The sequence below is a fragment of the Papaver somniferum genome, chromosome 11 (assembly GCF_003573695.1).
Source record: "Papaver somniferum cultivar HN1 chromosome 11, ASM357369v1, whole genome shotgun sequence".
Lineage (NCBI taxonomy): Eukaryota > Viridiplantae > Streptophyta > Magnoliopsida > Ranunculales > Papaveraceae > Papaver > Papaver somniferum.
Window position 1 is genome coordinate 117559933 of NC_039368.1, and position 72089 is coordinate 117632021.

General features: G+C 37.3%; 1 protein-coding gene across 1 annotated transcript; it reads right to left on the reverse strand.

The window, feature by feature from the left end:
* Positions 1-26761: 26761 nt before the first annotated feature.
* Positions 26762-27950, reverse strand: LOC113320661 (protein DOG1-like 4). Its single transcript, XM_026568554.1, has one exon. The coding sequence runs from the start codon at positions 27836-27838 to the stop codon at positions 27083-27085; it is 756 nt and encodes a 251-aa protein (XP_026424339.1). The 5' UTR covers positions 27839-27950; the 3' UTR covers positions 26762-27082.
* Positions 27951-72089: the final 44139 nt, after the last annotated feature.

Below are 72089 nucleotides of genomic sequence, written 5' to 3' on the forward strand. Positions count from 1 at the left end.
CGAGTAATACTTGCACTCGGGAACAGTGAAGTCAGACTTACAAGAGACTCACAACCTATTGTCCGACAAATTGACGGAAGATATCAGGCTACTGACCCATGTTTGCAGTGATATCTCAAGATGGACAAATATTACACCGAACGAATACCAAATATTACATTTCGATATATGAACAAGAACAACAATAGGCAAGAAGACGCCTTAGCTTTCATAGCCTCAATGACAATAGATCCATAGGCTACAAACGTTTGAATTAAAAGGGTCACGCTCCCCGCCATTCCCCTAGAAGGAGACATGGAAATACTCGATACAGACTCGGCCAACCAAGGGGAGGCTCTGCCCGAGGATGATTGGAGAATACCAATCATCAAGTATCTAACCAACGACGATCTCCCAAATGACCAGAAATTCACACACAAAATAATATCATGATCTGGGAATTACTAGCTCAGGGATGGCGTAAACAGTCATACCTAGAACCCCTATTCAGGTGCCTTTTCTTTGCTGAAGGCCAAGAAATACTAAGATAGATACACTACAGTTATGCAGGTAACCATGGCGGGGGACGATCCCTAGCTCACAAAGAAAGACTGCAAGGATACTTTTGGCCTCGCATGAATGAGGACTCAAACCACATAGCAAAGTCTTGCATAGAATGCCAAAAATTTGATAAAGAAGACACGCACCATCAATGGACCTAAAATCTGTCCTAAGCCCTTGTCCATTCACCAAATGGGGGGTCGACATCGTTGGACCCCTACGAGCTGGAACTGGAAAACGAAAATACTTAATCGTTGCCACTGACTACTTTAAAAAATGGGTATATGCCTCATCCCTAAGGCATATCCGAGAACATGATGTCTTTAAATTCCTCTTCGAGCATATAATATGTCGTTTGGGTATCCTAACCACCATCGTATCTGATAATGGGGCCCAAATCCGAGGGAAAAACATTGATCTTCTATTCTACTGTTTCAAGATTAGAAAAAATAAGTCCACACCCATCTATCCCGAGAAAAATGGTAATGCATAAGCACTAATGAAACCATTGCCTACATGGTCAAGAAGAAGTTAGATGGATATGGCGCCAGTTGGTGTGAACATTTACACGACGTTCTTTGGGCCTACCGAACCACTCGGAGAGAAGCAATCGGGATGACTCCCTTTGCACTCACATATGGAACGGAACCGATCATTACCACCGAGGAAATGATCCCTACAACCAAGATAGAGGCATGGGAGAAAAACCTAACCTCGGATATGATAATTTCCAAGCTAGACGACTTAGAAGAAAACAGAGAGATAGCTCTCCAATGCATAGAAAATTATCATCGGAGATTAGCTCGTGACTATAACAAGGCGACAAAGTCTGGCGTGGAATCCTGCGATATCAGCTTGACTCGGGTAAATTTTCACCCACATGGCAAGTCCCGTTAACCGTCATTACCAAAGCAGGCGATGGAGCATGTTGGTTGCTCAAACCCAAGGACCTTCAAGAACAAGAGGGTACATCATCCAGTTCTCATCATCAAAGAGGCAAAGGCGACCATTCTTCGAATAACCATTGGGATTAACATCTAGAAGAAGAGGGTGAGCAATATTGTCAGTAACTCGCTCGAAGATGATAGCCCATCCTTAAAGACTTCTCTTCGAAGAAACTTGGGTATAGTAATTTTCAGAAAAGAACCAACAGTATATTTTGAAGTCTTGTACTCTTCAGCAAATTCCGGAACTTGCGAGAGACCAACCCCGGTGGAGCGAAGAACGAACTCATTCAGGATGCGAATGACATCACCATTCAATTGAAACACAGCTCGTTTGATTTCCAATCTTGCGAGTACATCATAGAAAAAAGGGTTGGAAGGATCATACATGGAATGGGTAAACCTTCTCTCAGTTGACCGAGCGTAACAATAATTCTAGAAGACGACCAAGACTCGGTATGGATCCATCCATGGTGTAACTCCATTTTCTTTTTAGAGCCTTTTAGCAGGAAAAAGAGGAAAATCCTTTAACTTCAACTCCTTCTAAAAATCTTCCAAACCCTTAGGCAGCGACGAAGACAGTTTTAGGAGCCATTATGATTCAGGATCGAGAATAAGGGAGGCGCAATAGCAAGATTCAGCTAAAAGAAGGATAAAGAAAATGGACTTAGAAAAGGAAGATGAACAGTAACATAGAAGATTGAAATACCAAGGATTAGAAAAAGAAGAAAAGACCTTCTCTCTCCAAACCTCATATATATATATATATATATATATATATATATATATATATGGGGAAGAAGAGTAACCTGTTAAAGCAAGTATCCAGTTACAAAGAGATATTCCAACCGCCACGTGTAAGTCATAAAGGAATATGAGCACTGGGGAGAAAATATAGCGAAAATTTCGGGGACGTGGCGGTTGCTTTAACTGCTGAGGAATTCTCTTTCCGCTCTTATTTCCTTAGAGCGAAAAGAGAAAAGGCAAAATATAGGTACAAAAAATATCTTCGCCACTTGTAAGTCTTCGATGAAAAGAAATTGGTGCTCAGATATTGTCAGAAGATATTATTACTAAATATCGAGATAAAACATTTATTAAGATTCCCGATAGGTCAAATCAACTGAAAAAATTATATAAAGGAACTTCAATGAAAATGAATGTTACGAAGTAGCGGTGGCGATGTAAGGATTAAACAAAGATGACTTGCGAATTAATAACGACGAAGTAAATAAAGGACCTAACGAAGAAAATTAGCGAAGCGAAGAAAGACGATTCTAACAAAAATAAATTGTTGATCAAGAAATAAAGACAGTTGCACAGACAAGAGGCCAGAGCTATCGCCGAAATAGTAGTAACATTTGTAATGAATATTGAAGTAGCGAAGTAAAAGGTGAAATCATGTGAATTGTGTTAATATTAACAAAGTAAATATGAGTTGTATTCCACTTCACTGGGAGAGTGGGGGTAATGTTGTATGGGGAGACCTATGCAGTGAGAATTATTCCTTAGGCCTTATACGTACGAAAGAGATAAAATAAGAAAAAAAAAGAACTTTTTATTGCCATAAAAGAGAAAAGGCAAATATTGGAGCAGCTTGAAGAATTTTTGATTGCTGAAGCTAAACGTGAAAAGTTTAAGATTGCTTTGGCTGAAGCTAAACGTGAATATCCCCTTACATTTGCCAAAATTTCCGCTGAATAAGTTCAAGCGAATTCATGTCTTCTGATTTTTCTGTAGCTGTTTCAGCTAACAAAAAAGAGATGGAAGTTGTTGTTCCAGTAGAAGAGATAAAAATTACTTCTCAATTGGTTGAGGAGAATGTTGTTTCTAAAGAAGAAGAAGAAGTAAAACAACGGGTCGATGAGGTTTTGTATGTTTTACAAGAGTTTACTATATTAGGTGATGAGAATATAAAAGCTACTTCTGAAGAGAAAGATGAAAATAAGGATAAACAAGTTTCTTCTTCAACTCAAGAGGTTTTATTTATCATCTTTGGGTGTTCACGATGTTTCGACTACATCTCTTCGTGCAGAAGAAGAAGAAAATCAGGTAGACAAAGCTTCTCTTGCTTGTCAATAGATTATGGATAAACCAACTACGAGGGAAGACCTTGATGATATATTCAAGAACGTTATGAAATCTTTGTTTCCTACTTATACTGTTCCATCTACATCTTGTAAGGAATAGATGAAGTTTATTTCTCAAGATAAAGAACAAAACCACTTTAATAAGGATTCGCATGATTTAGGGAGTTTATTGATTCATCGTCGACTAAAGAGGATTATTCTTCAACTGTAAACAATACTGATTTGATTCCCACGATATCAATTGGTAAAGAAGATATTCATACTTCTCAAACAGATAAAGTAAATCATATTCATAAATAAGGAACTCAGGTCTTGCATATCGCATGATTTTTCAGAGAATGGCAAGTCATCGAATCTTAGCATAATAACTTTTGTTGTTGAAATACCTGTTTTTCCTACGCTAGAAAATAATCAAGTTATTGCTCATGAGGAAACATGTGTCGACTCTCATAAATTCCGTAACAAGGAAGACATGGTTGAGTCTATATATGTGGATTTATCATATGAGAATTCTTTTGTGTCGCCTTATACTTCGGTAGATGTGAGTGTGGGTCGATCTCCAGATGATATATCTATAGAAAAATGAGAAATCAAGTTATGAATGCAACAGAAAAGTTGGGGGATCAATGCAGTCCTAATCTGCATCCCCAGAGCACTCATCTGGTTGTTCAGATATCCTTTTGCTGAATTTTTTGTACGTGCTTTCTAGATTACAAATTTATAATTGAAGTCGATGGTTCTGTTATTTAATCTTGGTTTAAGTATTCATCTCCTTTTTATCTACAACATAACAAAACATTTGTTGTTCCATGTTTTCCTTAATCCTTCTTACAGCTTTGGTGGATATTCATACAAATATGAGCATGCTATGAAGCTTGGATTGAGAAATGGCCTATTTCATTTGTTACACTGGGATGGTTTATAGACATTGTCAAAAGGAATGGTGGGTACAATTACTAATATCCACCTAATTTCATTTCACTTCAATTATTCCTGCCTAGCTTTGTGGAAAGGTATACATGCGATATTTTTGTCTGTTTAACAATAAAATAATGTATCTTTGCAGCTAGGTTGAGTGAATCACTTTACGCTGTTAAAAATGTGATGGAAAATGTTGCACAATTAGACTTGAATCTAGTAGTTTGATCCAATGGAAGTGAGAAATCCTGTCTCCGTGTTGGGGTGCATGAAAAAGTTACCAAACAATCCAGAATAAGCGAGCAACCCCAACTAGAAGCTATTAGGAGTAAAGAATCAGTATTTGCTGGACAGTTCATGTATCTTGATTCAGAACTTTCGGCTGAGATGAAATGTAAGGTAAAGTAATAGACCCCAATCACATTAAGGAACTTTCGGAGTTGAAATTTGAAGTTTTGTTCTCTCAGTATCGTATTTACTTTAATTTTAATTAATTGGGTACTTTTATGCATCAACTAGTGAAGGTGCTAAGTTTTTAGATCACTGGTTTGTTGGATGTGAAGTAGCACATATAGTTTGCGAAGGCCCTTCAGTCCAGAGGCCATACTAATAATTTAGTCACTGTAAGTTGTATCCTAGTCTAGTAGAAGTTACTCTAATTTTATTCGGCTGCGAACTGATCTCGAAATGTTTCAACTATTGTGGATCCTGAAAAAAGCCAGGAAAAATCATTGCAGAGACTCGTTCAGTTGTCCACTGACCTAGCAAGCAAGTGACAGTTGTTTGCTTATCAAATTTCCAATCTTGTTAAAATGTTTATGATCTACTTATTACTTATTAGAAATTGATGGATAGGTTGGTTTTATGAATAGTCCACTAACCTGATTCAATATTTTTTTCTCTGTTGTGCCCCACAGGTGGATATATGAATATGAAAGAAGATGTGGCATGTGATGAAGGTTCAGCTAAGTTGCAGGATCCAGGTTCTTTGAGGACAATGGAACCATTGGCAAAAGATGATGCACCTGATGGTATGTCTTAAAATACTGTTTTTTTGTTGTAACATTTTCATTGGGTTGTTTAAACTTGGTTTCACATTGTGGAAATTAATTCTGACGGTCAGGTAGTTAACTAATCCTCTACCATATGTTCTTTATCAACAACTAAGGTACATTATCGTTGGCTGCAGGCACAAAATAAACGAAGCAGACACTGGTAGAGCTCATACAGTGGTGATGACTAATGACGGAGCTTTGGCTGGAATAAGCATGGGCAATGTGGAACAGGTTCAGCAAGGACTGGTAAGTGCAAGTTTAAGTAGTGACTGAGTTTTACATTTAAAATGTTAACTTCATTGTAAGTATTACGAAAAAGGTTTACTTCACACACCAAAATTAAGGATGATTATTATATGGGGAGCACTCCTGGAATCGACCACATTGTAGGTATTTGTAGTTGTACTTTACATGATTCTCAGGCAGTCATAACTATCATTGAATACTTCTTTCAATCTTTTTGTTTAGATTGATTCCATGATTCTCAGGCAGTCACGTGTCTGTTATTTCTGTCAAGTTCTTATTTAATGCTAATTCTCTCTCCTGCAGGGACTGCTGAACCCAAGGCTAAAAGTCATGCACCAAAGAAGGCTGGTTCTAAAGCTTCATACATAAAAAAGAGGAAGTCTAAAGATTCTTCAGAGTCTGCTGAACCCAAGGCTAAAGGTCCTGCGCCAAAGGAAGATGGTGCTGAAGGGTGAGTTGGCTTAGTCTACCAGACGGACAACCAATCAGTGGTCGCCTAACTGTGAAAGGGCGGACTTGATAAGAGTGAAAAGGCTTGTGCATTCTCTACAGTGAATCAGGTTACTTGATCAGCACTCAGCTTTTTCTAATCATAACTTCTGATTTTTCTGATTTCTAGTCATCTATTGGTATTGTTATTGAACTTAAAGGACTTGTGTTGGTGTCAATTCAACATTCAAATATTTTTGTATCATTTTTGAACAAAATTTATGAATACAATGAATATTTAATGGAATACAGTAATCTCTGTAAATTGTAAATTTGAATATAATTCACAAAGAGTTGACCGGTTTTAACCAGGTCAAAACCACTTTTTTTTAATGTTGCGAAAAAATTCGTAATTGCAACAAACAGTTGCGACCATCTACTTTCGCAACTGTTTGAACAGTTGCGATATTTCGACGTTGCAACAGTTGGAAACTGTTGTGACCATCTACTTTCGCAACTGTTTGAACAGTTGCGATATTTCGACGTTGCAACAGCTAGAAACTGTTGCGACCAAAACTTTGCAACGGAAATATAGCAGTTGCGGAAAACTGCAACATCGACTTTCGTAACAAGGACATGCAACCCCATTTTGCAACTGGCAGTTTCCGTTGCTAATCACTAAATTTGGAGGAGAAATATCTAAAGATTATGGATTTGGATCCTGCTAATTTCAAACCTGAGAATTAAAGAATTTATACTACTTTTGTTTGGAGTATAAGTTTTGTGACGGACCGAAAAATTACGCCTAGCGCGCCTGGGCGTTCAGGCCATAACTTTCCCAATGCGCCATTGATGAAGCTACAGTCCGGGCCTTAAAGCTAGGAAAATGCACGCCCATTTTCCCTTGCAATCATGCTCGTGGAGCATCATACAACTAAATTAGATTCCACACCGTTCCAACTTACCCTTGTTCCGCGAAGGGTTTATTAAGAAAACAAAAAATTTCTTAAAACGGCCTTTTGAGACCCTAAACGATGGAATTTAGCTAAAATTACAAGCCGTGATACATAGATCACGTCTTGATCATTGATCTGTTTCCAATCAATTTAAACCCGTCTTGATCTAAATTACGGCACTCGGGTCTTTTTAGCCTCCATATAGGCAGTAGCTTGCTCATATGCATCAACTTGTCCTTCTTGTGCCAAAGGTGCAGCTATCAGGCTCATGTCGTTACTTTCCTTAGGCTTATGAAAACTCCGCTAACTTGCATATTGATGTATCTTACTATCGAGGCCATGCCCAATGCGCCATTCGTACATGCCTAAGTCGAACGCCTTGATAGGAAGTATGAGCATCTAAGGAATGGAATGCAAATTACCTCATCAAGTTTGTCCACAATCATCTCTCAATCAGATGATATGAATGACAAAGTGCTGGACCGGCAATGCTGCAACTCATTGCGGCTGCCTACGTACTCTTCCCGACTCTTAAGGGATCAAACACAGACCGTAGTTCATCCACGTAGGGACAAGCAACTTAATCCAACTCGTTTGCAAGGCCGTGGCCAAGCAATAATAGTAATGACCTAGTCCGTATAGGCCGTTACTTAAAAATGCATAAAGGATATGCATCATCGAGCCTGTGGCATGACATAGTAATGCCCATGCTTACCATGTTCCATTGCAAATTTACGCAACTATAAATGAGGCCTAAGAATCATTTATACTCTTCCGGCTAAGCTATGAAGATTACTTGGTGCATGGTCCGCATATGCATCAACCAAGTACCCCTCCCTATATATGTTAACTTGACATTTTTACATCTTAAATTAGGGGAGAAAAAATCATTCATCAAGTCCCAAGGTCAAGATGAACGCACATGACTCCCCTGGCCAAATGAAATGTACGGCCGTGATGGCTGTACATTCAGTTCTGGCTCATAGGCCAGTTCCAATGTCTGGCCATAATGGATGAACACTTCCTGAGCTAGGTCTCGTGAATGGTCGTGATGGCTATATTTCCGGCTTTGGACCGTACGACATTCCAATGTCCATTCGTGATGGCTGTACATTTCCAAGGCTATCTTACTTGGTGCATGGTCCGTATATGCACCTTCAACCAAGTACCCCACCATATATATGTTAACTTACCATTTCTACAACTTAGGAAATGGGAGCAAATAACATTCACCAAGTCACAAGGCCGAGATGGCCGTTAATTCCCAATGCCAACTCCAATGTCCATCCATGATGGTTGTGCACTGCCAATCCGATGTCCATCCGTGATGGATGTCCACTTCCAACCCGATGTCCAGCCGTGATGGATGCCTATTGCCAACGCATTAGCCAAGGGCTAATGTTCCTTTTCCTATGCAACAGAAGCTTTGGATGAAGCTTCATCTCGGGCCATGTAGCATCTTTTAGCATGCGCCATGCTAAAAACACGGGGTGTTACAATATTCACCCCTTTAAAGAATTTCGTCCCTGAAATTCAAAACAAAAGTATTGTGGACTAACTCTTCGGTTTGGATACCTGAAACAAAGTCTCATACCAGATGCTCAGAAATCACAGGTTTCTTAAGTTTGTCATGGAGCATCAATTAGGACCTTCTGAGCAAACGTCTCATACCACATACTCAGGAATCCAAAAAGATTCCACAACTTTATCAAGAATATAAATTGGCCAGTTGCCAAAATGATATCTCAACAAGGCATCCTAAATGTGCATCCCATACTACACACTCAGGGGTCCCTAAAGTTCACAAAGTTGGTGCCAACAATCTGTAGTACTGTGTGGAACAGGATCCAGTTGCTCACCGTCCCTGACGGTCATCCAGGTTGCCACTCGTAAGTGGGATGCTAGCCAGGCCTAGCAACGCACACCATTGTCCAGTTTCCAACGTGTGGGGATGATCAGTCCCATTATCTACCCACCGTCCCATACGGTCTTCCGGATATTCACTCGTAAGTGGGGTGCCACTTAGGCTAGGAAAACTCACAACACTCAAACAAGCTCAACTCGATTCGCATAGTATCTGGCATAGCAGTGTAGATGGTGGATTTTTGACAAAGGCTAAAATCGTAAAAACATAATCTTACATATTCCTGAACCGGCAACCAGATTACTATTGAGGCTCATGTCTCTTATCGAAGCATGAAAGCTCATGCCATAAGAGTCTCTGACTGAGTATACTTCTCTCAGAGCATACATGAATATGCAGTCTCTCAACTGAGGCAATGACATATTTCATTAATACTGAGCAATTTCAGTAATCATTTTTAAACAGAATCGAACGGTTGGACGGCTCCTAAACAGCTTGCCTGCTAGTATAGAGTGATAACGTCTTCAGGATGTAACAACGTTTTCCCTGACTATATAAAATACATGTGTACATAATCTTAATGATTGGACGACTCCTAGACATCTTTCCTGCTAGTATAGAGCGACAACATCTTCAGGATGCAACAATGTTTTCCCTGACTATACGTAATAAATATGACTCTTCAACAAGCTCATATCGGTCAACTCCCAGATAATTAATGCTCCTAGACAGCATGCCTGCTAGTATAGAGCCATCAATTAATTATCTATAATCCTTAAATTTATTAACTGAATATTTGGAAACATTCTATGTTTTTCATAATATTTCATTACTTCAATTCATGGTTTTCCCAGCATAATTTCATGGGTTAGTAATAAATATTCAACGAACGGGCATCTGAGAAGCTATTGAGTAATCCCTGACCAAAATGTTGCAAGTGTACTCAGCAATAATGCACTAACGAGCACCTGAATGCACAAACGAGCATTCCAAAATACGAAGGAACGATGAACCTATGCAAAATAGGAAGAAAATAATAAGTAATAAAATATTAATCAAGGCGCTAGGGGACTAGACCAACCGGCCTGCCGTGGCCAGTCCCACACCCAATTTTATATTTTTTCATATTTTATTATTTTCATTGATCTCATGAAAATCTCTTCATTTTTGCAAATATCTTTCGTTTCATGAAAAAACTCCTTGAATTCATGAAATTTCTCTCAAGTCATGAAAAATAATATAAAATTAGGGAAACTCCTGGGACCGGGCCCTAGCCGGCCGGTCATGCCTAGCCGGTCCCACAAGCTCCTTATTTTATTATTATTATTTTTTATGTTTCCCCATCTCATGGAAACTCCTTGATTTCAACAAACTCCTTGATTTTATGATATTTCCTAAAATCATGAAAAATATCATAAATTAGGAAAAGTGCCTTGGGACCGGGCTCTTTGGACGGCCGGTCATGCCTTGGCCATAGCCGGTCCCACACTTCATGATTTCTTCATTATTTTATTATTTATTCCTTCATCTCATGAAGTTTTCCCGATTTCAGCAAAAATCCCTGATTTCTTCATATTTTCTCAAAATGTTGCTCAAACACACCAGAAAATATTGAAACTCTCAAAACTGAGACACAAATATTATGGTGACGCGGGAATGTCTCCTTGATCGACCAAGGCAGGCCCTAGGGCTTGAAAATAGCCGGTCCCACATGTTTTAATAATTTTGACCTAATTTGCTCAATTGCTCATATTGGGTTCAAACTCTCTTCAAACAACTTGGAGTATGCTCAAACAACCATCAACTGGTCCCACGACCACCAAGGGTCGGTCTCATGCACTCTTGGTAGGTCCCTTATCTCTTCATAATTAGGTTTCATCACCTAAAGCTGAGACGAGTACTATTTTAATAAATGATTAAACCAGCATTTAATCATCCTTTCACCAACTGGTTTTCAAGAGACTTTGGTATTTTCGCTTACTCGGGCATCTGGGCGTTACATGATAGACTCATCATCCCATGTTTCCGGTCCCTCCATCACTCTGTGGTTGATTTTGAATAAATCATCAATTGCTCAAAAATTAGGGTTTCGAATCCAGAGCTCTGCAAAAACATAATTATGAGAAGATTCAAACATTAATAATTTTACATTGATCCCATGATAAACATTTTAATAATTATGCTCGGCTCAGATGTCAGCATCTTAAATTAACATTTTGCTCAGACGCGCAATATTTGCTCAGACTAAGGAATATTGGTTCAACTATCAATATTCAACGATTCAGAAACATTTGCTCATCTTAGGTTATCAACATTTATGCGATACTTTTGTCTCAACAAACATGTTCAATTCATGAGTCTCAGAACATTTGCAAATCAAGACTCAACAATACAAGGACTCATCGTCCCATGAAGTCAGCAACTGATTCCACAATCACGAAACATCACTCGTGTCACATGGGGGATATTAACTAGGGTTTTGGTCTGCGATCTACGACATGTGTGTTCATACACACGACGAGTATGTGACCAAGGCGTGCAATCAGTTGGAGGAGTTAGCAAAGTAGTGGGTGGAAAATTAACCAAGTCTCCGCACGATGAGAAACTGGTTTTGACACGATTTCCCACTTCCCCATTCTTTTACTCCAGCAACTGTAACACTTCATGGGATCAAGGTGTTTACAATTCTTGCAATATAAATAAGTCTCTGAATCATGATTGAAACAATGAGACAATCTCTGGTCAAGCAGGCAACACGAGATTAACAACTCAACGTCTGAACAATTACTCTCAACAGGGTAAAACTTAATCAATCAAAACTTATATTATTTCTTCACGCAGAATACACAACACACCTACAATCTTTGATCACCATTGATCTCACACTTTTTTTCAGCTTCCCTCCTACAGATCGACCCATCCTCTCTTGTGACCGAATTGACTCTGGAACGGCCATTGGCTTGGTTTAGGACGGAGTCCTACAGATTGATCTCTCGAATTTAAAGCACTCCCTTTGTTGCAGTGCTTCTGTGTGAGATTAAACATTTCGCTCGGTTCAAGGAGTCTCCTCCGCACAGCCGTCTCCTCAAATCGTTTCTCCCCGTCTATAGATTGGCGACCACAGTGGGAGATTAATCTCTCGGTTGAAATCTCACGTTTTCACAAGATGGATGATCTTAGGTCAGGTTCAGTTACTAAGCCTAACACAAACAATGCTAGCACTAATAACAATGGTGTTACTCCAGAAACCACTCCTGCTTCCAACATCGGTAGTGTCGATAACAATCCTCCTCAAACCAACGTCGGAAGTAATCCTCTATTTGGCAGGTCTCTTTAAGAAATCAGAGAAAATCCGCCTAATATAACTGATCTCATGAAGATTCAGGAAATTCTTGCCAAGAATCAGGTAGATATAGCAACAACACAGAAGGAAATAGGCGTTCATCTCAAGGACCTCACAGACAAGTTGTCATCTGCACAGACTTCATCCCAGCCTCATTCGGAGAAAGAGAAATCCAAAGAAACAGACCCCGAAGTCTCTCCACTTTATGTGGTGGATGATGAAGTCTGCAAAGCTGCAGAAAATCCACCAGAGAAGTCTGCAGGCTTCATCACCCCTGAAGACCTGGAATGCTTTATGGAAGATCGAGGAAAAGACAAAACACCATCTGTTCACCGTCATCAACCTCCATACCCTGCTGCTACGCAAAAGATTCCTCTCCCGAAGGGCTACACCTCTCCAACGTTCACATTGTACAACGGAATAGGGAACGCTCGAGAACATGTATCTCGATTCCTAGAAGCACTAGGCGAGCACGAACACAACCATATCGTCCGTCTGAAGGAATTTTCGAAATCCCTGACAGGCCGAGCATACACATGGTACAACAACATTGCACCTGCGAGCATCACTGGCTGGGGAGAGCTGATTAACGCGTTCTACCGGAAATACTTCTTCGTCTCAGAGCAGATTACTCTCTATGACTTAGGAAGAATGTCTCAGAAGAAAAATAAACATCCGAACGACTATGTGAAGAGGTTCAGAGTCCAAGTTTTGGATTGTCATGACCCGAATGTCACTGAACAACAACTGGTGGACTTGTGCATCAACGAAATGATCCCGGTCTACAGAGCCTTGATAGAAAATCTTCGGTTCCAGACTTTCTCAGTGCTTCATGAAGTATCCAGACGATCAGCGACTATTGTACATTCTTTACTGGAAAGAGAAAGACCTAGACTGGGAACCTCGTGATACTCAACGTCTCTTAAACATACAATACAACCTCTAACCTTCCATGAACGTTGTTGCTGAAGGAAGCAAAAGGAAAGTCGAAGCACCATAACATAAGCATACTTCTCTAATCTCTCAGGATCCTTCGGAAGTGCAAAGAAAGGATAACCAATCCTGAAATGCACAAACCTCAACCCGACGTCAACGAACGGGGAAATGATCAGACAAACTCAACTTCTCTCTTCTCATGAAGGAGTGATCGACTTACTAGAAGTCTGGGTTCAAGATGGTACAATCAAATTGTTGTTCATCAGGAGACAACCAACTGAAGAAGAAATGAATGATCCCAGATACCGCTGCCTTCATAAGTTCACCAATTATCCAACAAGTGAATGCAATATTTTCAAAGAGAAGGTTGATCCATAATAGCTTCAACTTGGGACTGAAGGAGTACACAAGAATCCTCTTCCAGTCAGAACCTTTACATTCTCTGAACAACCAGTCAAAGAAGCAGTTCAACCGTTGATCGAGCATATCTGTGAATTGCTCTATCTGTCTAAGGCATGGTGGAAAAACATTTTCACATCACCAAATTACATTGTGTCAGAAGTCTACTCATCCCGAAAATACTCCTTGGACCTTCATCCACAAGGAGATGCACGACTAGGGACTAGTTACCACAGTCCATCTCAGAGGAAAGGAATCCGAAAGAATGTTGATCGATGCTGACACCGCCATCAACATCATTCCACTGGAAACCCTTGGAGCCGCGGGTATCACTCGATAAGAAGCAGCCGTGATCCCATCTTAATCAAAGACCTTGAAGGATCGCTCGAAAATATTTATGGCTACATCACTCTCAAAGTGGACATAAGTTCAACCTGGACAGAAACCAAGTTTCACATAATCAGGATGATCCAGAATATGACATGTTCTTTAGACGAGCATGGATCCATGATAACAGAACGCATTTGGTTGCGCATCTCTACAATGAAGAAATTTCTGTCCATAAGATTTTACGGACATTCCATCATCAGAGCACTTGGAGGAATTTCGAACTTTGACGAGATTGAAGCAAGAACCTGCAAAAGATGCATAGACATTCATCAAGAGGTTCCGCACTCAGTCAAGTCTCATTCCTCCCATGTCTATGTAATTTATTTCCTCACATGCTATCCTGGAATGGGGACTCAATCCTGCTAGCAACTCTGCAAGACATTATGAATGGTAACTTCACCGCATTAGTATTTTAACAAGTGGTTGAATCTGACATTTCTCCGAATCGAGTACCGAGACATTCATTACTGAGATGATGTCCAAGCATGGAAAAGAATACTTTGGGTGTTCCTCCGTACCTTGCAGGAGTGTCCATGTGTACCAAAAAATTAGAAAACTCTGATGTCTGCACAAGTGTTGAATCCTACTACCGCAACGAAAAGAATCCTGAATCAACAGAAGATATTCAGGGCCGAGACGATCAAAGCTAAGATATTTGATGCTTAAGGGATATGACGCTTCAACGCTCAAGCCTCTAATAAGCCTTCAAATTATACTCCCAATCAAAGAGTACACCTTCTATAATGGCGCATCTAGCTTCAACATAAATATCTCAACGGTGACACACTGATTCAATACCGACACGATCAAAGTGTTAGAGTCGATAAGTCTTCACTATCCCATGATAATACTTCTGGAGCAGATGAAGCATCATTTATCGATGGCACAAACTCCTTCGACACGCTGTAGACTTGATCTTATTGAATGAAGTCCGTTTTTCTATCTGCCCCAACAACATCAATTCCCTGGCAAAGCCACTTCGCGGCTCACTGGATGGAGGAGCAACACTATGTCGATAATCATGATTCTAGCCTTCTCGGTATCTGGAGCAACTCTATCCATAGTATATGCATCAACAAGAATTTATGGAGAAAACTCCATCCATGGTCTCAGCATTAACAACGGTCTCAGGAGCACCATCCTCATGACAGGGCTTCATCAACTATCCGTTCTCTGAAGTGTTACTCGATGGATCGTACTTCTTCAAGCCTTAATAATTCATGTAAATATGTGTATACGCGAAAACATGTTAACATGAGCGTCTTCCAAACAACTTGCACCATGGACGGGGACAAGCCAAAGTCTTCTATAAGATGTTCTCATCACCTCTACAAATGAGATACAACACACTTTAGGCCATGGGTTTACAAAAACGTACCAATGGGTGGGTAATGGGACAATTCTTCCTCAACAAAAGATGTTCGCCTATGTCTCTGCTACAACATACCAAAAGGACGCATCAATCGGACATACGAGCTAAAAGATATGGCCTTTACCGTCAAGTCTATGAAATCTGAAAATTTGTACGGGATTACAAATTACAAATGTGCGCGATCCGTTTGCTGACCTCTACAACTCCAAATTGATTGATTCTTTTCTCATGTGATAACTCAGTCTCTTAGCTTCAAAATTTCGGGTCAAGCATCAAATTCCGACGTCGTATGAGGTTCCTACGGCTTCCAGAGCATACAACATGCAAGCAACAATTCTTGGACGTGATTCATAACTCCCACAATCGATTGGTGTCCATCAGGTCTTTCCACCAAGTCCTTCATCAAGTCCAAGAATCGTGGCGCCGGGATCTCTAGTCCTAATCATTCATCGTAAAAGGAATGTTTCCTCTGGGACATGAAACCGTGATCATTACATCACCCCCTCTTGAGAGCAACCTCAGTTATGGTCCCGTGACCAGGGTTCCAGAAGTGATGTTTCTACGACTGACAGAAACAAGATGGCACCAAGTCCTTCATCAAGTCCAAGACTCGTGGCGCAGGGCTCTCCAGTCCTAATCATTCATCGTTAAAGGAATGTTACCTCTGGGACATGAAACCGTGATCATTACATCACCCCCTCTTGAGAGCAACCTCAGTTATGGTCCCGTGACCAGGGTTCCAGAAGTGATGTTTATACGACTGACAGAAACAAGATGGCACTGCAAACACCATGCTCATATAACAATCATGGGGTCCTGATCTCAAATTAATCAATGACATTAAAATCCTTCACCAACTGTTCCAGACAAAAGCGAATGGTCTAAAGACACAACATGAGTGTTTTACAACAAGCTCGCCTGAGATGATTTTACACTGTCACGCACAAAGCAGATATCTAGGAGAAATCGGTGAAGAATCTAGGGATGGGTCATATACCATTCTCTTCGTCTGGATGTCCTCTGCAACATATCTAAAATTCATAGGAATTGGAGAAACGAGCAAAACGATGTGGCCAAAACATTGGACTACATACCAGCTGAAAAATTTCTGGAAGTCTCCTGGAAGTTTACTATTTCATCAATTTCGGCCCTTAAACGTGCTCAAAAGCCGAAAATCTTCTGTGTTAAAGCTTGGAAATTTTCTGAGGATGAAGAAACATGGGTAGATCACGAAAATCCGACACCGGACAAAGATTCTACAACATTTTCAATGAAGACCTGACTTCTGAATTTTCTAATGACGAATTATGACGAAATTCTTCATTCATCTATATATAAATCAGAAGCTACGCCTTCCGCGTGAGATCAGACTTCATCTTCAGCCGCTAATCTCATTTTCTGAAGCCGGCGGCATTTTGCTGATAAGATGCAAGCCTTTCATCTTCAGCTTTCCTTTTCAGTAATAACTCATCTCGTCCCTGCTTCTATTCTGCATCCGCTAAGGCTAAGAAAGCGTTGATTCCATCATGAACGACTCCCAGATGATCGAGAGACATACAATGCATCAGCTTTCCAGCGTCTCTGAAAGGTTGATTCACCTCGGCATGAACATCTGCAGAAGTCTTCATCTTTGACATGATATTTCTGGAGCGTTCCCTTGAAGGGCCAGAAGAGTGGTTGTAACCAGAAGTCACCACTATCTGAGGTGAAGGACATGGAGTCATGGATATACCAATAAAAACGCGTAAAAAATGGTAACAATCCAACTCTTACCTATTTACAATTTCACTAGCTGTAGTGATTATAACGTCAGAATTTCGAAAACTTGCTCGTTCCTTCAAACCTGCAAAGACGAGAAAAATTCATTATTCAAAATCATGACTTGATTTTCATAAAACCGTGAACAACCCACGTGAATTTTAACATCCACTGGTTTTTCAAAAACTAGACGGACGTCCATTCTATAATTGTGAAAACTCACATTATTCCACCATGTATAATGGTCTACTTTCAACAGTTGTTCAAAATCAAAACATGATTTTACAAAATATATAAATATTTAACATGAAACTCACGTAAATTTGAAAAAATATATCTATATATTTTTTCTCCCTCGCACTAGCATCTGTCTTTCAAGCGAGAGTATATTTTCAAAGATTTATGAAAGCTCGAAGATAAAAAAAAAATTCATGAAAGCTCATAAACAAAATTTTATTACTAACAGACGCACGTCTATAAAAAAAATATTCTCTCGTACGAGCATCCACCTTTGAAACGAGAGTTTATTCCACTTTGTGAAATCTCACATATTTAAAAAAAAAATGGTTTTCGTGAAAGCTCATAGACAAAATTTTATATCATCAGACTGAGGTCTATTTTGTTTATTCCTTAAACTAACATACGAACGAGCGTATGTTCCTAAAACAAGGATTTCTTTTCTTGGGCCCGGACCCATGAATCCTAAAGAAACCAAGGTTTGATCACCAAATCAGCTGTGCTACACCAATTTGCGTTCAATGCTCTATCATGCTACTGGGATCTTCGTTCAAGCCATGGTTCGTTCGTGCAATCCAAAATCCGGTTACATTATATCTCTACGACTAAGTTCAATTACTTATTTCATCCGTAACTAGAAAATCACCATCCAGTGCTGACTGAGGAACATGACTATCCGTCACTAAGCAGGGGACTTAATATAGATGGTGGATTTTCGATAAAGGCTAAAATCGTAAAACCATAATCTTACATATTCCTGATCCAGCAATCAGATGACTATTGAGGCTCATGTCTCTTATAGAAGCATGGAAGATCATGCCATAAGAGTCTCTCACTAAGTATACTTCTCTCAGAGCATACATGAATATGCAGTCTCTCAACTGAGGCAACGAAATATTTCATGAATACTGAGCAATTTCAGTAATCACTTTTATATAGAATCGAACGGTTGGACAGCTCCTAGACAGCTTTCCTGCTAGTATAGAGTGATAACGTCTTCAGGATGTAACAACGTTTTCCCTGACTATATAAAAGACATGTGTATATAATATTAATGGTTGGACGGCTCCTAGGCATCTTTCCTGCTAGTATAGAGCGACAACTTCTTCAGGATGCAACAACGTTTTCCCTGACTATACGTAATAAATATGACGCTTCAACAAGCTCATATCGCTCAACTCCCAGAATAATTAATGCTCCTAGACAGCATGCCTGCTAGTATAGAGCCATCAATTAATTATCTATAATCCTTAAATTCATTAACTGAATATTTGGAAACATTCTATGTTTTTCATAATATTTCATTACTTTAATTCATGGTTTTCCCAGCAGAATTCCATGGGTTATTAATAAATATTCAACGAACGGGCATCTAAAAGCTATCAAGTAAGCCCCGACCAAAATGGTGCAAGTGTACTCAGCAATAATGCACTAACGAGCATTCCAAAATACGAAGGAACGATGAACCTATGCAAAATAGGAAAAAAATAAAAAATATTAATCAAGGAGTGAGGGGACTGGGCCCACCGGCCGGCCGGTCGTGCCGTGGCCAGTCCCACACCCAATTTTATATTTTTATCATATTTTATTATTTTCCTTGATCTCATGAAAATCTCTTCATTTGAGCAAATATCCTCCGTTTCATGAAAAAACTCCTTGAATTCATGAAATTTCTCTCAAGTCATGAAAAATAATATAAAATTAGGAAAACTCGTGGGATCTGGCCCTAGCCGGCCAGTCATTTCCTAGCCGGTCCCACACGCCCCTTATATTATTATTATTATTTATTATGTTTCCCTCATCTCATGGAAACTCCTTGATTTCAACAAATTCCTTGGTTTCAACAAACTCCTTGATTTTATGATATTTCCCTAAAATCAGGAAAAATATCATAAATCAGGAAAAGTGCCTTGGGACCGGGCTTTTTGGCCGACCGACCATGCCTTGGCCATAGCCGGTCCCACACTTCATGATTTTTTCATTATTTTATTATTTATTCGTTCATCTAATGAAATTTTCCCGATTTCAGCAAAAATCCCTCATTTCTTTATATTTTCTCAAAATGTTGCTCAAACACACACCAGAAAAAATCGAAACTCTCAGGACTGAGACACGGACATTATGGTGACGCGGGCATGTCTCCTGACCGACCAAGGTCGGCCCTAGGGCTTGCAAATATCCGGTCCCACATGTTCTAATAATTTTGACCTAATTTGCTCAATTGCTCATATTGGGTCCAAACTCTCTTCAAACAACTTGGAGTTTTCTCAAACGACCATCATCTGGTCCCACGACCACCAAGGGTCGGTCTCATTCCCTCTTGGTCGCTCCCTCATCTCTTCATAATTAGGTTTCATCACCTAATGCTGAGACGAGCACTATTTTAATAAATGATTAAACTAGTATTTAATCATCCTTTCACCAACTGGTCTTCAAGAGACTTTGGTATTTTTGCTCACCCGGGCATCTGGGCATTACATGGTAGACTCATCATCCCATGTAGCCGGTCCCTCCATTACTCTGTGGTTGATTTTAAATAAATTATCAATTGCTCAAAAATTAGGGTTTCGAATCTAGAGCTCTGCAAAAACATAATTCTGAGCAGATTCAAACATTAATAATTTTACGTTGATCCCATGATCAAAACTTTAATAATTATGCTCGGCTCAGATGTCAGCATCTTAAATTAATATTTTTCTCAGACGAGCAATATTCTCAGACTAAGGAATATTGGTTCAACTATCAATATTCAACGATACCAACAATTCATCAAACGAGCAACATTTGCTCAGACGAGCAATATTTGCTCAAACTAAGGAATATTGGTTCAACTATCAATATTCAACGATTCAGAAACATTTGCTCATCTTAGGTTATCAACATTTATGTGATACCTTTGTCTCAACAGACATGTTCAATTCATGAGTCTCAGAACATTTGCAAATCAAGACTCAGCAATACAAGGACTCATCGTCCCATGAAGTCAGCAACTGACTCCACAATCACGAGACATCACTCGTGTCACATGGGGGATATTAACTAGGGTTTTGGTCTGGCGATATACGACACGTGTGTTCATACACACGACGAGTATGTGAGCAAGTCATGCAATCAGTTGGAAGAGTTAGAAAAGTAGTGGGTGGAAAATTAACCAAGTCTCTGCACGATGAGCAACTGCTTTTGACACGATTTCCCACTTTCCCATTCTTTGACTCCAGCAACTGTCACACTTCATGGGATCAATTACTTGGTGCATGGTCCGCATATGCACCTTCAACCAAGTACCCCTCCATATATATGTTAACTTGACATTTTTACAACTTAAACTAGGGGAGAAAAAATCATTCATCAAGTCCCAAGGCCATGATGGACGCACATGATTCCCCTTGGAAAATGCAATGTACGACCCTGATGGTTGTACATTCAGTTCTGGCTCATAAGACAGTTCCAATGTTCGTCCATAATGGTTGAGCACTTCATGAGCCAGGTCCCGTGAATGCCCATGATGGATGTATTTCCGTCTTTGGCCCGTAGGCCATTCCAATGTCCAGCCGTGATGGTTGTACATTTCCAAGGTTATTTTACTTGGTGCATGATACATATATGCACCTTTAACCAATACCCCTCCCTGTATATGTTAACTTACCATTTCTACAACTTAGGAAAGGGGAGCAAATAACATTCACCAAGTCACAAGGCCGTGATGGCCGTTCATTCCCAATACCAACTTCGATGTCCATCCATGATTGTTGTGTACTGCCAACCTGATGTCCAACCGTGATGGATGTCCACTGCCAAGCCGATGTCCAGTCGTGATGGTTGTCCACTGCCAACACATTGGCCAAGGGCCAATGTTCCTTTTCCTACGCGACAGAAGCTTTGGATAAAGCTTCATCTCGGGCCATGGCGCATCTTTTAGCATGCGCCATGCTAAAAACACGGGGTGTTACAGGTTTTCTGGTTTATTCTTGGAATTTTGGGATAAGAGGATAGTGACAGCTACTGAAAAAGGAGTTGGAAGGCCTGTGCAAGTGAATGATGCTACTTTGAAGAAGAAATTTGGTTTTTATGCAAGTGTGCTAGTGGAGGTGGACTTTGCAAAGCATATACCTAAAAATATTTGGATTGGATTAAAATTGAGAAGATCCTTTCAGAAAGTGGAGAATCCTAAATCTCCAAAGTTCTTTACTCATTGCAGAATCATTGAGCATTTAGTTACGAAGTGCAGAACAAGTAAGGAGGTGATTCAAGTTGAGCAACAAGAAAATAATCAGGGGACCAATGAAGATTTGCAGATTGGCAATGTTAAAAGAAGAAGAAGAAGGAGACATATCAAAGTAGATGTTGGAGAGAAAAACCTAGAAGAATGTTAAAGATGTCTCGGGAAATTATATGAAACATTGGAATGGGTCTGGTGTTTATTGTGGAAAGGGTGAGCACCTCTTCAGCTGATCCATTCGTTCCTCCTGGTTTTGAAAATCATAATAGATTTTAGGCTCTCGAAGAAGAAGAAGAGGAGGTTGTCACTTCTCTATTGATTTTTGAAGATTCAGAGACAAGCATCACAAAGCCGTCCTCGTCCGAGACAATTCTTGCATATAGTAAGAAACCGAGGCTAAAATCTAAACTAACAGGTATGTTTCCCAATGGTACTTTAAGCAAAAAAAAAAAAAAACTCCCAATATCTAGTGTTCTCTATAATGTTTCAGCAACTAAACTTATAGAAGTTGGTTCTTTATGGGGTCTAGACTTCCCCCTTTAAAGAAAGATCGCCAAGAACATGTTTAGCGATCTTGTGGAAAATCATGATTGTTCAACCACACGGGATGTTGAAGAATCTTCTACTTCATAGTAGGGAGTCCTCTTCATTCTAGTTTGCAAGTTGTTTCTTTCATAGGTTTGACAAGATGTATTTTTTTATTTTGATCTTCTTTGTGCCATGTGAAATTGTTATTTCTTTAGTTCAAACTTTGCTCTATTTACTTTTAAGAAAGAATGTATCGAAGGAGAAAAAACGTACATAGGTATTTACAAGATGGTCAAGAAAATTTTGCTCTATTACTTTTTTTTTTGGCTCCTTGCACATCGTTAGTTGTAAACAACTACACATAGCTTTACTCACTGCACAAGACTTTGCTCATCTTTAGTTGTAAATGACTGCACACGGCCTGTGTGCCTTTTATTCTATTCTCTTCGATGGATCAAAAAGAAAGGTTATAGGGCTATAATGAGTCTCCTTCCCATCGAAGAAAAACAAAGAAGTATATCTCCTCAAGCCTAAGACCCACCGGTTACCATAGCGTCTTTGTGAAAAATCTTATTTTGAATTTCATAACAGGACAATTCTGTTATGCAGTCACCAACGTCGGGCATACGTGAGCAAAGCAGAGTTGGCATACTGCGTGTGAGTTTTTCTTCGGACAACAACAATTAAATAAAGCTATCCCAAATTTTTATGTGGCTGAGAATCAAGTACGATGATGCAGCTGCTTCTGGTAACTAGGAAAGTACAATGTATGAGAGTCACGAGCACGCACTATGCCGCATCCAATGCTGGTATATGTCTTTAGTTTGTTACCGCCTTTTAAGGGATTTTGGGCAGGCTAAACTACCGAAAACACCAATGGCCTGGCATGTTCTGGTGCGTCTTATTTGATAAGTCTTGACTACTAAACCTGCTGCTGTCTCTCTGCATATTTTCTTTCCCTATTTGCTATCTCTCTTTCTTTAGCTCTGTATTTCGGCCAAAATCTGACAGATTTTAGTTGGATCAAAATACAAACCAGGCAATTTTCTTCTGAAAACCAAACAAATCACACACATATATATATAGCTCTTTCTTTCGATAAGTATTGAAGAACCAATGCGAGAATTTCATAAATGTCCGGAGAAAGAGAAGGGACCGGGAATTGAAACGGAAAATATAAAGCGGTAGGAGAACGGAAAAAGTTGTAGCATGTTTGATTAGCGCAAATGAGAAATGATAGTCCAATAACAAGGTAATTCCGTAAACCATTTCGCCAACATCAATTTCGTAACCAAATTAACATAACATAGGTACTTGTGACATGCCCAGATCAAGAAAAAAAATAAAGACTGGTGCAATAAGAAATATCATTTTTTTTTTTGTTTTTGAAAGAGCCAAGAAGAAAATAAAGTAATAAGTGCGCCAAGATTGCACCCATGAAAACTACAAGAACCGAATAAAGAGTTTGTTGGAATCTTACAACAATGAACAGCACGTTAGATGTATCAAATAATATGTAAAGAACTAATCCGAAACAATTCTACCGAAATAACTTGACGAGGGCAGAATCACAGGTTCAACAAGTTGTCCTTAACACATTAGTTCACGGGTATACTCGAGTTGAGTAATGCTAAACCCCTCACAACGAAGATGTGTCCAGGATAAGACTGCCCGATATAACTTGAGTTAGAACAATGCAAGTTACCCTCTCTTCGAACTCAGCAACGGGGATGGAAAGTAAAAATACCGTAAACTCACAAAAAACAAGAAGATGAAGAAAAGAAGACGGAAAGATGGTCGCTTGTTATGTGTTATTAAAACATAAATCTGTGTAAAAAAAGAACTTGGTGCATGGTATACACGCATATGCATTAGTCGAAACATTTATTTTTCACCCCGCTTGCTCCACCCACATTGTTTTACAACATAACCATAAGAATATGGTTATATAGTGAAACTCCTTCTCTATTGTACCCAATGTGGGACTAAAGAGAGCTCATTCACTCATAAAATGAGCAAGTATCCTTGGACCCATAGGTCACTAGATCAAACCACACCAAGGCCAAATATTTTTGTTATTAAAAGCTCATTTTGCTCCAACAGAGTTTACAACCGACTACTCTTTAAACAAAATCGTCCAATCAAAAACAAATTCATCAAATTTAATGTTTTTAAACGAATCAACATTTATAGACCAACTGATTAACAACACCTTAATAAGAAATATGTTTGTCCAACAAAAACCGATCGATCATCATTAGAAATACAGATTATGCTAAAAGAAGAAAAAAGAAAGATTATTGACGATAGCCCGACGATAGCCCGACATTGTAAAGGCTTAAATTGTAGTATGTTTGTAAGCCGGTCTTCAAGATTAGTCAAGGCTATTAGAACTTGGATACGTTATCAAAGCACTTCAACCATAGTTAAAGTCGTGTTTTCGGCTCCCTTTAGACTTTGGGATTCCATATTATGACCTGCGTAGGAAATGCCCATTTCATCAAAGCTCGGCGGCCCTTAATTACCTTCAAGAGCCTCGTGTAAAGTAAACACAACGCAATGTTCAAATTTCCTTTAGGATCCCATTGTTATTAACATGGGTTAGTTAATTGAGATTTGTGGGATATTGAAAGAATTTTAAAGACTTTTAAACAGTATATTGTTAGTCAATAGAGAATTCTTCAAAATCTCAAATAATTTTTGTTAATGGATCGTGATTTTCTAAAAGTCTTCAGAATTCTCTGTTATTGGATTTGGAATCTGAAATCAATGACTTATGGTTTTGAGAGACTTGTAGAGACTTTTATTACAAAGCATACCACAAATGCTAAAAAGAAGTCTCTCCAAAGTAGGTGAGATTTTAAGAAATTTTGTTCTTTCTTTTTCTTTAAGGATTAAATGTCAAGATATTAAAAACAATAACAAAATAAACTACAATTAAATTCGTAAAAAATGAAAAAATAAATTGTTATCTTCCAAAACTCAATAAGTTACTAGAGATTCAAATCCCTTTCGTTCGTCTCGTTTTGATTTTATTGGCAAAATGGTTACAGTTTCTATTAGCCATGGATGGACTAATACATTTTCATTGAAATATTCATATATTCATTTTGTAAAATAAATAAATATATTATTTGTCTCATGTATGTAAACTGAAATTCATGTATATAAGCTGAAATTGATATATGTTTTATTGTCTCAATGAATCACCATAATTCGTTGAATATCATTTAGCGAGTCTCTCAAAATCTCTAAACTCACCGAAAGTCACCCAAAATCTCTTGCATAAAAAGTCTCTCGATATCTCTACTGATCCTCATTAACTAACTCCCTGTAAGTTAACCTATACCTCTAGCTTTACCGTGAGTCACCTGAAAAAAATCCTGAAAACACAGCCTCATGAGACCCCTGCGAGGCTCCATGGTTGGGCCTGTAGGGCCCGACACAGCCTCAGTAGGCCTTGCTAGTCTTCGTGATGGGCCCACAAGAGACTTGTAAAAAAAAAAAGAAAAAAAATCTTGGGCGTCGAGCGGATAATGAGAAGCCGCTCTTCCCGGTATGTAATCAGGGGTGAAAGCACCAATATTTCACCTCCTAAAATACTAATAATTCTTCTGGGAAGCCATTCCCACAGCTCGCTTTCTCCCAAAGTACCCTAGCCAGTTGGAAGAAAAATGAAGAAGTTAACAACACTAGAACCATCCATCTTTAAGGACCAACTGAACATATTTTGGTGAATGCCTAAAAACTGCACACTGAAATCAGCAGGTAAAATCAATTTTGAGCTTGCACTCCATGTATAGTCACCATTGTAAGTCCTCCGGATATCAAACAAATAAACATGGTTAACAAACTTTAAGGACTCCCATTAGAATGCTTCATTCGCTATTGGATGACCAGATTCCCATCTAACCAAATGAGCGAACCACTTGGGTTAGGGCATTTCTTGACTTATGGACATCCATATACCTAGAATCTCAATCACCATTTATGCTTGTTACACCTACCAGTGGCCCGAAAAAGAACCCAAATAGCAGGACAAAGAGCATGGTAAATTGTCTTTCGTTCAATCGAGTTGGAAGGGAAATTGATTGGCCATGAACAATTGGAAAACATACTAATGCAATATCAGTATATATAACCTCTCTTCGTGTATAGAGTAAAGATTACACCTCAATGATCCCACGAAAACTTAGTCGAGGGCTCGCCCAACATCACCACAACATCCTATCACCACCCTGCATAAGAGTGGTGATGAGCCCCATTCCGTACTACCTTACATATCCATGTGAACCGACGGTTTTAAGTATGTAGGTAACCAAAAACAAATAAAGCATGCAGAAAAGAGTGACAGAAAAAAGACCTTATTAATCACCTCATCATCCATAATTACGTCGCAATCTAGAACTGCGCTTAGTGCTTTGCCGACCTCCAGTACTGCCAGCACTACCAGCTGAAACAGGAGAGAGATCAAATTCTATGTGGCAACTTAATTGGTGTAATATCATAACCATCAAAACATAACATCAAGCATGAATTAACTGGTACAAGTTAATAATCTTTTTCTTATTCCTGTGTAGCAATATCAATATATCACAATTTTCAGATTTCCACAAGTAGGAGTGCCATATAAGATATATCTTGACCATTGATGTCGAAAGAAAAAGCTCACCAAAAAAGAAAAGAAGAGAAAACCAAGCAGAGAAGCTTATATATAAAATCTCAGCCTCACCGTCACTGACCGACTAATCCTAATTAAGCTCAGGACCCTGAACCCTTAGAAAATCTAAAACCACTTCGGCGACAGCTATATATTCCTTTCCTTCAGCAGAAAGTGTCAAAAACTCAATCAGCAAAATCAGTTTGTTCTCCGCCGTTCCATTTGCGAACCCCAAACACGAATCCTTACCTGAAGCTGAGTTGCTGCAGTTAAGAAACTTATTGCTTGAGCAGGATTCAATACCTCGACGAGTTTTCTAGTTACCGTAACTCTCAGATAATCAGCAGCAACAACTACAGCTTCCATCGCTTCTTTCAAGCTTTGAAATTCTGAATCCCTATCTAATGTTTCTCCATCAATTAATCTCCCTCCTCGTCTTGCTAAATCAACTAGTCCCGGCGATACTACTCGTTCTTGAATCGCTGCCATTTCTTGATTTAATTCTCTTTCGGCCACTTTAGTTTCCGTATCTATTCTTCTTACTCTAATCGACTGATCTTCAGTCAAATCTTTAACCGCCTTATTCAAGATTCGTAGAAGTAGCCCCGGTTTGAATCCTGCGATCCATAAAAACGTACGCTCGTATGTACTAAACCATGGCGGTGAGAATAACACGAATACATCTCTGCGCGATGCGGTAGATTTCGCTTCGTAGTATTGTTGATAGTGACCAAGAACTCTTGAGATTAAAGATTTTAATTCTTCTTCTGGAATTTCTTTAGCGTTAGCGTTGGTGTGTATTAGTTCAGCCAAGTACCTCTGTTGTCTTGCCAACCATCCATCAAGAAACTGTTCAAACGAAATCTCGTCAGTATTTCCTTCTCTTCTTCTATTGTTATCCTCGTCTGATGAATTTTGCCGCTCCTGCTGTCTTTGTTGTTGATTATGAGACATTTTTCAGTAATATTTTTCTTCAGATCTGATGATTTTTACTTGTTTTTGAAATTCTGAAATCGTAAACCCTAAACCCTGAATAAGTTTCAGTGATTCATCAGATACGTTCAAAAAGTTCAGGTTTTTTTTGCTGCAATATAAGAAGAGGGGGGTTGAAGTAAGCAACAAAACGAGATATAGATGCTGTATTTTCTAGTTCCTTCTAGGGTTTTCCAGCTGGGATGTCCTTTTTTTTTTTTTTTTTTTTTTTTTTTGCGAAATTTTAAAATTTTGATCTTAATTTCAGCAATTTTTTTGTTTGGATTTTGTTTTTTTTAAGGATATTAAGGTATTTTAGATGGTAATGTGTCGTGTCAATGAGAGACAAAGACAAAGAACCCTAGGGATTTCTTTGCTTAATTAGGAAACTGTGCGGTGGTTAGTGCTCAGTTTAGTAGTAAAACAGACGAAGTAACTGCACCTGTGTCAAGTACTGAAGACCGTTTGAAATCTACGTGTTGACAGCTTGATTAATAACTTAGCGGCAAGGGAAATAGTACGTGTCCGTAGAATCCTTTTTCATTTCATTTGTGGTTCTTTGAATCTATGACCAAGTCTTACAGTGCCTTTACACGGCATCTTGACAGCCTATAGCCACGCCAGGTGGTGTTGGCTCTTCTAGCTGTGAATCTGTTGGAAATTAAGTGCGGTCAATCTTTATGGCATTGTATTTGGGTTGGCTATAGCCGCATTACAGGGAAAGGAAACTATTATGGGCTTCGTTTAGTTAACGGAGCTATTTTCTCCACCATTGGATCCTAGCATATAAGTATTTACGAATAGAAACTAGTATTTTTCTCAAATCATTCTAAATCATCTTCTACAACTTGGTTTTTCACTCAAATTTCCTTTAATTATTTTCATTTTTCTTCTCCAATTCTAACTTTTTGGAACACGAAGATGTAGCAAACTAAATCGAGAAAGAAATACTCTATTGTAGAAGATTTTTTCTTTTTTTGAAAGAAAACCAACTGAAATTTCATTGAAACTCGAAGCAAATGAAGTTAAGCATTACATAAATCTTTTTCAAACTCTAGCCTAGCCATGACAGACACAGGGAGAACTGAACTCCATTTCCTAGTACAATTATTGACTTTGCTAAGTATGCTACTTGGTTACATTTCCTACTTTGAAAGCAAACTTGAATATTCCCTAGACATTTAACTAAATGCTGACACTCTCTGATGATGTTACTGTCTTCCCATCTGGTGGTGATACTATTTCCATTTATGCTTTCCACGACTTCTTTGTTGTCTCCCTCCACAATGACATTTTGAAGCTGCAACTGGAGAGCTTTTAACACTGCCATTGCTTCATCTTGAGCAACATCTCTAGTTCTTTCTACCAGCGTCCAGGGCTCCACCAACTTCCCTGAAAAATCTCTAATTATTAGGCAATGGCAGTATGAAAAGTATTTGGTAAAACAGAAGCATCAATATCGATTTTAATTTTTCCTCTGGGGGGAGGAGTCCAGAGTCTATTGCTGCTAGTATTAGTTTCATTTCTCCTTGTAATGATGTTAGGAATCTGAGCCTGGTTATCCCTGAAACCTGATTGAATATTGTTATCAGAGCAGAAGGTTATTATTCTGTGTTTCAGACTTGAAACATTGCATCTGATGTTTTCAAAGACTAATTCACATCTTGACTTCCAAATGAACCACATTGTAATAACAATCATGTTAATGATGGAAGTCTTGTTGAAGGAGATGTTGTTATCTGGATTGCACCAGCTTGTAATCCACTGCCTGACATCTGAAATATTTCTTGTTTCTTGGTAAACCTCGGGAGAGATAACACTCCACACACTTCTAGCATAATTACAATGAATCAGAAGGTGTGTACTGTTTTCATCTTCAGTGTTGCATCTTTGACATTGAACATCAATATGTTGATTCTTCCTTGCACATCTTTCATTGACTGGGAGGATATCATGCATAACCTTCCACAAGAACAGCTGACATTTATGAGGGATTTGAAGGTGCCATAAGCTAAGCCAGAGTTTAGCTCTTCTTCTTTCCTAGCTAAGTTGGGATTTTTCTGGCAGAGGATAGCCTTGTAAGTGGAATTTACTGTAAAGTGACCACTTCTTCTTAAATACCATTGAATTTTGTCTTCATGCTGCCCGGAAGGCCTAATATTGAGGATTTTCTCTATCTAGTTTTGAGTGAAGTATTTTTGAATCTTGTTGACATCCCAGCTGTGAGTGTGATCATCCAACAGCTCATCCACCTTCATAAAGTAAGGATACTCTTCATAAGTTGAGAAATTTTGTTGAATTTGAAGAGAAGTATATCCCTCAATCCAATTATCCCTGAAAGCATACACAGTCTTCCCATTACCAATTTGCCATATATGAATTTTTTAACCCAACTGATTCATGTGCATAAACTTCTCCATAGTGCACTGCCTTTATTTGAAATTTCATCTTGCAGAATATTCTCCTTTGGAAAGTGTTTAGCCTCCAAAATTTCTGCCCATTTGCTATTTTTGTCTTGAATTAATCTCCAGGCTAACTTGGTAATCATAGCTTCATTGAAAACCTTTAAGTTTTTGAACCCAGTTCTCCCCATCTCTTTGGAATGCTGACACTCCCATGATTTGAAGTAGCCTTTGCTGCCTTGTTTTTTATTCCACCAGTTTCTTCTATGTATAGTTTCAAAATTTTTATATTATGTTGAGGAAGCAAAAGACAACTTATCTGAAATTGTGTCATATAATTTGTAATTGACTGTATTTGAGTGCTCCTTCCAGCTTGATTTGTCATCCCAGCTTGCCAGCAGATCATCCTTTGTTGCATCTTGTCTTGGATATGGCTGAAACATTTTGTTCTTTGTCTTCCTATGAAAAGGTTGATTCCCAGATATTTCTCCTCCAAAGGCATTACTCTCATATTTAAAATTTCACAGATTTGACTTCTTCTTTCTTCACTCAATCTCTTGTTGAAGTGTAAGCTGGACTTGTTCAGGTTCACCATCTGACCTGAGATATTGCAGAATTTGTTGATTGTATGTTGTATATTCTTGATGGAATTGATATTGGCTATGGAGAATAGAATTAGAGCTGTCAATTTATAACCCGGCCCGCGGGTTGACCCTAACCCGGCTTGTTTCAACCCGGTTCGGCTTGGCTTGTTGTCTAAACGGGCCGGGTTAGGGTTGCCATATATAGCCCTACTAGAAAACAAGCCGGGATAGGATCAACCCGCGGGTTACCCGCCAACCCGTTAAATTATGTTACTTTGACGAAATATAGAAAACCTGGCCTTGATATTTCTTACAATCAGTTCATTTCTTACTTTCAAGATGTTAAATCATATATATCTAAATCTTTATTAACTTTTAAGTATACACAAACAAGATGGTAACAAACATAGATCTATCGAATAAGATGCACAATAGAACAAGTTTAAAATTTGAAGATCCAGTGAATATCCATTCTTTTAATCCATTCAAATCAGGCAACCATTATATTAAATCCAAAGAAAGAGAGAAACAGACATATAAGGAGAGGATAATTATCTTTGTTTGTATACGATTTTTCCCATACAAATATTAATCAACTGATTGAATAAATAAAAAAATGATAATCAACTGATTATCAAATTTCTAGAAAAATCTAGGTCTAAGCAAAGTGAAAGGCGGAGAATCTTGATCTAAAAAGGTAGAGAAGCAAAGTAAGAAAAAATGAAAAAGAGAGGAAGGACTAAGGAGGGAGGTGGAGGAGCCGAGGAAGGAAGGAGACAGTGATGCGGCAGAAGAAATGAGAAAGGTTTGCTGTAGGGTTTTTAACTCTTTATTTTTGGTGAAAAAAAATACCGTGTAAATAGATCATATATGTAATTGACGGAAAAAAGGGCAAAGCCGCTTTCATAGTCCAGTGGTCTGTATGCTATGTGACCACCTAATTTACCTGGGTTCGAATCTCCACATTCACAACTCATTTTTTTTAAAAATTCGAATCTTCTCATTCACAGATAGTTTTCTTTTAAAAAAAAATTGATAACAGTGACCAGCCGACCCGTCGACCCGTCAGGACTGACCCGCCTAGGGTTAGGGTTGGGGTTTTTGGCTTGTCCATGAATAGTACTAGGGCTAGGGCTGACCCTAACCCTACTACAGGTTGGAAATCTAGGGTCGGGTTGGCCCTAGCTTGCCCCGTTTGACAGCTCTAAATAGAATGCAGTCATCTGCAAAGAATAAATGAGAGATCGGGGGGCTCTTTATAGCAGGAAAAACTGGTATTGGTTTTTGTTGTTCACTTCAGAATTTATCATTCTACTGAAACCTTCCATGCAGATGATGAATAAATATGGAGACATACTATCTCCTTGTCTTAGTCCTCTTGTCGGGTGTATACTTTCTATTGGATAACCATTTAACATAATAGAGATAGTAGTTGTAGAAATGCACTGATTTACCAAGTTACACCATTGTTCTGAGAATCCCAGCCTCTGCATAATTTTGATGATGAAAGTCCACTCCATTATGTCAAAAGCCTTTGACATGTCCAATTTTGTTGCCACTGCTCCTTTATTGGATTTTGTTGTCTTCATGTATTGAATAAATTCATGAGCAATAACAATATTGTCTATAATGTTTCTTCCAGGGACATAAGCAGCTTTCCAAGGAGATATTATTTTTTGTAAGAGTGGTTTTAACCTATTTGTCAATATTTTAGAGATGATTTTATATGAAATGTTGCACAGACTTATAGGTCTAAAATCTGCAGGGCTTTGAATGCACTGTTTTTGGGGATTAGGGTTTGAAAAGTATGGTTAAGTTCTCTGAGGATTTTTCCCTTCTTGGAGAATTCTTGAACCATGTAGACAACATCCATCTTCACAGTTTCCCAATTTTGTTGATAGAAGCAAGCCTGGAATCCATCTGGACCTGGAGATGCCCAAGAATTTATTTGTTGCACATTTTTCTTTATTTCCTGCTCAGTTGGGATAGCTATTAAATCCATATTTTCAGCCTCAGTGATGCAAGGAGTGATAAGATTCATGATTTCATCATCTTCACCTGGGTTTCTGGTTGTAGCAATTTCCTGGAAATGATCTTTTAGGATTTATGCTATGTCTTCTCTCGAGTCTTTCCAGTCTCCATCCTTGTTTTTCAGAGAGTGAATTTGATTGCATCTTCTTCTGTAGTTGGCCTGAGTATGAAAAATCTTGGAGTTTCTATCTTGGTATTTGATTGCTTTCTCTCTAGATTGTTGATAAGCAATTCTATTCTTGGTATCATACATGTTTCTTAGCTGGTTTTGAAGTTTTTGGTGCTCTTGAATGTCTATCTGTTGACTGTTAATACACTGCTGAATAAAATTCTGTGTTTCTTTGATTCTTTCATCTGTGTGGCCATACTCCTTGATTCTCCATTCTTTTAGACCCTTTTTTGTAGCTCTGAGTTTGTTTGTGGATTTAAAAGCATCTGATCCTTGAGTGTTGCATCTCCAGAGTTTTTTAATTTCTTCTTTGCAAGATGGTTTCAGAAGCCAATGTTCATAAAATCTATAAGGTTTTGACAGGTTTTCAATTTGTGGGTCTGTAGTGAGAAGGATTGGAGCATGATCTGATCCAGCAGGTATGAGGTTTTTGAGAATGGCATTGGGAAATAAGGTCATCCAAGAGGAAAGGCATAAAGCTCTATCTAACCTTGTTCTGACTTAGTTAAGATGGGTTCTGTGATTGGACCATGTGAATGGGAAGCCTGTGTAAGGGATGTCAATGAGACCTAATGAAGTGACAGTATTAACAATTGTTGGGTTTGATTGGGTGGGGTTGATGGAATAACTCTTTCTTTCATAGTTGTATAGAGTAGAGTTGAAATCTCCCATCATAACCCATGGCATGCTCATGTTTCTTCCCATTTCATGGATGAAATTCCACTGCACCTGTCTATCATGATCATAAGAGGAACTATACAAGCAGGTGAAGAACCATTCTTTGTTAGTACCTTCATTTTTTATTATTACATTTATCATGTATTTGGAAGAATGAACGAACTCCAGTTCAACACCATCTTTCCATAAAAGAGCTAAGCCTCCTACTCTTACTTTATCCTCATTGCACTAAATATTGGGATAATGCATTTGTTTCAGGAGATATTGAGCTTTTGACACACTATATTTTGTTTCAGATAAGAAAATGACATCAGGGTTGAAATTGAAAATGCAATTTTTCAGGTGATCCCTAGTTAATTTGTTTGCACATTTCAAACTAGGACTTTGATGTTGTAAATGCACTTAGTTAACCAAACTTTGTACTCAATGCAGATAAAGATTAGAAATTTAAAATGAGGGGAAGGAGAGATTACCGTAGGATTTCCTTGTCCTGCATCCGAGCCTTGATTGTTGATAATGTATTTGTCCCAGTTTCCAAAAACTTGATCTTCCATTTGCTAATTGTTCTCCCACTGAGGTTGACTAGATTCTGCTTCTTCAGCTACTTCCTACATTTGGTTAGAGCTGACTCTAGAACTTTCCCTCTCTCTTGTTCTCATGAATCTCCTGATATTTCCACTCCTGCTGCTTTGACCTCTTTCATAGTTGGTATTGCCACTGGTATCTTCCTCCTCTTGAAAATACTCAGTGTAGACAGAATTGCAGTACTGTCCATCTTCAGGTCTGACAAAGAGCACCATATTGGATTTTCTGTTCTTGCTGTTATTCTTTGGAGAAATCCTGGTAGGAGCATCATCAATGTTCCAGTAAGCATTGCTTGTCATATTATATGGAATCTTGTCAAGAAACCTGCATAGCATCTGAGACAAGTCTCTCACTTCTTTAGCTTTGTTTTTGCATTCATCAGCATCATGATTAATGATAAAGCAGGTTGGGCATAGTTGATGAGGTTTCTTCTGATAATAAAAAGGAATCCACTAAGTGCAATTGGCTGCATTTTGCTCAAGAACTCCTCTTATGAGAGATTTTGAGATATTTATCTCAATGAGAGCACCAACATCATTTGAGTCAACCGGTTTTGCAAAGAAGATATAAGCATCTTGTTGGTGCGTTTTGTTTTCTAGAGAAAAAAAAGACGTATTATGTGGATATGCATATGCATTGGGAAGAAGTTACAAAAATATATACACAAGATTGTGGTAGAAATCCTTGGAATCAATCTATAAATGGAATTGGAAGTTGATTTAGAATATATCAAGCAAGAAGTGAATAAATTTTCTAGATGTTTTCTAATTGTTAACACAAATAATCCTAACTTGGAGGTGAAATAGATTTAGGAAAACGAGATAAACTTTCTAAATGTCTTCCAAAAGGTTATTTAGAAAAACCACAAATTATAAGGGGATAAATATAAATCTAGGTGATTCTTTGGGATAACTACAAATGATAGCAATTTGATGCAGGGCGGAAGCGCTGAATAGAATAAATATAAAACTCATGTTTCCGAGATACCACTCTCAAGGAAAAATACTACTTTTCATTAATCAAAATCTTCTCCTCTAATACAAATACATGGAGCTCTTTATATAGATAACTCTCTTCCAAGTAATCAAATATTTCATAAATAAATTATCAAAATACTTATTACCTAATATAATAGATATTTTCTAAACTAATAAAATACTAAAATGAATGTTATTAGATACTTCTAAAAATTACCTAAATAATAAAAACGAAAATATCCTAATTAATTAAAATATTATTTTCTAAATAATAATAATAAATCAAAGAACGGGCCTCTAGCTCAGCTGGTCATCAAAAGAACCCAAATAGCAGGACAAAGAGCATGGTAAATTGTCTTTCGTTCAATCGAGTTGGAAGGGAAATTGATTGGCCATGAACATTGGAAAACATACTAATGCAATATCAGTATATATAACCTCTCTTCGTGTATAGAGTAAAGATTACACCTCAATGATCCCACGAAAACTTAGTCGAGGGCTCGCCCAACATCACCACAACATCCTATCACCACCCTGCATAAGAGTGGTGATGAGCCCCATTCCGTACTACCTTACATATCCATGTGAACCGACGGTTTTAAGTATGTAGGTAACCAAAAACAAATAAAGCATGCAGAAAAGAGTGACAGAAAAAAGACCTTATTAATCCCTCATCATCCATAATTACGTCGCAATCTAGAACTGCGCTTAGTGCTTTGCCGACCTCCAGTACTGCCAGCACTACCAGCTGAAACAGGAGAGAGATCAAATTCTATGTGGCAACTTAATTGGTGTAATATCATAACCATCAAAACATAACATCAAGCATGAATTAACTGGTACAAGTTAATAATCTTTTTCTTATTCCTGTGTAGCAATATCAATATATCACAATTTTCAGATTTCCACAAGTAGGAGTGCCATATAAGATACTTGACCATTGATGTCGAAAGAAAAAGCTCACCAAAAAAGAAAAGAAGAGAAAACCAAGCAGAGAAGCTTATATATAAAATCTCAGCCTCACCGTCACTGACCGACTAATCCTAATTAAGCTCAGGACCCTGAACCCTTAGAAAATCTAAAACCACTTCGGCGACAGCTATATATTCCTTTCCTTCAGCAGAAAGTGTCAAAAACTCAATCAGCAAAATCAGTTTGTTCTCCGCCGTTCCATTTGCGAACCCCAAACACGAATCCTTACCTGAAGCTGAGTTGCTGCAGTTAAGAAACTTATTGCTTGAGCAGGATTCAATACCTCGACGAGTTTTCTAGTTACCGTAACTCTCAGATAATCAGCAGCAACAACTACAGCTTCCATCGCTTCTTTCAAGCTTTGAAATTCTGAATCCCTATCTAATGTTTTCTCCATCAATTAATCTCCCTCCTCGTCTTGCTAAATCAACTAGTCCCGGCGATACTACTCGTTCTTGAATCGCTGCCATTTCTTGATTTAATTCTCTTTCGGCCACTTTAGTTTCCGTATCTATTCTTCTTACTCTAATCGACTGATCTTCAGTCAAATCTTTAACCGCCTTATTCAAGATTCGTAGAAGTAGCCCCGGTTTGAATCCTGCGATCCATAAAAACGTACGCTCGTATGTACTAAACCATGGCGGTGAGAATAACACGAATACATCTCTGCGCGATGCGGTAGATTTCGCTTCGTAGTATTGTTGATAGTGACCAAGAACTCTTGAGATTAAAGATTTTAATTCTTCTTCTGGAATTTCTTTAGCGTTAGCGTTGGTGTGTATTAGTTCAGCCAAGTACCTCTGTTGTCTTGCCAACCATCCATCAAGAAACTGTTCAAACGAAATCTCGTCAGTATTTCTTCTCTTCTTCTATTGTTATCCTCGTCTGATGAATTTTGCCGCTCCTGCTGTCTTTGTTGTTGATTATGAGACATTTTTCAGTAATATTTTTCTTCAGATCTGATGATTTTTACTTGTTTTTGAATTCTGAAATCGTAAACCCTAAACCCTGAATAAGTTTCAGTGATTCATCAGATACGTTCAAAAAGTTCAGGTTTTTTTTTGCTGCAATATAAGAAGAGGGGGGTTGAAGTAAGCAACAAAACGAGATATAGATGCTGTATTTTCTAGTTCCTTCTAGGGTTTTCCAGCTGGGATGTCCTTTTTTTTTTTTTTTTTTTTTTTTTGCGAAATTTTAAAATTTTGATCTTAATTTCAGCAATTTTTTTGTTTGGATTTTGTTTTTTTTTAAGGATATTAAGGTATTTTAGATGGTAATGTGTCGTGTCAATGAGAGACAAAGACAAAGAACCCTAGGGATTTCTTTGCTTAATTAGGAAACTGTGCGGTGGTTAGTGCTCAGTTTAGTAGTAAAACAGACGAAGTAACTGCACCTGTGTCAAGTACTGAAGACCGTTTGAAATCTACGTGTTGACAGCTTGATTAATAACTTAGCGGCAAGGGAAATAGTACGTGTCCGTAGAATCCTTTTTCATTTCATTTGTGGTTCTTTGAATCTATGACCAAGTCTTACAGTGCCTTTACACGGCATCTTGACAGCCTATAGCCACGCCAGGTGGTGTTGGCTCTTCTAGCTGTGAATCTGTTGGAAATTAAGTGCGGTCAATCTTTATGGCATTGTATTTGGGTTGGCTATAGCCGCATTACAGGGAAAGGAAACTATTATGGGCTTCGTTTAGTTAACGGAGCTATTTTCTCCACCATTGGATCCTAGCATATAAGTATTTACGAATAGAAACTAGTATTTTTCTCAAATCATTCTAAATCATCTTCTACAACTTGGTTTTTCACTCAAATTTCCTTTAATTATTTTCATTTTTCTTCTCCAATTCTAACTTTTTGGAACACGAAGATGTAGCAAACTAAATCGAGAAAGAAATACTCTATTGTAGAAGATTTTTTCTTTTTTTGAAAGAAAACCAACTGAAATTTCATTGAAACTCGAAGCAAATGAAGTTAAGCATTACATAAATCTTTTTCAAACTCTAGCCTAGCCATGACAGACACAGGGAGAACTGAACTCCATTTCCTAGTACAATTATTGACTTTGCTAAGTATGCTACTTGGTTACATTTCCTACTTTGAAAGCAAACTTGAATATTCCCTAGACATTTAACTAAATGCTGACACTCTCTGATGATGTTACTGTCTTCCCATCTGGTGGGATACTATTTCCATTTATGCTTTCCACGACTTCTTTGTTGTCTCCCTCCACAATGACATTTTGAAGCTGCAACTGGAGAGCTTTTAACACTGCCATTGCTTCATCTTGAGCAACATCTCTAGTTCTCTACCAGCGTCCAGGGCTCCACAACTTCCCTGAAAAATCTCTAATTATTAGGCAATGGCAGTATGAAAAGTATTTGGTAAAACAGAAGCATCAATATCGATTTTAATTTTTCCTCTGGGGGGAGGAGTCCAGAGTCTATTGCTGCTAGTATTAGTTTCATTTCTCCTTGTAATGATGTTAGGAATCTGAGCCTGGTTATCCCTGAAACCTGATTGAATATTGTTATCAGAGCAGAAGGTTATTATTCTGTGTTTCAGACTTGAAACATTGCATCTGATGTTTTCAAAGACTAATTCACATCTTGACTTCCAAATGAACCACATTGTAATAACAATCATGTTAATGATGGAAGTCTTGTTGAAGGAGATGTTGTTATCTGGATTGCACCAGCTTGTAATCCACTGCCTGACATCTGAAATATTTCTTGTTTCTTGGTAAACCTCGGGAGAGATAACACTCCACACACTTCTAGCATAATTACAATGAATCAGAAGGTGTGTACTGTTTTCATCTTCAGTGTTGCATCTTTGACATTGAACATCAATATGTTGATTCTTCCTTGCACATCTTTCATTGACTGGGAGGATATCATGCATAACCTTCCACAAGAACAGCTGACATTTATGAGGGATTTGAAGGTGCCATAAGCTAAGCCAGAGTTTAGCTTCTTCTTCTTTCCTAGCTAAGTTGGGATTTTTCTGGCAGAGGATAGCCTTGTAAGTGGAATTTACTGTAAAGTGACCACTTCTTCTTAAATACCATTGAATTTTGTCTTCATGCTGCCCGGAAGGCCTAATATTGAGGATTTTCTCTATCTAGTTTTGAGTGAAGTATTTTTGAATCTTGTTGACATCCCAGCTGTGAGTGTGATCATCCAACAGCTCATCCACCTTCATAAAGTAAGGATACTCTTCATAAGTTGAGAAATTTTGTTGAATTTGAAGAGAAGTATATCCCTCAATCCAATTATCCCTGAAAGCATACACAGTCTTCCCATTACCAATTTGCCATATATGAATTTTTTTAACCCAACTGATTCATGTGCATAAACTTCTCCATAGTGCACTGCCTTTATTTGAAATTTCATCTTGCAGAATATTCTCCTTTGGAAAGTGTTTAGCCTCCAAAATTTCTGCCCATTTGCTATTTTTGTCTTGAATTAATCTCCAGGCTAACTTGGTAATCATAGCTTCATTGAAAACCTTTAAGTTTTTGAACCCCAGTTCTCCCCATCTCTTTGGAATGCTGACACTCTCCCATGATTTGAAGTAGCCTTTGCTGCCTTGTTTTTTTCCACCAGTTTCTTCTATGTATAGTTTCAAAATTATTTATATTATGTTGAGGAAGCAAAAGACAACTTATCTGAAATTGTGTCATATAATTTGTAATTGACTGTATTTGAGTGCTCCTTCCAGCTTGATTTGTCATCCCAGCTTGCCAGCAGATCATCCTTTGTTGCATCTTGTCTTGGATATGGCTGAAACATTTTGTTCTTTGTCTTCCTATGAAAAGGTTGATTCCCAGATATTTCTCCTCCAAAGGCATTACTCTCATATTTAAAATTTCACAGATTTGACTTCTTCTTTCTTCACTCAATCTCTTGTTGAAGTGTAAGCTGGACTTGTTCAGGTTCACCATCTGACCTGAGATATTGCAGAATTTGTTGATTGTATGTTGTATATTCTTGATGGAATTGATATTGGCTATGGAGAATAGAATTAGAGCTGTCAATTTATAACCCGGCCCGCGGGTTGACCCTAACCCGGCTTGTTTCAACCCGGTTCGGCTTGGCTTGTTGTCTAAACGGGCCGGGTTAGGGTTGCCATATATAGCCCTACTAGAAAACAAGCCGGGATAGGATCAACCCGCGGGTTACCCGCCAACCCGTTAAATTATGTTACTTTGACGAAATATAAAAACCTGGCCTTGATATTTCTTACAATCAGTTCATTTCTTACTTTCAAGATGTTAAATCATATATATCTAAATCTTTATTAACTTTTAAGTATACACAAACAAGATGGTAACAAACATAGATCTATCGAATAAGATGCACAATAGAACAAGTTTAAAATTTGAAGATCCAGTGAATATCCATTCTTTTAATCCATTCAAATCAGCAACCATTATATTAAATCCAAAGAGAGAGAACAGACTATAAGGAGAGGATAATTATCTTTGTTTGTATACGATTTTTCCCATACAATATTAATCAACTTTGAATAAATAAAAAAATGATAATCAACTGATTATCAAATTCTAGAAAAATCTAGGTCTAAGCAAAGTGAAAGGCGGAGAATCTGATCTAAAAAGGTAGAGAAGCAAAGTAAGAAAAAATGAAAAAGAGAGGAAGGACTAAGGAGGGAGGTGGAGGAGCCGAGGAAGGAAGACAGTGATGCGGCAGAAGAAATGAGAAAGGTTTGCTGTAGGGTTTTTAACTCTTTATTTTTGGTGAAAAAAATACCGTGTAAATAGATCATATATGTAATTGACGGAAAAAAGGGCAAAGCCGCTTTCATAGTCCAGTGGTCTGTATGCTATGTGACCACCTAATTTACCTGGGTTCGAATCTCCACATTCACAACTCATTTTTTTTAAAAATTCGAATCTTCTCATTCACAGATAGTTTTCTTTTAAAAAAAAATTGATAACAGTGACCAGCCGACCCGTCGACCCGTCAGGACTGACCCGCCTAGGGTTAGGGTTGGGGTTTTTGGCTTGTCCATGAATAGTACTAGGGCTAGGGCTGACCCTAACCCTACACAGGTTGGAAATCTAGGGTCGGGTTGGCCCTAGCTTGCCCCGTTTGACAGCTCTAAATAGAATGCAGTCATCTGCAAAGAATAAATGAAGATCGGGGGGCTCTTTATAGCAGGAAAACTGGTATTGGTTTTTGTTGTTCACTTCAGAATTTATCATTCTACTGAAACCTTCCATGCAGATGATGAATAAATATGGAGACATACTATCTCCTTGTCTTAGTCCTCTTGTCGGGTGTATACTTTCTATTGGATAACCATTTAACATAATAGAGATAGTAGTTGTAGAAATGCACTGATTTACCAAGTTACACCATTGTTCTGAGAATCCCAGCCTCTGCATAATTTTGATGATGAAAGTCCACTCCATTATGTCAAAAGCCTTTGACATGTCCAATTTTGTTGCCACTGCTCCTTTATTGGATTTTGTTGTCTTCATGTATTGAATAAATTCATGAGCAATAACAATATTGTCTATAATGTTTCTTCCAGGGACATAAGCAGCTTTCCAAGGAGATATTATTTTTTGTAAGAGTGGTTTTAACCTATTTGTCAATATTTTAGAGATGATTTTATATGAAATGTTGCACAGACTTATAGGTCTAAAATCTGCAGGGCTTTGAATGCACTTGTTTTTGGGGATTAGGGTTTGAAAAGTATGGTTAAGTTCTCTGAGGATTTTTCCCTTCTTGGAGAATTCTTGAACCATGTAGACAACATCCATCTTCACAGTTTCCCAATTTTGTTGATAGAAGCAAGCCTGGAATCCATCTGGACCTGGAGATGCCCAAGAATTTATTTGTTGCACATTTTTCTTTATTTCCTGCTCAGTTGGGATAGCTATTAAATCCATATTTTCAGCCTCAGTGATGCAAGGAGTGATAAGATTCATGATTTCATCATCTTCACCTGGGTTTCTGGTTGTAGCAATTTCCTGGAAATGATCTTTTAGGATTTATGCTATGTCTTCTCTCGAGTCTTTCCAGTCTCCATCCTTGTTTTTCAGAGAGTGAATTTGATTGCATCTTCTTCTGTAGTTGGCCTGAGTATGAAAAATCTTGGAGTTTCTATCTTGGTATTTGATTGCTTTCTCTCTAGATTGTTGATAAGCAATTCTATTCTTGGTATCATACATGTTTCAGCTGGTTTTACTGTTTTGAAGTTTTGGTGCTCTTGAATGTCTATCTGTTGACTGTTAATACACTGCTGAATAAAATTCTGTGTTTCTTTGATTCTTTCATCTGTGTGGCCATACTCCTTGATTCTCCATTCTTTTAGACCCTTTTTGTAGCTCTGAGTTTGTTTGTGGATTTAAAAGCATCTGATCCTTGAGTGTTGCATCTCCAGAGTTTTTTAATTTCTTCTTTGCAAGATGGTTTCAGAAGCCAATGTTCATAAAATCTATAAGGTTTTGACAGGTTTTCAATTTGTGGGTCTGTAGTGAGAAGGATTGGAGCATGATCTGATCCAGCAGGTATGAGGTTTTTGAGAATGGCATTGGGAAATAAGGTCATCCAAGAGGAAAGGCATAAAGCTCTATCTAACCTTGTTCTGACTTAGTTAAGATGGGTTCTGTGATTGGACCATGTGAATGGGAAGCCTGTGTAAGGGATGTCAATGAGACCTAATGAAGTGACAGTATTAACAATTGTTGGGTTTGATTGGGTGGGGTTGATGGAATAACTCTTTCTTTCATAGTTGTATAGAGTAGAGTTGAAATCTCCCATCATAACCCATGGCATGCTCATGTTTCTTCCCATTTCATGGATGAAATTCCACTGCACCTGTCTATCATGATCATAAGAGGAACTATACAAGCAGGTGAAGAACCATTCTTTGTTAGTACCTTCATTTTTTATTATTACATTTATCATGTATTTGGAAGAATGAACGAACTCCAGTTCAACACCATCTTTCCATAAAAGAGCTAAGCCTCCTACTCTTACTTTATCCTCATTGCACTAAATATTGGGATAATGCATTTGTTTCAGGAGATATTGAGCTTTTGACACACTATATTTTGTTTCAGATAAGAAAATGACATCAGGGTTGAAATTGAAAATGCAATTTTTCAGGTGATCCCTAGTTAATTTGTTTGCACATTTCAAACTAGGACTTTGATGTTGTAAATGCACTTAGTTAACCAAACTTTGTACTCAATGCAGAAAGATTAGAAATTTAAAATGAGGGGAAGGAGAGATTACCGTAGGATTTCCTTGTCCTGCATCCGAGCCTTGATTGTTGATAATGTATTTGTCCCAGTTTCCAAAAACTTGATCTTCCATTTGCTAATTGTTCTCCCACTGAGGTTGACTAGATTCTGCTTCTTCAGCTACTTCCTACATTTGGTTAGAGCTGACTCTAGAACTTTCCCTCTCTCTTGTTCTCATGAATCTCCTGATATTTCCACTCCTGCTTTGACCTCTTTCATAGTTGGTATTGCCACTGGTATCTTCCTCCTCTTGAAAATACTCAGTGTAGACAGAATTGCAGTACTGTCCATCTTCAGGTCTGACAAAGAGCACCATATTGGATTTTCTGTTCTTGCTGTTATTCTTTGGAGAAATCCTGGTAGGAGCATCATCAATGTTCCAGTAAGCATTGCTTGTCATATTATATGGAATCTTGTCAAGAAACCTGCATAGCATCTGAGACAAGTCTCTCACTTCTTTAGCTTTGTTTTTGCATTCATCAGCATCATGATTAATGAAAGCAGGTTGGGCATAGTTGATGAGGTTTCTTCTGATAATAAAAGGAATCCACTAAGTGCAATTGGCTGCATTTTGCTCAAGAACTCCTCTTATGAGAGATTTTGAGATTTATCTCAATGAGAGCACCAACATCATTTGAGTCAACCGGTTTTGCAAAGAAGATATAAGCATCTTGTTGTGGTGTGCGTTTTGTTTTCTAGAGAAAAAAAAGACGTATTATGTGGATATGCATATGCATTGGGAAGAAGTTACAAAAATATACACAAGATTGTGGTAGAAATCCTTGGAATCAATCTATAAATGGAATTGGAAGTTGATTTAGATATATCAAGCAAGAAGTGAATAAATTTTCTAGATGTTTTCTAATTGTTAACACAAATAATCCTAACTTGGAGGTGAAATAGATTTAGGAAAACGAGATAAACTTTCTAAATGTCTTCCAAAAGGTATTTAGAAAAACCACAAATTATAAGGGGATAAATATAAATCTAGGTGATTCTTTGGGATAACTACAAATGATAGCAATTTGATGCAGGGCGGAAGCGCTGAATAGAATTAAAATATAAAACTCATGTTTCCGAGATACCACTCTCAAGGAAAAATACTACTTTTCATTAATCAAAATCTTCTCCTCTAATACAAATACATGGAGCTCTTTATATAGATAACTCTCTTCCAAGTAATCAAATATTTCATAAATAAATTATCAAAATACTTATTACCTAATATAATAGATATTTTCTAAACTAATAAAATACTAAAATGAATGTTATTAGATACTTCTAAAAATTACCTAAATAATAAAAACGAAAATATCCTAATTAATTAAAATATTATTTTCTAAATAATAATAATAAATCAAAGAACGGGCCTCTAGCTCAGCTGGTCATCCCCATTCCCCAAATAGCAGGACAAAGAGCATGGTAAATTGTCTTTCGTTCAATCGAGTTGGAAGGGAAATTGATTGGCCATGAACAATTGGAAAACATACTAATGCAATATCAGTATATATAACCTCTCTTCGTGTATAGAGTAAAGATTACACCTCAATGATCCCACGAAAACTTAGTCGAGGGCTCGCCCAACATCACCACAACATCCTATCACCACCCTGCATAAGAGTGGTGATGAGCCCCATTCCGTACTACCTTACATATCCATGTGAACCGACGGTTTTAAGTATGTAGGTAACCAAAAACAAATAAAGCATGCAGAAAAGAGTGACAGAAAAAAGACCTTATTAATCACCTCATCATCCATAATTACGTCGCAATCTAGAACTGCGCTTAGTGCTTTGCCGACCTCCAGTACTGCCAGCACTACCAGCTGAAACAGGAGAGAGATCAAATTCTATGTGGCAACTTAATTGGTGTAATATCATAACCATCAAAACATAACATCAAGCATGAATTAACTGGTACAAGTTAATAATCTTTTTCTTATTCCTGTGTAGCAATATCAATATATCACAATTTTCAGATTTCCACAAGTAGGAGTGCCATATAAGATATATCTTGACCATTGATGTCGAAAGAAAAAGCTCACCAAAAAGAAAAGAAGAGAAAACCAAGCAGAGAAGCTTATATAAAATCTCAGCCTCACCGTCACTGACCGACTAATCCTAATTAAGCTCAGGACCCTGAACCCTTAGAAAATCTAAAACCACTTCGGCGACAGCTATATATTCCTTTCCTTCAGCAGAAAGTGTCAAAAACTCAATCAGCAAAATCAGTTTGTTCTCCGCCGTTCCATTTGCGAACCCCAAACACGAATCCTTACCTGAAGCTGAGTTGCTGCAGTTAAGAAACTTATTGCTTGAGCAGGATTCAATACCTCGACGAGTTTTCTAGTTACCGTAACTCTCAGATAATCAGCAGCAACAACTACAGCTTCCATCGCTTCTTTCAAGCTTTGAAATTCTGAATCCCTATCTAATGTTTCTCCATCAATTAATCTCCCTCCTCGTCTTGCTAAATCAACTAGTCCCGGCGATACTACTCGTTCTTGAATCGCTGCCATTTCTTGATTTAATTCTCTTTCGGCCACTTTAGTTTCCGTATCTATTCTTCTTACTCTAATCGACTGATCTTCAGTCAAATCTTTAACCGCCTTATTCAAGATTCGTAGAAGTAGCCCCGGTTTGAATCCTGCGATCCATAAAAACGTACGCTCGTATGTACTAAACCATGGCGGTGAGAATAACACGAATACATCTCTGCGCGATGCGGTAGATTTCGCTTCGTAGTATTGTTGATAGTGACCAAGAACTCTTGAGATTAAAGATTTTAATTCTTCTTCTGGAATTTCTTTAGCGTTAGCGTTGGTGTGTATTAGTTCAGCCAAGTACCTCTGTTGTCTTGCCAACCATCCATCAAGAAACTGTTCAAACGAAATCTCGTCAGTATTTCCTTCTCTTCTTCTATTGTTATCCTCGTCTGATGAATTTTGCCGCTCCTGCTGTCTTTGTTGTTGATTATGAGACATTTTTCAGTAATATTTTTCTTCAGATCTGATGATTTTTACTTGTTTTTGAAATTCTGAAATCGTAAACCCTAAACCCTGAATAAGTTTCAGTGATTCATCAGATACGTTCAAAAAGTTCAGGTTTTTTTTGCTGCAATATAAGAAGAGGGGGGTTGAAGTAAGCAACAAAACGAGATATAGATGCTGTATTTTCTAGTTCCTTCTAGGGTTTTCCAGCTGGGATGTCCTTTTTTTTTTTTTTTTTTTTTTGCGAAATTTTAAAATTTTGATCTTAATTTCAGCAATTTTTTTGTTTGGATTTTGTTTTTTTTAAGGATATTAAGGTATTTTAGATGGTAATGTGTCGTGTCAATGAGAGACAAAGACAAAGAACCCTAGGGATTTCTTTGCTTAATTAGGAAACTGTGCGGTGGTTAGTGCTCAGTTTAGTAGTAAAACAGACGAAGTAACTGCACCTGTGTCAAGTACTGAAGACCGTTTGAAATCTACGTGTTGACAGCTTGATTAATAACTTAGCGGCAAGGGAAATAGTACGTGTCCGTAGAATCCTTTTTCATTTCATTTGTGGTTCTTTGAATCTATGACCAAGTCTTACAGTGCCTTTACACGGCATCTTGACAGCCTATAGCCACGCCAGGTGGTGTTGGCTCTTCTAGCTGTGAATCTGTTGGAAATTAAGTGCGGTCAATCTTTATGGCATTGTATTTGGGTTGGCTATAGCCGCATTACAGGGAAAGGAAACTATTATGGGCTTCGTTTAGTTAACGGAGCTATTTTCTCCACCATTGGATCCTAGCATATAAGTATTTACGAATAGAAACTAGTTTTTCTCAGATCATTCTAAATCATCTTCTACAACTTGGTTTTTCACTCAAATTTCCTTTAATTATTTTCATTTTTCTTCTCCAATTCTAACTTTTTGGAACACGAAGATGTAGCAAACTAAATCGAGAAAGAAATACTCTATTGTAGAAGATTTTTTCTTTTTTTGAAAGAAAACCAACTGAAATTTCATTGAAACTCGAAGCAAATGAAGTTAAGCATTACATAAATCTTTTTCAAACTCTAGCCTAGCCATGACAGACACAGGGAGAACTGAACTCCATTTCCTAGTACAATTATTGACTTTGCTAAGTATGCTACTTGGTTACATTTCCTACTTTGAAAGCAAACTTGAATATTCCCTAGACATTTAACTAAATGCTGACACTCTCTGATGATGTTACTGTCTTCCCATCTGGTGGTGATACTATTTCCATTTATGCTTTCCACGACTTCTTTGTTGTCTCCCTCCACAATGACATTTTGAAGCTGCAACTGGAGAGCTTTTAACACTGCCATTGCTTCATCTTGAGCAACATCTCTAGTTCTTTCTACCAGCGTCCAGGGCTCCACCAACTTCCCTGAAAAATCTCTAATTATTAGGCAATGGCAGTATGAAAAGTATTTTAAAACAGAAGCATCAATATCGATTTTAATTTTTCCTCTGGGGGGAGGAGTCCAGAGTCTATTGCTGCTAGTATTAGTTTCATTTCTCCTTGTAATGATGTTAGGAATCTGAGCCTGGTTATCCCTGAAACCTGATTGAATATTGTTATCAGAGCAGAAGGTTATTATTCTGTGTTTCAGACTTGAAACATTGCATCTGATGTTTTCAAAGACTAATTCACATCTTGACTTCCAAATGAACCACATTGTAATAACAATCATGTTAATGATGGAAGTCTTGTTGAAGGAGATGTTGTTATCTGGATTGCACCAGCTTGTAATCCACTGCCTGACATCTGAAATATTTCTTGTTTCTTGGTAAACCTCGGGAGAGATAACACTCCACACACTTCTAGCATAATTACAATGAATCAGAAGGTGTGTACTGTTTTCATCTTCAGTGTTGCATCTTTGACATTGAACATCAATATGTTGATTCTTCCTTGCACATCTTTCATTGACTGGGAGGATATCATGCATAACCTTCCACAAGAACAGCTGACATTTATGAGGGATTTGAAGGTGCCATAAGCTAAGCCAGAGTTTAGCTTCTTCTTCTTTCCTAGCTAAGTTGGGATTTTTCTGGCAGAGGATAGCCTTGTAAGTGGAATTTACTGTAAAGTGACCACTTCTTCTTAAATACCATTGAATTTTGTCTTCATGCTGCCCGGAAGGCCTAATATTGAGGATTTTCTCTATCTAGTTTTGAGTGAAGTATTTTTGAATCTTGTTGACATCCCAGCTGTGAGTGTGATCATCCAACAGCTCATCCACCTTCATAAAGTAAGGATACTCTTCATAAGTTGAGAAATTTTGTTGAATTTGAAGAGAAGTTAATCCCTCAATCCAATTATCCCTGAAAGCATACACAGTCTTCCCATTACCAATTTGCCATATATGAATTTTTTTAACCCAACTGATTCATGTGCATAAACTTCTCCATAGTGCACTGCCTTTATTTGAAATTTCATCTTGCAGAATATTCTCCTTTGGAAAGTGTTTAGCCTCCAAAATTTCTGCCCATTTGCTATTTTTGTCTTGAATTAATCTCCAGGCTAACTTGGTAATCATAGCTTCATTGAAAACCTTTAAGTTTTTGAACCCCAGTTCTCCCCATCTCTTTGGAATGCTGACACTCTCCCATGATTTGAAGTAGCCTTTGCTGCCTTGTTTTTTATTCCACCAGTTTCTTCTATGTATAGTTTCAAAATTATTTATATTATGTTGAGGAAGCAAAAGACAACTTATCTGAAATTGTGTCATATAATTTGTAATTGACTGTATTTGAGTGCTCCTTCCAGCTTGATTTGTCATCCCAGCTTGCCAGCAGATCATCCTTTGTTGCATCTTGTCTTGGATATGGCTGAAACATTTTGTTCTTTGTCTTCCTATGAAAAGGTTGATTCCCAGATATTTCTCCTCCAAAGGCATTACTCTCATATTTAAAATTTCACAGATTTGACTTCTTCTTTCTTCACTCAATCTCTTGTTGAAGTGTAAGCTGGACTTGTTCAGGTTCACCATCTGACCTGAGATATTGCAGAATTTGTTGATTGTATGTTGTATATTCTTGATGGAATTGATATTGGCTATGGAGAATAGAATTAGAGCTGTCAATTTATAACCCGGCCCGCGGGTTGACCCTAACCCGGCTTGTTTCAACCCGGTTCGGCTTGGCTTGTTGTCTAAACGGGCCGGGTTAGGGTTGCCATATATAGCCCTACTAGAAAACAAGCCGGGATAGGATCAACCCGCGGGTTACCCGCCAACCCGTTAAATTATGTTACTTTGACGAAATATAGAAAACCTGGCCTTGATATTTCTTACAATCAGTTCATTTCTTACTTTCAAGATGTTAAATCATATATATCTAAATCTTTATTAACTTTTAAGTATACACAAACAAGATGGTAACAAACATAGATCTATCGAATAAGATGCACAATAGAACAAGTTTAAAATTTGAAGATCCAGTGAATATCCATTCTTTTAATCCATTCAAATCAGGCAACCATTATATTAAATCCAAAGAAAGAGAGAAACAGACATATAAGGAGAGGATAATTATCTTTGTTTGTATACGATTTTTCCCATACAAATATTAATCAACTGATTGAATAAATAAAAAAATGATAATCAACTGATTATCAAATTTCTAGAAAAATCTAGGTCTAAGCAAAGTGAAAGGCGGAGAATCTTGATCTAAAAAGGTAGAGAAGCAAAGTAAGAAAAAATGAAAAAGAGAGGAAGGACTAAGGAGGGAGGTGGAGGAGCCGAGGAAGGAAGGAGACAGTGATGCGGCAGAAGAAATGAGAAAGGTTTGCTGTAGGGTTTTTAACTCTTTATTTTTGGTGAAAAAAAATACCGTGTAAATAGATCATATATGTAATTGACGGAAAAAAGGGCAAAGCCGCTTTCATAGTCCAGTGGTCTGTATGCTATGTGACCACCTAATTTACCTGGGTTCGAATCTCCACATTCACAACTCATTTTTTTTAAAAATTCGAATCTTCTCATTCACAGATAGTTTTCTTTTAAAAAAAAATTGATAACAGTGACCAGCCGACCCGTCGACCCGTCAGGACTGACCCGCCTAGGGTTAGGGTTGGGGTTTTTGGCTTGTCCATGAATAGTACTAGGGCTAGGGCTGACCCTAACCCTACTACAGGTTGGAAATCTAGGGTCGGGTTGGCCCTAGCTTGCCCCGTTTGACAGCTCTAAATAGAATGCAGTCATCTGCAAAGAATAAATGAGAGATCGGGGGGCTCTTTATAGCAGGAAAAACTGGTATTGGTTTTTGTTGTTCACTTCAGAATTTATCATTCTACTGAAACCTTCCATGCAGATGATGAATAAATATGGAGACATACTATCTCCTTGTCTTAGTCCTCTTGTCGGGTGTATACTTTCTATTGGATAACCATTTAACATAATAGAGATAGTAGTTGTAGAAATGCACTGATTTACCAAGTTACACCATTGTTCTGAGAATCCCAGCCTCTGCATAATTTTGATGATGAAAGTCCACTCCATTATGTCAAAAGCCTTTGACATGTCCAATTTTGTTGCCACTGCTCCTTTATTGGATTTTGTTGTCTTCATGTATTGAATAAATTCATGAGCAATAACAATATTGTCTATAATGTTTCTTCCAGGGACATAAGCAGCTTTCCAAGGAGATATTATTTTTTGTAAGAGTGGTTTTAACCTATTTGTCAATATTTTAGAGATGATTTTATATGAAATGTTGCACAGACTTATAGGTCTAAAATCTGCAGGGCTTTGAATGCACTTGTTTTTGGGGATTAGGGTTTGAAAAGTATGGTTAAGTTCTCTGAGGATTTTTCCCTTCTTGGAGAATTCTTGAACCATGTAGACAACATCCATCTTCACAGTTTCCCAATTTTGTTGATAGAAGCAAGCCTGGAATCCATCTGGACCTGGAGATGCCCAAGAATTTATTTGTTGCACATTTTTCTTTATTTCCTGCTCAGTTGGGATAGCTATTAAATCCATATTTTCAGCCTCAGTGATGCAAGGAGTGATAAGATTCATGATTTCATCATCTTCACCTGGGTTTCTGGTTGTAGCAATTTCCTGGAAATGATCTTTTAGGATTTATGCTATGTCTTCTCTCGAGTCTTTCCAGTCTCCATCCTTGTTTTTCAGAGAGTGAATTTGATTGCATCTTCTTCTGTAGTTGGCCTGAGTATGAAAAATCTTGGAGTTTCTATCTTGGTATTTGATTGCTTTCTCTCTAGATTGTTGATAAGCAATTCTATTCTTGGTATCATACATGTTTCTTAGCTGGTTTTGAAGTTTTTGGTGCTCTTGAATGTCTATCTGTTGACTGTTAATACACTGCTGAATAAAATTCTGTGTTTCTTTGATTCTTTCATCTGTGTGGCCATACTCCTTGATTCTCCATTCTTTTAGACCCTTTTTTGTAGCTCTGAGTTTGTTTGTGGATTTAAAAGCATCTGATCCTTGAGTGTTGCATCTCCAGAGTTTTTTAATTTCTTCTTTGCAAGATGGTTTCAGAAGCCAATGTTCATAAAATCTATAAGGTTTTGACAGGTTTTCAATTTGTGGGTCTGTAGTGAGAAGGATTGGAGCATGATCTGATCCAGCAGGTATGAGGTTTTTGAGAATGGCATTGGGAAATAAGGTCATCCAAGAGGAAAGGCATAAAGCTCTATCTAACCTTGTTCTGACTTAGTTAAGATGGGTTCTGTGATTGGACCATGTGAATGGGAAGCCTGTGTAAGGGATGTCAATGAGACCTAATGAAGTGACAGTATTAACAATTGTTGGGTTTGATTGGGTGGGGTTGATGGAATAACTCTTTCTTTCATAGTTGTATAGAGTAGAGTTGAAATCTCCCATCATAACCCATGGCATGCTCATGTTTCTTCCCCATTTCATGGATGAAATTCCACTGCACCTGTCTATCATGATCATAAGAGGAACTATACAAGCAGGTGAAGAACCATTCTTTGTTAGTACCTTCATTTTTTTATTACATTTATCATGTATTTGGAAGAATGAACGAACTCCAGTTCAACACCATCTTTCCATAAAAGAGCTAAGCCTCCTACTCTTACTTTATCCTCATTGCACTAAATATTGGGATAATGCATTTGTTTCAGGAGATATTGAGCTTTTGACACACTATATTTTGTTTCAGATAAGAAAATGACATCAGGGTTGAAATTGAAAATGCAATTTTTCAGGTGATCCCTAGTTAATTTGTTTGCACATTTCAAACTAGGACTTTGATGTTGTAAATGCACTTAGTTAACCAAACTTTGTACTCAATGCAGATAAAGATTAGAAATTTAAAATGAGGGGAAGGAGAGATTACCGTAGGATTTCCTTGTCCTGCATCCGAGCCTTGATTGTTGATAATGTATTTGTCCCAGTTTCCAAAAACTTGATCTTCCATTTGCTAATTGTTCTCCCACTGAGGTTGACTAGATTCTGCTTCTTCAGCTACTTCCTACATTTGGTTAGAGCTGACTCTAGAACTTTCCCTCTCTCTTGTTCTCATGAATCTCCTGATATTTCCACTCCTGCTGCTTTGACCTCTTTCATAGTTGGTATTGCCACTGGTATCTTCCTCCTCTTGAAAATACTCAGTGTAGACAGAATTGCAGTACTGTCCATCTTCAGGTCTGACAAAGAGCACCATATTGGATTTTCTGTTCTTGCTGCTGTTATTCTTTGGAGAAATCCTGGTAGGAGCATCATCAATGTTCCAGTAAGCATTGCTTGTCATATTATATGGAATCTTGTCAAGAAACCTGCATAGCATCTGAGACAAGTCTCTCACTTCTTTAGCTTTGTTTTTGCATTCATCAGCATCATGATTAATGATAAAGCAGGTTGGGCATAGTTGATGAGGTTTCTTCTGATAATAAAAAGGAATCCACTAAGTGCAATTGGCTGCATTTTGCGCAAGAACTCCTCTTATGAGAGATTTTGAGATATTTATCTCAATGAGAGCACCAACATCATTTGAGTCAACCGGTTTTGCAAAGAAGATATAAGCATCTTGTTGGTGCGTTTTGTTTTCTAGAGAAAAAAAAGACGTATTATGTGGATATGCATATGCATTGGGAAGAAGTTACAAAAATATATACACAAGATTGTGGTAGAAATCCTTGGAATCAATCTATAAATGGAATTGGAAGTTGATTTAGAATATATCAAGCAAGAAGTGAATAAATTTTCTAGATGTTTTCTAATTGTTAACACAAATAATCCTAACTTGGAGGTGAAATAGATTTAGGAAAACGAGATAAACTTTCTAAATGTCTTCCAAAAGGTTATTTAGAAAAACCACAAATTATAAGGGGATAAATATAAATCTAGGTGATTCTTTGGGATAACTACAAATGATAGCAATTTGATGCAGGGCGGAAGCGCTGAATAGAATTAAAATATAAAACTCATGTTTCCGAGATACCACTCTCAAGGAAAAATACTACTTTTCATTAATCAAAATCTTCTCCTCTAATACAAATACATGGAGCTCTTTATATAGATAACTCTCTTCCAAGTAATCAAATATTTCATAAATAAATTATCAAAATACTTATTACCTAATATAATAGATATTTTCTAAACTAATAAAATACTAAAATGAATGTTATTAGATACTTCTAAAAATTACCTAAATAATAAAAACGAAAATATCCTAATTAATTAAAATATTATTTTCTAAATAATAATAATAAATCAAAGAACGGGCCTCTAGCTCAGCTGGTCATCCCCATTCCCCAAAGTTTCATGCGCTCCAGGAGGTCCCAGGTTCGAGCCCCAATGACGTAATATTGCAGGAATTAACATGGAAGGTAGGGTTAGCTTGCCCCCCTTGTGACACAATCCCAGACTCCCCGCTTCGGCTCCCTTGGCTAGGTTATCCATGAGGCTCGCTGGTAGGTTAGCACGGCAACCTGTTCAATTCATGTAGTAGTGCATTGTTGGAGCCTAGCTTGTTAGGCTTCCAACTAGTTAATGTAATACTCTTTATCCAATAATAATAATTTCTTTTAAAAAAAAATCAAAGAATAATAACAATAAACGAGTATAATCCCTATCCCTAATACTCCACCATTCTCCCCTTCTCAAAAAAAACCGCCCTCGAATTTTGCCGGTATAATTGCTTGCATTTATGGTTTTTCGAGGAAACTTCTTATAATTCTTTAGTAAATTTAACCTTTCCAAAATAATTAACGGACATAATGACATGTGCACTGGACTAATCATACATATTTCTTCAAGAAAATAGGGATCAAAATATCTGGAACATAGCAAAACCTCATCACCAGGGTAAACATCATAGATTGGTGGTGAATTCCAATCCACAATAACTTGATATTTTTCACTTTCATAAAAAGAAGATATATCATCAAACCTTTGGATTTCAAGATTTAACCCGGACTCTAACGAATCTCGCGGATTATGTGCAACTCCTTGAAATCCTTTCTCCTTGTCGTCAAGGAGGTTTCTTGTTCATCACCGGTCACTTCCTCCACTCGTTGTAGGCTAGGACCATGATGGGGCTCTTGCTGATGATGCATTTCAGCCAATTGGCGGGTCAGCTCCTTAACCTTTCGTTTTAGATCATCTATTACCACTTGCTCTTTCTCGTCGTTGAGACCGCCTCTTCGAGCAACACCATAATATCTTCCTCGAAACATGATGCAGGAGCGTTGCCTGTCTCTGAACCAACTGATGCAGGGCAGAAGCGCTGAATAGAATTAAAATCTAAAACTCATGTTTCCGAGATACCACTCTCAAGGAAAAACACTACTTTTCATTAATCAAAATCTTCTCCTCTAATAAAAATACATGGAGCTCTTTATATGGATAGCTCCATTCCAAATAATCAAATATTTCATAAATAAATTATCAAAATACTTATCGCCTAATATAATAGATATTTTCTAAACTAATAAAATACTAAAACGAATGCTATTAGTTACTTCTAAAAATTACCTAAATAATAAAAACGAAAAATATCCTAATTAATTAAAATATTATTTGCTAAATAATAATAATAAATCAAAAAATAATAATAATAAACGAGTATAATCCCTTTCCCTAAATACTCCACCACAACCACATTTGTTCTCTACTTATAAACAGAGGGTGAAATTCAACTCAAAAGGTGTGCAATTTTAATTCCTCACCTGCATGGAGCTCTTTTCTTGCTTGAGCATTGGATGTGTTTTTATAGGTATCCTCCATCTTTTCAGCATCAATTTCAGTTTTCATCAACAGTTTCTGGAAGAATTGGGTCAACTACAGTAATTCGATTTGTGATGGCTCGGAAAAGTTTCGCTTCCGATTAGCCATGGAGTTCGGTCATTCGGCAAGTTCCGAATTTATGAGCTGCCATGCCGGATGAAAAGATTTGTAACAAAGATATGGTTAAGGTTTGCTAAACAGTAAAAGAGAGTTTTACTCACAATATTAAACAGTTAATAAAAACAAATGTGGATTATAAGTACTTATACAAGTTTAAAGCAAAACATGACCACACTTTTCTCGTTACAAATGTGGATTATAAGTACTTATACAAGTTTAAAGCAAAACATGACCACACTTTTCTCGTTACAAACAAGGTTAAAAACATATTTTAGGAAATTATTAAACAGTACCAAAAAGAACGATTTATTTACATTATCTTTAGACTCAAACGTAATGACAAAAAGTACTTTGTATAGCTAAATAATTATATTGATTTAACAAGTTTCCAAATACACCTACTTATACAAAAAGAAAGGATATTTTTGTTTTTCATAAACCAAACCAGATTTACACATGAGTATATATATGAAACACAAAGTGAGCGTATTCATTTTGAACCCAAGGCTCTGCGCATCAATACCTAACAAGCTTACTCCTCAAACCGCTGTCAAACCATGTGGAAAACAAAACAAAACAAAACGGGGTGAGCGACAACCCAGTAGAGGAAAAACAAAAGTACAAACAATGCCTAAATAAAGATAACAACGAGTTATTGAATCGATTTCAGAATAATCAATGTGTAAAGTTGTTGAGCACATAAGTATCAAAGTATTGAAGGCTTTACAAAGCAGATAAGCCTATATGTGATTTCTGTTCTGATCAAATATCAAGGTGAGGTAGGAAATCGATTGCAATAGACAAAGTCTAGCAAACCTCAAAATATGGTCTTATGACTCCCGAAGAGAAGCCTAGATTATTATTCACCTAACGAGTATAAACTTGTAGAATCACAAAGTCCGAGATGAAGAACTTTGCGATTTCTATCTATCTTGTTCGATGGAGCAAGGATCGACAATCAAAATAATATCAGGATACAAGAACTATCAAGATAAAGATAGTTGGACCTGGCTTCACGAATCCCTAGGTCAAGTATTTTTTGTCGCTAAACCCTATAAGGGTTTTAAAAAGAGGACGATGTTAGAGCATAGCTCGGTTGAACCCACCAAGCGTTGGTATGTCAAGTTTGGTTGTCATATTTTAGTGAATCAAAACTCAATTAAAGAGTCGCTTAATTATATACTAGAGACAAATTCGTATAGGTTAGGCTAGAAAGATTAGGATTATGATACATACAGTATTAATCGAAGACTTGAAGAATGTGAAGAAGTAACAAGATGCATCGACGACATCATCCTTCCTCTTGAGGTTAGTAATATTGTGACTTGAACTGTTTCATTCCTAACGTATTTTTCAACTCGGGCTATATTGAAAACAAAACTGCGAAGCTGTGAATGATTATACTCTAGTACACATAGTGTTAAGGAATTAGAATACGAAGTATAACTCTTATCTTTTGAACTTCGTATATAAGACATCGACATATGTGTATGGGTAAAGGTGAAGATTTCATCCTAAGAAACAATGTTTACATTTGTTTAAAGGAAGTACATTCATGAATTTGTTTTATGAATTGAAAGGGAAATTGATGTATTTTCAAATGTTGTTGTAGATAGTGGTGAAAACTGGGTTCTTTTCGAACTTGTGAAGGTAACTTTTTTCTAGATTTAAATAAATAAAATTATATGCACAATATTAACAAAATATGGGAGAGAATTTTTACTGGGGGTCAGGATTCCACCATCCACCAAAATTTATGTGATTCAATAACAATTCTTATCATGCAATTCTAGACAATATAACTCCAATCAAAGGGAATTGTGATTCTAATCATTGCCTAAATTAGATTTTGAAAACATCCATTGTTAATCGCGAGCATGAAGTATCAAAAGCAATTTACTAAGCATACTCCATCAAGAGAAAACACAATTGATTAATAAAAATCATTTACTCCATATTTATTCGGTGCAATTAATCATAAAAGAGTTGCATAAATAAATTTAAATAAATTTTACCACATAACTTTTGGAAGAACGGATTCCTCCGTCACCCCTGGGATTGGATTTATCTACTCATGATGAAAAACCTCTCAAAATGACTCATTGATACTCAAAAGTTGTTTACAATCAAGAGAAAATGGAGAAAAAATGGTTTACAACACTGTTTGCAACGCATAAAAACGTTACAAACAGCTGTTAGAACAGCGACAAAAGGGAAGTGTCGTTTCCTGGTTGAATACGTCCCTCATTTGAGCATCGCAGATGCTTGGTTAAAACGACTGCTTCTACGCGTCTGTTTCATCGCGTTCTTCAGTTTACACCAGCAGAAAACTCTTCACTGCGTGTTCTTCTTTTTGATTTTTTTCGACTCCTAAACTATCCCCCCAGACTCTCCAACTCTTCTCAACTCTTTAGCCTTGTATTTATAGTGTTTTAGAACAAAAATATCCGACCATAACACCGTATAATATCCCATTAATCCCGTCATTGCTCACTGCCCATATTTAACAATAATTTCCATTTTTGGCTTCTACACACGTAAACTTTGATCCTGCACGCTCTAGTTAACCTTCCCCACGCCTCCAAAACACTCCATGCATGGCAAACACACAATCAAACTCGTGTTACAGGACACGTTGCTCTGTTTTGAGCTCGTGACTCAAACCAGGATTTCCAGCCAATTCCGATCAAATCCGATGCCCACAATGTGTTCCTTAAGCTATATCACATCTTCCTACCAAGTTTGAGCCATTGAATCGCAACAGAACACCTTCATTTTGTCGATTTAAAATCTGCCAGTTGATGAACCAATTTTCCCGCCAAAAAGTTTATTTGAATTTGAGAAGAAGGTGCCCCTTATCCAGAGTGCTGGGGTGCGAATAGTAATTTGGGTGGAAATAGTAATTTTTCTGGGATCCTCCGGTACATTTTTTGGGACGTTTCCGGTGCATTTCTGGGGTGCCTTTCAGTGCATTTCTCCGGGGTGTAAAACATTACTTATTGAGCAACTCTTTCTACACAAGGGGTATTTCTCCAAAAACACCTAAACAAACATAAAAACACCAATAAGCAAAAATGGGTACTAACAAAATACACAAAAGAGATGAAAATAGACACATAAATGGTCTATCAAATACCCCCAAACTTATTATTTGCTAGTCCTCGAGCAAATTTATTCTTGAAAAGTGACCGAGTTAATCTCGGGTGGGTTTATCAGAGGTGTACCCACAAAAACCAATACTCCAGACCCTAGCTATCTACGAAAAATCTTGGAAAGCACTAAAGAACCTCCTTGGTTGGCATACTTATTAATTACAGGAGGAAGTACCCTGACGCGAAATTCCAATTGCTGTATACGAGTTTGCACTCAAGCATACTAAAATTCATATAAGTGACAGAGCTCTACTAAGATAGTTTCACGATGGACATCATACTCGGAGTCAGACTAATCACATGAAAAGATTAAGAAGATGGAAAAAGAAAAATGTAGATGGTTGAAAAGTGAACGGTGTTTCCCATATCTGTCTGAAGGCCTCTGCCAAGGTGAACCTAACCTAAATGACTGAGATACCGGTCTGACTAATATTAACACACTGGCATATACAAGGGAACCAGTGGTCAATAACTTAAATCTAGATCAACAAACTGGCAAATACAAGGGAACCAGCAGTTGACTACACATAACAATAACCATTTTTTTTTAACTTAACGGCATGAATAGATCTTTTTGATCCAAGCGCATGCTTCTTGTCAGCAGATTACACGATAGTTCCCACGGGTCCTGCATTCCACGCTTGCTTAGGCGACGGAAACAGGGAGAACACACGCATATTGCTATCCAAGTGTTAATACTTATTCCGATTGGTCTAACTGGTCCGGTCTAAATTTTTTTTTTTTTTTTTGGAAAAGGTAACTCAGTCACTCTATTTCACCCTAGCAAAGGTAACAACTTGAATCGTGTGCCCCACCAAATCACTTGAAACAAAAAAAACTAAAAATAGAAAGTGAAAAGGACTCGACAAGATATGGCGAAACTATCATGTTATTTCTAACACCTGAGCTCTGTGCTTTTATGAATAGACTCTATAGATGTTTCCATCTAGTCAGATTGGTTCCTCAGCTCCTAAAACAAAAATGTTTCCATCCACTTAGATTGGTTAGTGCTATCCTTAATAGGCGTAAACTTCTAGGCTCTGGAGTTTATTTATTGCAACTAAAAAGTTTCTCCCATACCCCCAAACTTAAATCTAACATTGTCCTCAATGTTCTAAAGATGAAACTAAAAGCATGAACAAGGAGAAACTGTTACCATTTGAAGCGAAAGAGTTAAGGAAAGATATTACCGTGTTGCATGAGATAGGGTTACCTCCCAAGAAGTGCTAAGTTTAAAGTCTTCATCCAGACGTAGGAAAGGTTTAGTCAACTCGAACCGTATAACAGTAGCCGGAATAACTGTGGGTCTTTAAAACCAAAAAGAGCTGACAAAAGGAAACTACAGTGAACCAACGAAATGAACATGTATTGCATACCCTTATCTAGTTTCCTGATGAAGATACCTATGTCCCATTGTGGTTCAGGTTCAGGTTCTATGAAAGGATCTTGATAGAAAATTTGCATTGGATGCACTTCCTCATAGCTAAGATCCAACAGTTCAGGTTTAAAAGTCTGGAAAAACTCAATTAAAAATAATTATAACCTGAATAAATGGGGATCCTTAAAGTCAATCAGATTTGACTTACACAGCTGACCACAAAGAGAGTGGTGGTCTTCCTTAAACAGATGTGTCGACCCTAATCTCCTAAAGTAATTAGGTTTAGTCTCACAACTTAATATTCGACACATTTGGAATATAAACGTTCCCACAGTTGGAAGAAAACTATTTGGTGGGAAAACAAATTCAATCTGGGGATCATAGCCTGGGCAAACCACATCAACCAGAGGATGGGTTTCTAACGACTGAACTTCTTCCTGGACATCATTAGGTTCGGGAAAACGAGTATGAAGGTAATCTTGTAAAATGGTTGAGGCACATATGTCAAGTCCCAAGTGAGGGACCTTTATAAGAGTTAAAGGTAAGGCACTAGGAAGGTGATAATCACCCCCAAACTTAGAGTTTTCAGTGTCTCTAGCTAGACTAGTCACAATCTCCCTAATTTCTGGATCATTAGTTTCTTGAAAATGGTCAATTGATTCTTCTAAGTTATTATCAGGTGGTGCATCTTTAATCATATTTAAAATCTCTACGAGTTCATATTCTTCGTCTAAGACTAATGTTTCTAAATCGCTAGACTCTAAAACAATATTCTCAGAATAAACTCGTTCCTCTAGACCATTATCGGCTTCGTAATCCTCGTCTAAAACTGTGGTATCTCCAGTCAAATCCTCGTCCTTTTGAATAGGTGAATAATTATTAAAATTATTTGGATTTGAACTAGAAATAACATTATCATTATAAGGCTCAATTGGAGAAACAAATTTCTGATTACTCTGCCTACATATTTCAGATTCTTCATCATCACTATCCTCATCATCATGATACAATTTTTTAAATTCAAGAATTCTCAATCTTTGTTCCAAACTACATGGTCTATGTTTATAATATTTCTCATAGATCGTTAGAGGTGATTCCTCAATAAAAGTTGGAGTATCCATATATCGCTGCCCACGCATATATTCACCAAGAGTCATTTCCGAAGACGTCTCTTGATAACGAGAATTCCTAGACATATATTCTCGCAACGTCATCGCAGGTGGCGTCTCCTCAAAAGGATTCATCACCGAAGAAATATAAACTACAGAGGGATTTTATACAAACACAAACAAGGCCGACTCGACTCCACCAAAGCAAACCTAAAGATTTCTAGCAAACAAAAAGCATGATGGCTCCACTTAGATTGTTTCTAGACCAGCTTCTATCTTTCGAAAGGGAATTCGTTGAAATTTGAGCAAACCCCTCTGGAATCAATCCGAGTCAAAGTAAGTTGAATTGAGGCGAGGGAAGCTCAGTGGAGCTTTGATACCCAAGGCCTTATCGCTATCACAAGGCGGCGCAGTCACGCATTCAACTCACAGAAACCATCATGAACTTTGGAGTGTGCTTAAAGAGCAACCAATATTTTTCGAACGAGTTTCCTATTAAGCTCGTTACCCTATCTGTCTCGTTCTATTCCAAATTTTAAGCTTGGGTTCGCGTTAGGTTTCGTTTTCCTAAGGCGGGCAAGAAGGGAGCGGTGATGAAATCCGAACCCTTATCTTGTATTGGTCAGGCCTTGCCATTTACTAGGAATTTAAAAACAGTCCAAATTCGTCCTCAATCAGTGAATCACCTTAAGGAATACAGTAACCCGCTTGCAGGAGATTCGCGGGTGTTTCGATTGGACTTACCTCCCGTACCAGACGGGCGATGAACCGTTGTCGTCGACTCGGGACACGACTCATATGCCGTGTGCGAACCCAAGGGGCCGAGACGATATAGTAATCGTCGTCCTTCCCTGCACACAGTTTATATATTAATTTATTTTATTTTTTTAATAATAATACCCTTCCGTAGGGTTAAAAAAAATAAAGTCCAATTGTTTAAAGTCCAAAGTCCAAATAAAGTAAAGTGCAAAAGAAAAAGAAAAATAACCTAAAAAAAATATATATATATAAAATCTCTCTTTTTTTTCCTCTCTTTTCTATATATAAAACAAAAAAAAGAAAATTCCTCTTTCGCTCCTTTCCCTTTAAGCTTTTCATTCCATGGTCCTTAGTACTCCACTTCGAACCTGCAAATCAAAGACAAAATGAAACGTAAAAAGGAAAAAAAATAATAATAAACCTAAAAAAATTCTACCTAAGCACAGGTCCGCGTCGGCGGCGCCAAAAACTTGATGTATTTTCAAATGTTGTTGTAGATAGTGGTGAAAACTGGGTTCTTTTCGAACTTGTGAAGGTAACTTTTTTCTAGATTTAAATAAATAAAATTATATGCACAATATTAACAAAATATGGGAGAGAATTTTTACTGGGGGTCAGGATTCCACCATCCACCAAAATTTATGTGATTCAATAACAATTCTTATCATGCAATTCTAGACAATATAACTCCAATCAAAGGGAATTGTGATTCTAATCATTGCCTAAATTAGATTTTGAAAACATCCATTGTTAATCGCGAGCATGAAGTATCAAAAGCAATTTACTAAGCATACTCCATCAAGAGAAAACACAATTGATTAATAAAAATCATTTACTCCATATTTATTCGGTGCAATTAATCATAAAAGAGTTGCATAAATAAATTTAAATAAATTTTACCACATAACTTTTGGAAGAACGGATTCCTCCGTCACCCCTGGGATTGGATTTAGCTACTCATGATGAAAAACCTCTCAAAATGATTCATTGATACTCAAAAGTTGTTTACAATCAAGAGAAAATGGAGAAAAAATAGTTTACAACACTGTTTGCAACGCATAAAAACGTTACAAACAGCTGTTAGAACAACGACAAAAGGGAAGTGCCGTTTCCTGGTTGAATACGTCCCTCATTTGAGCGTCGCAGATGCTTGGGTAAAACGACTGCTTCTACGCGTCTGTTCTTCGCGTTCTTCAGTTTACACCAGCAGAAAACTCTTCACTGCGTGTTCTTCTTTTTGATTTTTTTCGACTCCTAAACTATCCCCCCAGACTCTCCAACTCTTCTCAACTCTTTAGCCTTGTATTTATAGTGTTTTAGAACAAAAATATCCGACCATAACACCGTATAATCTCCCATTAATCCCGTCATTGCTCGCTGCCCATATTTAACAATAATTTCCATTTTTGGCTTCTACACACGTAAACTTTGATCCTGCACGCTCTAGTTAACCTTCCCCACGCCTCCAAAACACTCCATGCATGGCAAACACACAATCAAACTCGTGTTACAGGACACGTTGCTCTGTTTTGAGCTCGTGACTCAAACCAGGATTTCCATCCAATTCCGATCAAATCCGATGCCCACAATGTGTTCCTTAAGCTATATCACATCTTCCTACCAAGTTTGAGCCATTGAATCGCAACACAACACCTTCATTTTGTCGATTTAAAATCTGCCAGTTGATGAACCAATTTTCCCGCCAAAAAGTTTATTTGAATTTGAGAAGAAGGTGCCCCTTATCCAGAGTGCTGGGGTGCGAATAGTAATTGTGGAAATAGTAATTTTTCTGGGATCCTCCGGTACATTTTTTGGGACGTTTCCGGTGCATTTCTGGGGTGCCTTTCAGTGCATTTCTCCGGGGTGTAAAACATTACTATTGAGCAACTCTTTCTACACAAGGGGTATTTCTCCAAAAACACCTAAACAAACATAAAAACACCACAATAAGCAAAAATGGGTACTAACAAAATACACAAAAGAGATGAAAATAGACACATAAATGCGTCTATCAAATACCCCCAAACTTATTATTTGCTAGTCCTCGAGCAAAATTTATTCTTGAAAAGTGACCGAGTTAATCTCGGGTGGGTTTATCAGAGGTGTACCCACAAAAACCAATACTCCAGACCCTAGCTATCTACGAAAAATCTTGGAAAGCACTAAAGAACCTCCTTGGTTGGCATACTTATTAATTACAGGAGGAAGTACCCTGACGCGAAATTCCAATTGCTGTATACGAGTTTGCACTCAAGCATACTAAAATTCATATAAGTGACAGAGCTCTACTAAGATAGTTTCACGATGGACATCATACTCGGAGTCAGACTAATCACATGAAAAGATTAAGAAGATGGAAAAAGAAAAATGTAGATGGTTGAAAAGTGAACGGTGTTTCCCATATCTGTCTGACGGCCTCTGCCAAGGTGAACCTAACCTAAATGACTGAGATACCGGTCTAACTAATATTAACACACTGGCATATAAAAGGGAACCAGTGGTCAATAACTTAAATCTAGATCAACAAACTGGCAAATACAAGGGAACCAGCAGTTGACTACACATAACAATAACCATTTTTTTTTTTAACTTAACGGCATGAATAGATCTTTTTGATCCAAGCGCATGCTTCTTGTCAGCAGATTACACGATAGTTCCCACGGGTCCTGCATTCCACGCTTGCTTAGGCGATGGAAACAGGGAGAACACACGCATATTGTTATCCAAGTGTCAATACTTATTCCGATTGGTCTAACTGGTCCGGTCTAAAATTTTTTTTTTTTTTGGAAAAGGTAACTCAGTCACTCTATTTCACCCTAGCAAAGGTAACAACTTGAATCGTGTGCCCCACCAATCACTTGAAACAAAAGAAAACTAAAAATACAAAGTGAAAAGGACTCGACAAGATATGGCGAAACTATCATGTTATTTATAACACCTGAGCTCTGTGCTTTTATGAATAGACTCTATAGATGTTTCCATCTAGTCAGATTGGTTCCTCAGCTCCTAAAACAAAAATGTTTCCATCCACTTAGATTGGTTAGTGCTATCCTTAATAGGCGTAAACTTCTAGGCTCTGGAGTTTATTTATTGCAACTAAAAAGTTTCTCCCATACCCCCAAACTTAAATCTAACATTGTCCTCAATGTTCTAAAGATGAAACTAAAAGCATGAACAATGAGAAACTGTTACCATTTGAAGCGAAAGAGTTAAGGAAAGATATTACCGTGTTGCATGAGATAGGGTTACCTCCCAAGAAGTGCTAAGTTTAAAGTCTTCAACCAGACGTAGGAAAGGTTTAGTCAACTCGAACCGTATAACAGTAGCCGGAATAACTGTGGGTCTTTAAAACCAAAAAGAGCTGACAAAAGGAAACTACAGTGAACCAACGAAATGAACATGTACTGCATACCCTTATCTAGTTTCCTGATGAAGATACCTATGTCCCATTGTGGTTCAGGTTCAGGTTCTATGAAAGGATCTTGATAGAAAATTTTCATTGGATGCACTTCCTCATAGCTAAGATCCAACAGTTCAGGTTTAAAAGTCTGGAAAAACTCAATTATAAATAATAATAACAACCTGAATAAATGGGGATCCTTAAAGTCAATCAGATTTGACTTACACAGCTGACCACAAAGAGAGTGGTGGTCTTCCTTAAACAGATGTGTCGACCCTAATCTCCTAAATTTGTTTGCAAGTGTAGTAGAATCGGTTCGAAGATTGTAAATATGAAAAAGGATTTACAAATAAAAAGATGTCGACATACTTTGAGCATGTTCATTAACTCTCGTCTTTTATTGTTCAAACATATTCCTTAATAACTCAAGGAGATCCCGGACCGAAATAAATTAAGAATCTTTAATTAAGGTTGTTAATTTTATATGCTTTTAATTACCAGCAATTAAATGCATATCTCTGGAAAATAAAAATTGGTAATTTGCATTTACTAATTGGAGATTTTCTAGTGAGATTTCGGTAATATTGGATAGAGCATTTACAGGAATTATGAAAAACGATTTTGTGCATTTATTGCATATCTTAAGAATATTTCGATTTTGGAAATTCCTTGGTGTCCAAACTTCCTTGGTCTATAAATACCCAAGTTTGCATTTCGAGCAAACTATCTTAAGAGCTAGCAAAAATACCTTGTTGTGTTGTTACTGGTGGAGCCGTCTATTCGGAGAGGAAAGTATCCTAATTAGGCGAAATATCTTACGACCGCTCATTTAAAGACTTTTGTGGGATCAAGAAGCTCTACGAGTACCGTTGCTGGGAAACTAGATAATTGCAGTATTATTAGTTGTTGATTTGATTTGATTGACTAACGGTTGTTGAACTTTGATTGCACTTAGTTTGTTTATTCTTGATAATCTTCTCTTCTGATATAAGATTCACTCAAACTAGATCGAAGTGTCCACGGGATCTTTAGAACTGTTTGTAGATCTCTTCTGATAATCCATTGTTAACAGACTCCGTCATGTGTGTGATTGATCACAAGAGATTCAACTTGTGGTGTGCAGATGTTTGTTGAAGATTAAAGAAGATTTGAAGACAAAGAAGATTTCTTATTGGTTTCATATCTTTGGTGTGCACAAAACTTGGTCAGCTGGGATCCAACAATACTCAGTTTATCATTGATAGATTTGATTGATTAGTTGCGTAGATCGGCATCACTATATAGTATTTTGGTAGATTCTATATTTGATTGCAAAATCTAAACCCTTCTAATTTGGTAGTTGTTGGATAGATAGATCTAAACCCGACAAAAGAGTTTATTCGATTAAACATAAGAGCCTTTGTCTAACTCATATCACTGAGATTGAATAGAGTTGTTACCGAACATATTTGTTTTTCCTTTAATGTTTGGAATAAGAGCCAAAGGAATTGTTCTAGTGCATGTACTTATCGAATATCGGAAGCACAAGGATACTGAAGAAACTAGGAGAACTATAGGTTTAGTTGCTTGGTCTCAACTATAAGAAGTTGGTTTGATTTTGTATAACGGCTCAATTCTGAGAGTATTCAATTCTGGACTAGGTCCCGGGGTTTTTATACATTTGTGGTTTCCTCGTCTTTTGTTTTCCGCAATTATAATTGTTGTTATTATAATTTAAAGTAAATTATTCAAACGTTAACTCTGTGTTACTTGATAGTGATCCTATAGAGTTTGGTTAAGTCCGAACCTATTATCAAGTAATCACACTTTGATTGTTGTATTATCTCGATCTCATACCCATAGACGATCACACAAAGTGTGAATATCGGTTCGTTGTATTGTCTAGACTCAGTCCATAGACAATCACTTTCGATAAGAGGACTTATAGGTGGAAAAGTTCAAGATTGTGGTATATTTGGGTACCCTCGTCTTTTCAGACGACTCTAGTTTACAACTAGGACACACAAAGATAATGTCAGGGATTCAAAGATCCCAGTTGTTTGATGTGATAAATCGGAAAATTACGCTGAGTGCGCAAGCCATAACTCCCCCGATGCGCAACTCTGATGTTAATAAACGGGCCTTAAAACTAGAAAAATGCACGTTCATTTTCCCTAGCAAGCATGCTCGTAGATCATAATGCAGCTAACTTGGCTTCCACACTGTGACGGTCCGGGAAATCTGGACTTCCAACGAACCTATCCGGGATTTAAATAGTAAATCAAGGTCACTCCCTATCGGGGTAATTTATATAATTCCTAATCTACCCCTCACTAATCATGTTTAGTGGTTAAATATAATTAGTTAAGTTAATAGATTAGTTTGATAATGATTAGTATAAATCATTATCACTGAATTTGTTGATGCAACAACATTAAATCAGGATATTTATGGTCATGAAGGTTTAGGTGAAGAACAACCCAGGAAAATAAACAAGCTGAACACAAGTGCTCCAATTACTCTTATATAGGCATTAATGTATTGGGATTTGAAATTTTTTTCATTGAATTCGCCATTGTTACGCCTGAAAAATCAGTACCGGCATGGTAAAAATAGGAATACCATGTCGGCAGGGACCAAATCGGCATGGTAGTCATACTTTCACCATGCCGATACACAATATCCCCCAATTTTGAAATTGCAGTAGGCATTTTAAATATAAAGAATGCTCCTTAAGTACATTGTCGGCATAGAAAGTTCATTATCGAGCATGCCGGTAGTGGTGCCGGCATGGTACATTGCTTAACTTGTTGTGCCGGCACATGTTGCAAATTTCCCAGAAACTTGAGTTTTTTTGACTTGGATATCGACATTGATGGATTTCTATCGAGCATGCCGGCAATTAATAATTTTGACATGGTATTCATACTAAAAACAGTACCGGCATAGTAAAACGGTATGGTGTTCATACTAAAACTAAACGAACGAATTCTTTTGAAACAAATTGATGACTAGGTTTCTTTCAAGGAGGTATATTTATATAATAAATTAATCGCTGAAGAAAATTTTAAAACAACGATGAAATCGTGTTGAAATCGATGATGGAGAAAATAAAAATCAAAGAGAGGAGCCGGAAGAGAAGGATAAATGAAGAGAACGGGAAGAAAAGAAGTTCTAATACTAAAGGGTATTTTAGTATTTCCATACCCAAAAATCATCCCTTAGTAGAAACTATTGGTTGGGGATATTAAATTTATATCCCCCGATTAGAATAAATATCCCCCAATTGCGCGTTCTAAACTAGATTCATCTCCTAATATGATCAATTGGAAAGAAAATGGCAATATTCATGATGATCTATTTTTTTTCTAGTAGATATTATTACTAATTAATTTCTGTGAAGTTAATCAATTTTATTTTATGAAAGAAAAAAGATTTTTATTTTATCACAAAATTCGTTTTGTTTTATTTGAACAATATATTTTGAAAACCATTTGGTAATGCTATGACAATCACATATATTGGGATTTATGTGTATTTTGTGATGTCAATTATGATCATATTGACTTTTAATGGTCATGATGGTTATTTTCAATGATGTTGTAGTAAGATGGTTCGTTCAAGACTTGGGAAAGCATATTTTTTAGACTTGAATTCTATAAATGATAATAATAAACTCAAATAAAAAGGTGATGTGAATATTGTGGAGAGACTGGGGATAGGATCCCACCATTGGTCGATATTAGTGATTTAATAAAACAATAATTTCGCAACTCAACACTCAAATTGATTCTAATAGTATTGCCTAGACATGTAGATTTTTAAAAGAATAGATGTTAATCCAAGCATAGAATATCAAAACTCTAAAGCAAACATATTCTATCAAGAGAAAATACACCTAACTAATCAAAATCATGTAATCCATTTTTAGTTCAATGCAAAAAATCATAATAGAATTGCTATAATTAATTTAAAATAAAGATATATCACTTTTACCGAAACAACAACTTCCTCCATCGCCCCAAGGATTGGGTTTAGCTTTTCATCATGGAAACACGCTCAAAAGTTGATTTCATTGCTCAAATGGTGTTCACAAATATTGAAATGAGAGAAAATAATGATTAAACCGGGTTATAACACTTATATTTGTTACAAACTCGGTTGTTACAAAGAACGATAAATATAAACTGTTGTTGCTGCTGTAGCGATACGACTCACGGCTCGTTGTCGTTTTCACTGTAGCATGAACGACTTTTTTTTGTGGTCTTATGTTCTTCGTGTTCTTCCCAGCAACAGCAGAAAAGCATTCTCTGCAACTCTCGATTCTCACTCTGTTGTTGCTCTAAACTATCCCCAAACTCCCCGTTCTCACTCTATTACTCGTCGACACCTTATATAGCCTCCCATGCACAAGAAATATCCTCCATAACTTCATATATTTCTCCATTACTCGGCATTAAGGGAAATATTCTCGGTAATAATGTCTTACCTTTTTTAATCTCCTCCGAGCCTTCATTTGCTTCAAACACACTCCTTACACGCTCCAGAATAGGTTGATAATGCTTTATACTCGTGCAGGGTTGATATCTCCACGCCTCATCCACAAAGAAACCCGAGTTTTCCTTCACTCCTCGGTTTTCTTTCACACAAGATTACAGTCAATTCTAATTGAAGCAAGCAACCATAAAACGCTTGTTATGCTAATTCACGCCATCCCATGCAATTCTAGCTATTGAGTCACGCTAAATCATCACCAAATCTCGTACCAAAGATCTCCCAGGTGACTGCAAAAGTTTCACGCCATATTTGATCATTCAAAATGTGGAAGATGGAGTGCCCCGATCCAAAACAGGGGTGCCTTTAACAGTTGGGGTGCCCTGGGGTGACCCTTATCCAAAATGAGGGTGCCTTTAGTACTTTTGGGGGTTCCCCGATCAGCTTTTCGAGCCGAATTTTCCGAAAATGTTTATTTCCCAAAAATACCTACAAACATATAAAACACCATAATAAGTACGAAATCGAGTACCAACAATACAAAACATTGAGGACAAATTAGACACAAAAATGTGTCTATCAGGTCACAAGCGATAAAGTCATATGATCGGAAATAAACGGTATAAGTTATTAGTAACAAAGTCTTATTACCCCTGTTATGATCGCATAAAGGTCTGTTTTTCTGATAATATGGATTTCCCAAAAAAAAAATATGACCAACTTTATGAAGTTTTGTAAAAAAAAATGCATATTGGTGATACATCCATTTATTTTTAGATCAATAAAATTCACATAAAATTAGGAGTATGTGCTTTACATTAATTTGGTCATACGATCTTATTAATTAATGACCAAAATTTTATTTTTCCAAATGCAATGTTGAGGATAGATTTCTTTTGAATCACTAAATCTCCTCTAATACTCGATCTCTTTATTATTCCTTATGAGGTGTAGAACAATTTCCCTTGTCGGTCGAAGTGACTGTAAAAAGCGTTAAACCGTCTTTATCAACGGTTCCCGAAGTAACCTGATACCGATATTGAGTAAACTCTTATCATATGAATGTGTCCATGAGCGCACATATATATATATATTAATATTTCGTCAACCCTTAAGATGACAAAATTGGAAGTTTATTATAATTTTTTTATTATTAAATGTGTGTAAGTTTCTTTTATTTATTTATTTTTGATTTTTTTAATAACTAGTCTTGTAATTAATTGATTCTAAAAGAAATACATGAGATGTTATTGATTCCAGAAGTAGTTTAACATGCAAATTTTAAATTTTTATAGCAATCCAAATTATTGTGGGTCCCAGCAGTAATCCATAAATATATATAGACTCCAGAAGTGGTCTATGAAATTTTTTGGATTTCAGGTATCCATAAAATTTCGGGTTCCAAAAGTAGCCCATAGTTACTAAATATTTTTGTTAATGGCTTTATTATTTTTCTCACGTCTATCTATACTAAACGATATGGTACCAGAAGTAATATATCCAGTATTGATATTTTTCTCGTCAATCTATACTAAAGGATACGGTTCCATAAGTAATATAACCAGTATTGATATAGATGATGAAGATATATATTCCGTCTCAAAAACAATGGAACAACAAACAAATTTTTTCTTTTGAACCATTTTATATCCTTGTAGGGGTCATGGGAAATGTTAAAATATCATTTAGGGTTTGAATAATATGATAGACCACTCTGGAAGAGCGTGTATATCTTTTGCGGTGGTGTAAAAGTTACTACCATTGAAGCCTTATATTATTCTGGATTCCTGAAGAATCTGTGGAATTTTGAAAATATTCGATGTAATTACCACTAAGCATTTTATGGAGTATTTATTTCTATATTTATTTTGTGCTAGAAGCACGTTGTAAAGAAGTTTAAGGCTCTCTTATATGTGGTGTGCCATAGATAATTCGAG

What these genes read in the sequence shown, in the direction of transcription:
- LOC113320661 (XM_026568554.1), bottom strand. Translation starts at nt 27,838, where the DNA reads ATGTCTCATAATCAACAACAAAGACAGCAGGAGCGGCAAAATTCATCA.